Genomic DNA, 66,542 nt, shown 5'->3' on the forward strand with positions numbered 1-66,542 from the left:
GGCGCATGCCTGTAGTCCCAGCTACTCGGGAGGCTGAGGCAGGAGGATCACTTGAGCCCAGGAGTTTGAGGTTGCTGTGAGCGAGGCTGACGCCACAGCACTCTAGCCCAGGCAACTGGAGTGAGACTCTATCTCAAAAAAAAAAAAAAAAAAAACAGCAATGGGCTGCTACGGGATGGCGGAGGAGGCCAAAACTCAAGAAAGATAATCCAAATACACAGTATGAACTCATCCTTTTCCCATCCTGGGGTTGCTTTATAAAAGCAAGGAACTTAAAGCCAGGCATGGTGGCTCATGCCTGTAATCCCAGCACTTTGGGAGGCTGAGGTGGGAGGATCCCCTTGAAACCAGGAGTTGGAGACCAGCCTTGGTAACATGGTAAGATCCCATCTCTACTCCCCCTCCCCACACACAGAGTAAGGAACTTAAATAATAACAAGTACTGAACCTACAGTGCTAAGTAAAATGTAAATAGATAACCAATCTCATATTTTTAACAAAATCATTCACTGGGCCTGGCACGTGGCTCGCACCTGTAATCTCACATTTTGGGAGGATCACTTAAGGCCAAGGGTTCAAGACCAGCCTGGGCAACATAGCAAGACCCTGTGTCTGCAAAAGTTAGAAAATTTAGCCTGGCATGGTGGCATGCACCTATAGTCCTAGCTACTTGGGAGGCTGAGGCAGGAGGATTGCTTGAGCCCAGGTGTTTGAGGCTGCAGTGAGTTATCATCACACCACTACACTCCAGCCTGGGCAATGGAGCGAGACTCCTTGTCCCTAAAAAAAAAAATCATTAATCTTTTATGTAAAATTATCTCATCACCTGAAGACTTACTGACTTGGTATTTCAACCATTCAAGTACTTTACTCCTTAGTGCAGAGATTTTATCTGTCATACCTGTGAAACATCTGGAAAGCATATTTAAGGAACTAAAAGTTAGAGACAGGCTGTTTACCCTGGGGCTTTGGGACTGAGGAACTGACCAACCACAGATTACTTCTCACTTTGATGCTGCCAAGCACTTGCTTATTATGGATTTTCTGAGCCTATTTTTAACCTTCTGTTCACTTTATCAATGACTCTCAAAGTTCCCCTACCCTGCTTCAATGTTTGATCTTCTAATGGCACTCAGCTTTTCTTTTTCTCACAAACAAGGCCAATTTAGGTTTAAATCAGTAGTTTCTAACTCTGACTGCACAATGGAATTGCCTGGGGAATTTTTTAAAAAACATCTTTGCCCAGGTCCAAACCTAGTCAGTCCAATTCAATGAGAATCTGGGCCTCAATGAGCAGTATTTTTAAGAAGCTCTATAGGTGATTCTATATTCCTCCAAGGTCGAGAAGCCATAGTTGTAGGTGAAGTAAATATATCTTATGATTTGAATAGGGCTAATAAGCCCTTGCACTCCCTTTAATGCCTAAAATTTCACAATTATTTATTTACTCCTTTGGATAAAACATTGCCCCCTTCTCTAGGAATCCTTTTTTCAAATGCAAATTAGCCAAGGAGACTTTGTTCCTGACCCTTTAAGGTGAATGCGCTTGGAGAAAAATAGGATAATAGAAGAATCCTAAGTGCCCTGAGGTAAAAAGAACTAGGAGAAGGCACTGAAGCAGGGGGTGGTGAGAGGTAAGGTTACTAACAAGGAAGGAAAGACTTCTGAGAGTACATTTTGCTGACCTCATAGTATTGCCTAGAGCCAATCCTGCTTTATGATGACTGCATATTTAAAATCTAGTCAAGTATGACAGTTTATCTCAGCTGTCAAAATCATGTTCAAAGAAAACTTAATTTTTTTAAGCAAAGAGAAAATATTCATAACACAGGTTTAGAGCTATCCATGAATGCCCACTTTTTGAATTATCACTCACCATAAAAAAGTTTCTACTACCAAGTCATCTATTTTTCCTGATTCTATAATTAAATGTCCTTCATTCCCACCAATAGCAGTGTTTCTCTTGCCAATTCATTTGGTCACTCAACAAAAATGTATTGAGCAACTACTCTCAGCAAGGCATGGTACTATATGCCATGAGGAAATACAGAACTAATACAAAATTCTATTTGTAGTTGATTCTACAGTTTTTTCAAAGCACTTTCACACACAATCTTATTTTATCCTCATAACCATACTGTGAGATAGGTCAAGTACTATCCCCACTTTACAGATTACAAATAAGTGCAGCAAAGGAGGTTAATATTACTTGCCAAAGTCAAAAAGCACACAGACTTAAACCCAGTTCTTCACTAACTTAAAATACAGTACCTCCCATAGATTACAATTTCATAAGGAGACATGCCATAAAATAGTCTCAAGCGGTGGACAAAAAGACAGACATTCAGGGTTCCACTCACCAGGAGAAAAAAAAACGAGGATTAGTAAAATAATTCCTTTATTGAGATGAGCCAAATCACAGTGCTCAAAAGGAGACCAAGGTTGAAGGCAGTTCAGGCCATCATCAAGCAGGTAGGACAAAGTAGCAAGCAATGCACATTTAAGAAGATGCTAATTTGGCTCTGTAGAATCAGTCCATTCCCTGGCTGGAAATGGATCTTCGCAGGAAGTAGAAACCAGCTCCTTCTGGCCAAATCCAGGCAAACACTGAACAAACCTTGCCTGAGGACCCATTATGATCTAGTGACTGAGTACACAAAGATAACCCTTGCCCTCAAACAGTTCTCAATTGGCCTAGTGGGTGAGGCTGACAATTACGGGACAAAGCAATAAAGGCTGCTATGGGAAGGTGAGGTGGGTGGAGTAGAGGAAGGTGGAAGGTTAAGAATAACTTCCAGAGAAAGAAATTCAATTTAAATCCCCAAGGGTGAGCAGGAATTAGCCAGGCAAAGGGAGTGAAAAGGGGCAGGGGGCACAAAGAAGGAAAATAGGGAGCATATTTAAATACCAAAGGTGAGAGGGAATAAAGAATATTCAGGAAATTGCGATGAGACTAGTTATTAGGGCATAACTTCGGGCCAAACCAGAGACTATGGAAAGCTAATGAGGGAAATCAATATAGCATCCTAGTCTCAAATCTAGTACAGCAATTCCTAGGCCTTTTAGCACCAAATGTTACTCATAAGCCCTACTTGCTGTTGGAGCTGTGACTACCGATAATACTTATTGCCTTGAGCCACACTGGTTCAGGAATTGGACTTACAGGTTGGGTTCACCCTTAGATACAGAAAGTGAGAAACTCAAAAGGGCTGGGGGGAAGTGTTGACAGTGGGAAATAAGACAAGTGCGGACTCGATAATATGACCACGCTACTAGGCAATACTACAGAAATTCAGATGAACTAGAGCAGGGTTAAGGAAACTATAGCCTATGGACCAAACCTAGCTCTTTGCCTGTTTTTGTAAATTAAGTTTTATTGGAAGACTGCCATACTCATTTGTCTACAACATATTTTGTGGTTGCTTTTGTGGTAAAGCAACAAGAGTTCAGAGTTGTGACAGAGACCATATGGTCCAGAGAGCCTAAAATATTTCCTATCTAGTCCATTAACAGAAAAAAAAATTGCTTATCCTTGCATTTGAATATACTAAGTGCTAAAAATAGAGATTTGGAGAATGTTTAGTTGTGGCACAAAGAGAAAGTAATTTAAAACATACTAGGGATTTTCTATTCCTAGTCTGCATCACCTTTGATACAGACTTCAAAGGATGGCAAGAGAATATTCTTTGATAGGAGGATGGCTAAATAAATTGTGGTATATTCACGTGATGAAATACTATACAGCATTGAAAAATGAATGAATTACAGCTATGTGCATAAGTTTCAAACAATGTTACAAGAAAAAAGCAAATCACAGAACACATACGATCCGATAGCCTTTTTATAAAGCTCAAAAATAAGAAAAACTTACAGATATATAATGTGGTAAAACTATTAAAATATAGAAAGGAAATAGCTAGGCTGGGTGGCGTGTGCCTGTAGTTCCAACTACTTAGCAGGCTGAGGCAGGAGTATTGCTTGAGCACAGGAATTCAAGACCAGCCTGGGCAACATAGATAGTAAGACCTTGTCTCCAAAAAAAAAAAAAAAAAAGGAAATAATGAACATAAGATCCAGAATAGGGATTGCTCTAGGACAAGTGTGGGGGGAAAATTTAGAGAAAGAGAATTTAGGTAGATTTAAAAGCATCAGTAATGTTCTAGTTCTTACACTGGTGATGGATTCCTGGATGTCTGTTTTATTATTATGATCCATAAATTACACATCATACATATTCTTTTGTATGTATTAAAGTTACATAATAAAAAGCCTTTAAAAAGTTTTAAGACAGCAAGTGGTGACCTGTTGAAGGTTAGAACATGGCAATTTGGAGAAAGAATAGCTGGCAGAGATGGCAAATGACAACTGGGACTGATTTTTAGAACATTTAAATATATTTTGTGGATTCCTTGAAATCACTCAGGGGTGAGGGGCAGGGGGAAGCAACGTCCAACCTGTGGAAGAATGGACTTTCCATTGTCCACAAGATGGGGGCTTAGATTTGTTGTAATTTATATATTAATCATACAAATCCAAATTTAATTTGTAGGATTAGAATGGTGAGATCTGGAGACCTATGGGTTACTTGCAAGAGGGAACAGCATGTGCAAAGACATGGAGGCATGAGAAAGATCATGGCCTATTTGAGCAAATATAAGTACAGGTGATCCTTGAACAACACAGGTTTAAACAATGCGGGTCCACTGATACGGAGATTTTTTTCTATAAATACAGTTGGCCCTCTGTATCTGCCAGCTCCACACGTGCAATCAAACTCAGATCCAAAATACAGTATTCACGGGATTTGAAACCCGTACATACAGAGGGGGTTCTGCAGGGCCAGCTGCAGGACTTGAGTATGCACGGATTTTAGTAACTGGAGCCAAACCCCTGCAGACAGAGAGACACAAGTGTATTCCCATGCAGTGTGACTGATGTGCAGTAGGCCTGTAGGGGAATGGTGTGAGATCAAGACAGAGAAGAAGGCAGGGTTCAGATCATGGTGAGCATTGTATGCCATGCTCCACAGTTTGGATTCTATCCAGTAAGTCATGGGTAACCACTGAAGGCCTTCAAACAGGGAAGGGAATAATATGATCAGATGTATAGTTAGAAATATCCAGGTCTTAACAACCTTTGACTACAAAATAAGGTGCTATCTCCCTTCATTCCCTGCTGCCCAACGAAACCCACTCCCCAAAGGTAACATCAGCTAACAGTTTTCGGATTAGGTATTTTTCTATACATTTACCAACATACAGAGTTTTGCTTTTTTAAAAAAATGGATCATACTATATGAATTGTTCTGTGATTTTATTTTTTGCTTAATATTTTATCATGGACATCTCTCCTTGTTGGTATACATAGATCTACCTCACTATTTTTAAGGGCAGCATAGTATACTATATATGGATGTACATATTCCTATCCTTTTTTAAAAAAATCTAATTAGCTCACTTTACTGTTGTTTCTTTTCCCCTTTACCTTATTTTTGCTGGACTGACTGAAATTCCTTTGTTCCTTTTCAACTATCAGTGTTTGGGAAGTCTACACACTATTTACATTCTATTAATATTAATGGTTACCTTTCAGGGTTTTTTTACTTACACAAATGATATACAAACACATTCTTCTCCTAAGAAAAAAAATCAAGCAATATAGAAGAATATAGGATAAAAAGTGGAAGTCTCCTTTCCCTATTAAGTGTGGTGCATTGCTTCCTCAGCATTTGTGTACATATGTACTTGTATATATACAAATAGGAAGCTTTGGCACTTTTGAACAAAATGGCATCACTACTGAACAGCTCTGTAATTTACTTTTTTCACTTAATATGTATTATAGATCTTTCCATGACAGCACATAGAGATCTATCTCATTCTTTTTAAGGGCTGCATACTATTAATATTGCATAGTAAAGATATATCACATTTTATCTAACCATCCCCCTATTTTTGGACATTTGGTTATTTTTTGTGACTACAAATATGCTGCAGTGAACATCCAGTAACATAAACCTTTGTGCATGTATAATAAGTATTCTGGGGCATATATTTGAAGAAGTAGAATTGGGTCAAGGGGAAGGTATATTTAAAATTTTGATAGATTGCCATATTACCCTTCAGAAGTGTCGTGCCAATATACAATCCCACCTTTTGAATGACCACTGATAGCTCCACATCCTTAGCAACACTAAATTTTATCAAGCCTTAAAGTTTTTGCTAAAATTCATTCTCATTGTAAAACAACAACAAAGTAAAAGCAGGAGTGCCCTCTTGACCACCATCCCCTGATCCCAATTCTCTCTGGGGAAATTTATTTCCACCTTGCTATTAGTTTTTATTGTTTTATTATGCTTGATCTTCTTAGGAATAATTTCTTAATAATTTACTCAAGCTTCCTAGACATATTGTTAACAATTACTTAGAATTAACTCTTAAGTTTTACTAGTCAATTTACTCACTAGTGTCTTCTGAGGTGTCCCCATCATCACTCCCATCTCCTGATACGGATGACTGTGACATCTTCTATCTTTTGGGTCTATGTTAGAAAACAGAGAATACAAACGTTTCCCATATCTGTATGGTGTTATGAATTTACTGACTCTGGTTTCTCAACCGATTTTATCCTATTCCATTATCTTCAAGAGAATCCTCAAAATTTTGGTATGCTAATTACACTCTTCCCTGTTATCCCTTGCGATTATAGTGCTAGTCTTACATTCTTCTTCTTTTATTTAAAGCTAATTTGGGAGGAAAACACATTTGTTCCGGCTAACATCTTAAACTGGAAGTTTGACACGCTCTTTTAAATTACATTGGCTTGAGACCAGCTTGAATGCCAACAAAATAGACTCCCCTCAAAGTGTCCTCCAACTGTTTCTGCGGGTTCTCAAAAGTACTATCTCACGTGTGACCTGAACCAGATCACTACTTTTCTTCCGTTTTGGCCTCCTCATCAAGCAGCAGTGCTATGATTGTTGAGGGCTCTCCTGTGATCGCCATTTTACTGGGTAGTTTTCTCCACAGAAAACTACGACTCTACACGCTTTTCCCTAAATTCTCCACTTCAGAAGTGAATAAAGGCTATAACTTTTAGCATGCCGCTTCTAAATGTCTGGGAATAATGAAACTTCCTACAACATTGAGAATAACTTAAAATCGCCTCGAGTGGTTTCGCTTAGAGTCTGGGGGCCGAAACCAGGCTCACCTTTGGTAAGTTACAAAACGATACCCTCCCCTCATTTCACAATCTCAAAAGGGCAGTTTAGCTCACCTTTACTGTAAGATTTGTTGTGGTTCTGTTCTATCTAACATCCGATCTCTCAAAACTAGAAAGGTCCGAAGAAAACACGCTAACAACTCGTGCCTTATCGAGCTAGCGTCCACCCCCTGAGGCTGGATTTCCTGTTTAGTTAACAGATTTCAGGGTGATCGACAGCAGATCTGACGAATCACTGCCAGGGGGCGGAAAACCCACCCGACTAACTCGAGTGGGGGCGTTGTTTGCTACAACAGCAAACGTAAACTAAATAACAAAAACACCCAAAAGTAAGAAGACATAAAAAGATAAAATTCAATATGACCACAATGCAACACATTTTCCGAAAGTCTGTGTTACTCTATCTTCAATAAAACCACCTATGGGATATCAACCGTTCAGCCACCGTTGTTCTGTGGGGCCCGCTTTCTAAACTGACTGTTGAAGAAGGGTAACCTGGTTGCCACTTAGAGGTTCTGGCCACACCCCTGCGGGAGGGGGAGGGGTAGGGCCTCAGACGGTCCACGTGGCTTCCGGTGAGCGGAAAGAGCGGGAGAGAAGCGGGTTGGAAGATGAGGAGGGTAGCCACGTTACAGCCTTCCAAGAAAGGAAGTCTGGGCTCCCCGATTCCGCCATTGCTGGTGTGGATGAGGGTAAGTCCACAGTTTTTTATTTTTTTTAAAAAATTTCAATAGATTTAGGGATATAAGTGGTTTTGTGTTACATGCATGAATTGTATGGTGGTGATGGCTGGGCTTTTAGTATACTCGTCACCGGAACAGTGTACATTGTACTCGACAGAGTCCACGTTTTTTTCTGTGGCGTTGGCTAGAGTAGATCAGCTATCTAAAATTTTCTGTATTGCTAGGTTGCTTCTTTTCTGGTCCTTTGTCTGGAGAGAGCAGAGTTTTGTTGGGACTTCATTTGTGCCTCTTGGTGTTTCACACATACCTTATTCCACTGTTGTGAATGAGATCTATATATATTTTTTTCTATTTGTATTTCTGTTATTGCTAGAGTAAGAGAAAGTTATTGGAATATAACAATAGAATGCTAACTATAAAATCTAGGTGGTGGGTATATTGGTGTTCGCTGTAAAATTCTTTAAACTTTACTGCATGTTTGAAAATTTTTATAATAAATGTTGGAAAATAAAACAAAAGGGAGATATTTTATGATGCTCCAAAAAAAGAAAAAAAATGAAAGCTATGGGATTCTGTATATTTATCTTACACCCAACTTGTGTTAGGACTCTTGTTGCAAGTGACAGAAAACCAATTTGAATAAGCTTAAAAAGAAAAATGGGTTTATTGGTTAATATAAACTGGATCCAGGGACTCACATAGTATCTACGCTCTCACTCCATCTCTCATTTCAGCTTCTGTCTGTATTGCTTCATTCTCTAAGACTCTTTTATATGGTATAGACATGACATGGCTACAAATTGCTCAGGGATCCATCCCATCCTTACAGTTCAAGATCCAAAGAAAAGAGGAAGCTACTTTTTACCTCTGATTTGGAAAATTCCAAGGGAGGTCTTATAACTCTGGCCCAGGTTTCATGCCTACCCCTTAGAGCTTCTACTGGGTCCAGTGGAGTTTGATATTACAGTTAGTCAATACTAGGTTAGGAGCCATGGGCAGGGGAGAGGAATATTGTGATTGCCTGTCCCAAGGACTATATTGAAGGACAGTGAAGGAGAAGCAGATTTCCAAAGGAAGAGGAGTGCTATTACTAGAAGCGGGGAGGAAGGAATGCTGGGTAAAGCAAAACAGCAGATGTCCACTACATAGACTTCTTAGTTTTAAAGTTTCTAAATGGCATTTCTTGGATTCTCAATGCATATAATCATATCATCTACAAATAATTATCCTTTTTTTCTCTTTCTTTCTTTTAGATTTATTTATTTATTTATTTAATTTTTTTAAGAGTTAGGGTCTCCCTCTGTTGCCCAGACTGCAATACAGTGGCCTGATCATATCTCACTGTAACCTTGAATTCCTGGACTCAAGCGATCCTCCTGCTTCCTGCCTCAACCTCCCGAGTAGCTAGGATTACAGCTACCATGCCTGGCTATTTTTTTTATTTTTTGTAGAGAAGGCCGGGGGATGTCTCGCTATGTTACACAGGCTGGTCTCAAATTCCTGGGCTCAAGCGATCCTTCCCCCTCAGCCTCCCAAAGTGCTGGGATTACAGGTGTACAGGTGTGAGCCATCACACCTGGCTCTTTCTTTTAGATTCATACAGCTTATTTCATTTTCTTGTCTTATTACATTTCAGAACCTTCAGAACATTATAGTGGACATCTATGCCTTATCCCTGAATTTCAGAGGAAATTTGATTATGATGCTTGCTGATGGCTTTTTGATACTCTTATGTTTAGAAAGTTCTTTTCTATTCCTTTTGTACTTAGAGTTTTTATAAGGAATAGCTGCTGATTTTTATCTAGTACCGTTTAGCCATACATTGACAGCTAAGACTGCATCAAAATTACAAATTTTGTAAGGAGGATAGGGAAGTACAGAAATCACCTGAAAATAATAAGAAAATGGAAAAACTGGGATGTAGACTCCATCTTCCATGAAACTAGGAGATAAATGTTACATGAAAGTACAATTTGTGAAGATGAGAAGAAGATGGACAGGTTACTAAATGATATTAGCTAGTACCAGTAGAAGTATTCATAATATACCATGGACTGTTCTAAATTCTTTGTGTATGTTACCCCAGCAAAAGAGGTCTATTATTTGTAGAAATTCACCAGAGATATCTGGTTGTTCATTATACAGCCAGTTTTGTTTGTGCAAATTCACTGAACTGTGTACACTTATGATTTGTGCATTCCCATATCTTATTTATCAATTAAAAAAGTTTTAAAATAGACTAAAGTACAAATAAATGAAAATGAACCAGAGAGGTTATAGACTTGGAGACAAATAGGGGTAGTGGAATATGCTAGACTGAAAATGGGAATAGATGAAAGCTTGGGATTCTACTTCCCACATCTAGTTTCTGGAATATAAACAGCCAGGCTTATCTTCCATATAAGAAATTTAAACTGTCCTTCCCTGGAGAACTGAATCTCCCCCAAAACATCACGCCATCCAGTCACCATACATCAAAGCCCTCCCGTTTTCTCAGGCACTCAGAACTTCAGTCAGCTTTTTAGTACCTCTCTGTTAAATATGAACAAATCACCAGGAATTTCAGACAGTTAAAGGAAAGTTTTAATGTAAAAGCCAGAGGCCAAACCCCTCCCCGCCACACAAAAAAACAGAAAAGGGGAACTTGGAGAAAATACAGACAAAGCAGGAAACAGACAAAAACATAAAAACAACCACTATGCTTCTACTCCAATTAGTATACTCAGAAAAATAAGAGACAGTGTTATATTCTTTAAACATGAAGTGTGAGTGAGAAAAAGACCCACCTAAAGGCATATCACTGTGAAATTTCAGAGTAATATAGTTAAAGAACAGACCTTAAAAGCTTCCAGAGGTAGGAAAAAGTAAAAGTTTTCATACAAAGGATCAGGAATAAGAATGACATCGGGCTTCTCAACAGAAATCAGTGAAAATGAAAGACAATAGAGCCATGCCTTCAAAATTCTTAGTGAATATGATTTCCAATGTAGAATTCTGTATTCAGCCAACCTATCCATTGAGTGTTAGGGTAGAATAAATATATTTTCAGACATGCAGTGCTCAAATAATTTTCTTCTCATACACATACTCTCAAGAAGCAACTAGAGGACATGCTGCACTAAAACTAGAGGATAAACCAAAAAAAAGGAAGACGTGGCATCCAGGAAACAGAAGATCTGACACAGGAGATTGGAGTAGTAAGACAGAAGGCTCCAAGAAAAAAATGGAACTGATGAATTATATATTAATTTAACTGTGTATAAAGTTATATTGAAAGCCTGTTGGATAGTTTAGAATGACAGCCATAGGTACAAACAGGGCTGCCATGTGTAACTGCACAGGCCATGCACTGCACAACTCCACAGAACATCACAGGAAACTAAGCAAATGAAAAGGAGAGACAATTATTAAGTCCAGAAAAAGTAGAAGTTGTTTAAGAAAGGAATTGTAATCATAATATTGTACTTGGCTCATCAGTTGATTATTTAGATTTAATCATAATGATGTAAACATAATATTAATAGTTTATCCAAATGTTGCTATAACTCTATTGAGAGGATGAGGAGGAGAGAATTGGGGGGAAGATAAGAAAGTCTAAATGAATTATGGTACATTCATTAAAAAGAAAGTGATGGAACTATATATACCTATCTAAAAGTTATCTGTGATACATTAAGTGGGAAATAAAACAAGTTGTAGCCCAATGTCTATTGACTAATCTCATTTTTGTTTAAAAAATATAAATAAAGGTATTTGCCATCTAGTAGATGTGTTGATGGCCAAGTTGGGTGAGTGGGATAAGTTGTGGGGGGCAATTATATCATGGCCGATAGAGGCCTTGTCTTTAGTTCCTGAGGACAATTCCTGCAGAGGCCTACTGGTGGTTGAAGTTCTCTAAGAGCTGTTAGTGGCATTTACATTAAAGACTCTCTTCTTGGTGCTGAGTGTGACTCTATTAGAAGCCCCAGTGAGGAGGCCTAATCTTTAAAATCAGAGTTCCCTGGTTGTTGGAAGGATGATCTCTGGGCTCTTCTACAATGTTGGCTCTGCAAGGGCTTAGGGAGGTCAGAGTCCTGTCTCTTGGTGCAGTGGATAGTAGGGCTGCTGTCATAGTAGGCCTACTTTAGCAAAGTCTCTCTGAGCTTCAACCTGACCTCTCAGACCTGTGGGCAGAGTTGGGAGAAGCCTCAGAGAGCAGAGGCCTTGTCTCTGGGCATTGTCGTTGGCACCGGCAGAGGCTATCATACAGTAAGTATAATATGGTTCTGCAGGCTGTGCCCTGCGCAAGAGTCTATGTGTGGAAAAATGAAATCTAGACCGTACTCCGCTAGTCAACCAAGCCTTGTTCCCTAATTCAGGGAAGCCATGATCAGCAGAGAAAAGGCAAGCTTTTTTTGTAATTGGTCTATCTAAAGGGGTGCCTCTGCTATGAGGGTCATGCCCTTTTCTAATTTGCCCTAAGGCAGTGGTCCCTAACCTTTTTGGCACCAGGGACCATTTTCGTGTAAGACAATCTTTCCACAGATGGCACAGTGGGGATGGTTTCGGGATGATTCACATGCATTACATTTATTGTGTACTTTATTTCTATTATTATTGCATTGTTATAATGAAATAATTATACAATTCACCATAGGTTGGGGACCCCTACCCTAAAGAGCCTCATATGCTAGCTGCAGCCTTGGCTCTCTCTGAAGCACTGATATGCAGGTACTAGATCTCTAAGTTTTAATGGGCCTTTATCAGAAGTCCGGAATAATCAGAAGCCTACCCTGGAAGAGGCCCTTTCCTCTTGCTTCTCTGAGTGAGCCCTAGCCAATCTCCTTGCCTCAGGCAAATTGACATAAGAAAATGACTTTTGTCAGATTAGATTGAGATGGCAGCCTAAGCACTTGTAATGTTGTCCCCATCCTCCCCTCTCCAAATCCCTTAAAACATCACAATAGCAAAAGGAACAAGAGTGGTATAATTAAAGGAAAGCTTACCATCAGCAGTCCAGAAATTGTGAAGAATCCCTTGAGGATAGAAATCAGTTAGAATCATATAGATAGGAGAGGAAGAGGAGCTCTGTCCAAAACCTGCATTACTAGAGCAAATTCAGAGAAAATCAAATTTCAGAATGAATAAACGCAAAAAGTGGGTAGAAGGGCCCTTCTGGTTAATTAAAGAATTGCATTCAGAAAAGAAGGGCCAGTTGCCGCACCTCTGTTACCAGCCCTGCCCCTCCTTCTCCCAACTTTTTTTTTTTTTTGGTCAACATATGATCTCCCAACTTATTCTAAGGCTAAAACCTAGAATTTCATACTAAAGAAAGCGAACTGTTTACTTCCAAAAGTTTGTTAGTGTGAGTGTGGCATCCTAGGGAAAAAAAAAAAAACAGAACACACTTTGCTGTGATCTGGGCTTCCAGAAAATATAGGGAAAAGCAAAAAAAGAAAAGCAGCTTTGGCCAGGAACGAAACACTAAAGACCTCCATTGCCAGAGTAAAATGATTTTGACAGTTTGCAGGGAGGGAGAGGACCGCCCTTTTGATCTGCTCTGTACACACCTTAAACTGAAGCCTGACAGGTCAAGACATTCAACCCACTCACACGAAGCCCTTGCCTTCAGAAGACAGGCCAGGTGAGAAGCACAGGCCAATGTAACTGCAGAGCAAACCCAGGCAAGGTTATTTTTGTTAACTGATTTGTCCCTTATTCACTAATATGTACAAATACCAAAGGATTACGTTTGGAGAAAATCTACAGCGTAAAAGAAAGAACCAAAATGATTAAACGGAACAATTGACCCTTCATGGAGAAGGGGCAGGGTGTATGTGTATGAAATAAAACAACGAACGAAACTTCAATTTTCAGATTCTAATTTTCAGACATAGAACATATTCACAACACATTTCAGATACATTCAGAACCTCTATTAATTACTTAAGTATGTATTACAGAAAAATGAAAAATGGATCTAAAAAAGAGGAACATGTAGAATACAAGAAATATTAATAGTAGTGGGTAAAGAAATGGTAAAACTTTGAGTTGTCCAAATGCTAGCAAAAAGGAGCAATATTTGAACCAGACAAAAATAGAATTCAGAGCCAACAGTATTAAAAGAGACAAAGGGATATTTAATACTGATAAAAGGTACACTCCACCAAGAGCATGTGAGAGTCATGGAACTTTAAGCACATAACCATGTGCATTAGAGATATGTAAAGTAGAGTCTATTAGAAATACGAGAAGAATAAAAATGTACAAATAACCAATCACAGGAGGAGATTCCCCTCCCTTGCTCTTGCTTCCCTCCTTCTCCAGTTCTCTTATTTTCTGCCTTCTCCTTTTCCTTCCTCCAACAAATATTAATATATATTTAGCACCTAGTATGTACCAGTTATGTTAGGTACTGTGGGCACAGTAACAAGCAAAACAACCTTGGTGTCTGCCACATGAAGCTTATAGTCTAGTCAGGGAGACAGACATTATTCAAATATTCATTCAAATACATGTAAAATTACGACTGTGATGAGTGCTCTGCAGGAGAGATACACAGAGATATGAGATCAGGGAAGTTTCCCTAAGCAAGCAAAATTTCCTCAGAGATCTGAAGAGTGCATTGGAGTTAACCAGGTGAAGAGGAAGAAAAAGAATTGTAAGCAAAGGAGGGAAAGCATGTGCAAACACCCTGTGGCAGGAGGAAGCACAGTGCATATGAAGGATGAAAGAAAGCCAGTGCGGCTGGAGCTCAGACAGCAAGTGGAGAATTTTATGAGGTTGAAGAGGTAGATATTGGTCAGGCTATGCAGAGCCTCAGAGGCTATATTAATGTCCTTAAGAGCAATAGCAATCATTGAAAAGTTTAAAAGTGAAAAAGACCACACTGTAAAATGTATTGGATAAGGGACAAAAGTCAAAGCAGGGAGATCACTTATCAGGCTATTACTGTACTGCTGATGAGAAAAGAAGGTATCTTAGAGATGGTGGGAGTGGTAGACAACAAGAAAGAACACAAAAGGTTTAAGTGATACTTAGTGGGCAAAATTGATAGGGCTTCAGGATGGGTTGCACATGATGATGAGAGAGAGGACATAACAAAGATGACTCCCTAGTTTCTGTCTTGTGCGAATGGATGGATGATGGTACCATTTACTGAGTTAAGGAACACTGCAAGAGGACCAGGTTATTTTGGTTTTGGTTTTGGTTTTGGGGAGAGGAAGAAGAGGGACTAGAATAGTTGGGGGCAGGTTGGGCATCTTTCTCTCCAGACAGCATCTTCACATGGCTAACTGGGGTCTCCTTACAGAATGACAGACTGAGGGTAGACAGACTTGTTACATGATGCCTCAAGGTTCCAAGGCTGAGTGTTCTAAGAGGCCCAGGTAGGAGCTGCAAGGCTTCTTATGACTTAGCCTTATAAATCCCAGAATGTCACTTCTGCTGTATTCTTTTGGTTAAGCAAATCCCTAAGACCAGTGCAGATTCAAGGAGAGAGAGGGGAATTAGACTCCAGAAAGAGAGAGAGAGAGGAGATAATTGATCAGGTAAGGTTTCTGAGAAAGTGGAAAGGTCATTTGTTTCAACTAATGAAGCAATATTGATTATTATTAACTAACGTCTATATTTTATTCAGATTTCTTTAGGTTGTTTTTTTTTTTTTTTAACCTAATTTTCTTTTTCCTGTTCTGGGATACCACATTATATTTAGTCATCATGTCTCCTTAGGTTCTCTTGGCTGTGATAATTTCTCAGACCTTCCTTGTATTTGATGACTTTCACAATTTTAAGAAGTCTTTTGAGATATTTTGTAGAATTTTGGTTTGTCTTATTCTTTTTTCATAGTTAAACAGGGGTTAGAGATTTCTGGAAGGAAGGTCAAAAAGGTAAAGTGTGGGAGGCCGAGGCAGGCGGATCGTTTGAGCTCAGGAGTTCGAGACCAGCCTGAGCAAGAGCGAGACCCCGTCTCTACTAGAACAATAGAAAGAAATTATCTGGACAACTAAAAAAATATATAAAAAATTAGCCGGGCATGGTGGCACATGCCTGTAGTCACAGCTACTTGGGAAGCTGAGGCAGTAGGATCGCTTGAGCCCAAGAGTTTGAGGTTTCTGTGAGCTAGGCTAACGCCACGGCACTCACTCTAGCCAGGGCAACAGAGTGAGACTCTGTCTCAAAAAAAAAAAAAAAAGGTAAAGTGCCATTATTATCACATCATATCAAGGGGACATGCTATCAATATGACCTATCACTGATGTTAACCTTGATTGTGAGTATAGGCACCTCTTTCCAGGATTGTTGCTATAATGGAGAACAGGGAACTTTAATGGTAGCTAAAGTGATATTCTATTTATTCATTCAACAAATATTTATTGAATGTGTACTGTGCACCAGGAACTTGGATACAGCAGTGAACAAAAACAGGCAAATCCCTGCCTTTGTGGAGCTTACAATCTAGTTGAAAAGAGACACAATAAATAATAACATAGTAAACAAATAAATGTTATGGTATGTGAGAAGGTAATGCATGCTATGGAAAAATTGAACTGAATAAAAGGGATGGGAAGGCAAATGACATTTTTAAATGGGGTAAATAGGGCAGTGCCTCATTCAGAAGGTAACATTTGAGCAAAGACCTGAAGGAGGTGAGGATAGTGCTATCTATGAGGAACGTGCCCTCACCAGACTCTGAACCTACTCTATTGCCCTGGGTAGAGTGCAGTGGCATGATCGTAGCGCACTGCAACCTCCAACTGCTGGGCTCAGGCGATCCTCTTGCCTCAGCCTCCTGAGTAGCTGGGACTACAGGCGCACACCACAATGCCTGGCTAATTTTTCTATTTTTTGTAGAGATAGGGTCTTGCTCTTGCTCAGGCTGGTCTTCAACTCCTGGCCTCAAGCAATCCTCCTGCTGTGGCCTCCCCCAGAGTGCTAGGATTACAGATGTGAACCTGTACACTACAGGAATAAACAAACTTATTTCTCGTTAGAAAAAATGTTTTGATTATAATGATTCCTATCTTGATTAATAAAGGTGTGGTTTTGGTATCAGTGTATGAGTTTGTTCTTAACTTCTGTCAGGGGCAGGACTGCATATGGGGTCCCCACTGACCCCCTGTTAATGCAGTTGAGGACTTCTGAAGTAAGATAGGTATTAGAGCACAGGGCCCTGACCCCTGATAATGAGATGTCAGTAGAAAGTATGAAAACCACTGGAGTTCTGGGCTCCATCCCACCCTCAGTCATCACATAAATGCTTAAATGACTATCGAAAGTGGATTGGTTAAATAAATTGTGGTACATACATTCTATGGATGCCCTGTAGCCATCAAAAGCAACGAAATCCCCCCATATACAGATACACACACACACACACACACACACACACACATATACATACATGTTTATTTATTTATATTTAGACATAGATATATCTTATCATCTATCGTCCGACATAGAAAACTCTCCAAGAAGAATTTCACCCATGAAATAAAAAAGTAAAAACAAAATAGCATGCATAGTATGATCCCATTTATGGTTTTTTTTTTTTTTTTTTTTTTTGAGACACAGTCTCACTCTGTTTCCCTGGCTAGAGTGAGTGCCGTGGCGTCAGCCTAACTCACAGCAACCTCACACTCCTGGGCTCAAGCGATCCTTCTGTCTCAGCCTCCCGAGTAGCTGGGACTACAGGCATGCACCACCATGCCCGGCTAATTTTTTATATATATTTTTAGTTGTCCAGATAATTTCTTTCTATTTTTAGTATAGACGGGGTCTCGCTCTTGTTCAGGCTGGTCTCGAACTCCTGAGCTCAAACGATCCGCCCGCCTCGGCCTCCCAGAGAGCTAGGATTACAGGCGTGAGCCACCGCGCCCGGCCCCATTTATGTTTTTTTAAAAGCATGTATGGGAGGGGCTTCTAGATGCCTAACTAGAGGCATCTGGTACCCACCTCCTCCACAAAGAAGAACCAAAATAGTGAATAGATAATAGCAGTTTGTATAGATCACTTAAGAGAGAACACAGATAGGAAACACCTAAGGCAAGGAAGAAGAGGGAAGTGAGGAAGCCTGCTCAGCTGGGATCTGCTGAGAGCCAGGAAAGGCTCTCCAGTGTGTGGAAAGGGTCAGTGAGTGACCTCCCCCACCCCCAAGCAGTCCACATTCCCACTGCAGACTCCTTCAGTCCTAGCCACCGGGAGATCCCCTTGACCCTTGAAGGCCCTGAGACTAACATAGAGAACTGCTTGGAGGACATGGGATGGCATTGATCCAGAGAGAGAGCTAGCTCATGCTGTGTCTCAGACACCCCCTGAGTCCTAAACAGCTACAGCAAGGTGCCATTTTGAGAGCCCAGCCCCAATAAGACTGCATCCTGCCCTGAGGCCCCAAATCTCCTGCATCTCCACATCCCTGGAACTCCACTGACATCCCCTGCATGCAGCCAGACACCTCTGATGGCTGTTGCCACCAGGGCTGAAGCACAAGCCATAGGCAGTGACCCCACTACCCCCAGTAGCAGGGCCACAGTGCATTTAAAAGCACCCTGAGAATTGCTTGAGGCCAGAAGTTTGAGACCAGCCTGGGAAAACATAGTGATACCATGTCTCTACAAAAATAATTTTTGTAAATTAACCAGGCATGATGGCATGTGCCTATAGTCCCACCTACTCGGGAGGCTGAAGCAGGGGGATTGCTTGAGCCCACAAGTTTGAGGTTACAGCGAGCTATGACCATGCACCTCAACCTGGGCAACAGAGCAAGACCCTATCTCTGAAAAATAGAATAAAAAATAAGTAAAAGTGCCGTGAGGAAAGGCTACCCTGCTTATAGACACCACCTGGGGCTGAAACAAGAGTTCCCCAGCCACCTACCTATAGCTGCTCCCAGTGAAAGCAACCCCACTTTCCCTAGAAGCAGGGCTGCAGTTCAGCTGCTGCCACCTCCACCTAAGCATTCCCCTGGGGGTCTGAGGATCACCCTGCTCCTGCTGATGACAACCAGCACCCTCACACACTGCTGGAAGACCTGAGGACAGGCCTTCCTGGTCCAGCTCCAACCCCCTCATTGCCTGAGTACATCATCTGGGAGCCTGAGGATCATCCACTACCATTGGCACCTAGCATACCTCCCATGGGCCTAAAAATGGGTCCACCTGACCTGCCTCTACCACTGCAGCTAGCACCTACACTACCTGCAGGCCTGCGGGACTGGCCCACTCGGCCCATTGCAGCTACCACCAACACCAGTGTGGACTTCTTGGGAGCCAGAGGATTGTCCTGCCACTGCTGCTGCCATCACCCATGCCATGCCTGCTGCCCAGGGGCCTGAGAAGCCACCCACAAACCCACCTGGCTCACTGCTGTCATAGCTGGCACCCAAGTGAGCTGCCTGGAGGCCCAAGAATGGGTCTGCCTGGACCTGCTGACACCAGTGCCAGCTTACGCTGCTCTGGATCCCAAGGAGATGTACACCTGGCCCATTACTGCCACCACTGGGGCCTGAGGACTGGTCCACTTGATGTTCCTATCCCCAGCAAAACTTCAGTGCAGCCCACACTAACATCACCCTAAACCACTGAGGAAATCACAGACGCTACTGATGCTGTTTATAGCCAAAGAAATCATATGGAGACTACACTACTTTGTGCATCCAGAATCAAAGCCAAAGTGCCACAATTGCAAAGATGTGGAAACAACTGAAGTGCCCATCAATACATGAGTGGATTAATAAAATGTGGTATATGTATACCATGAGGTTTTACTCAGCCATAAAAAACAATGATGATCTAGCACCTCTTGTATTATCCTGTATAGAGCTGGAGCCCATTCTACTAAGTAAAGTATCACAAGAATGGAAAAAAAAGCACCGCATATACTTACCATCAAATTGGTATTAACTGATCAACACTTAAGTGCACATATAGTAGTAACATTCATCGGGTGTTGGGCAGACGGGAGGGAGGAGGAGGGGATGGGTATATACACACCTAATGGGTGCGGTGCACACCATCTGGGGGATGGACACGCTTGAAGCTCTGACTTGGGCAGGGCAAAGGCAATATATGTGACCTAAACATTTGTACCCCTGTAATGTGCTGAAATTAAAAAATAAAAAAAAAGATTACAAAAATAAAAAGCTGAAGTGCCCTATGCAACCAACACCAAAGATACATTTTTTTGTTGTTTGTTTTTTGTTTTTGGCTCTTGTCCAGGGCTGAGGAACACCAAAGATACATTTACAGGAAAAACTAACCCTCTATGAAAATAAATTCAAAACAATTGAAAAAAGTGTTATACCAGATGCACAGATGCTAATATAAGGAAACAAGAATCATTAAAAAGCAAGGAAATATGACACCTCCAAAGGAACACAATAATTCTCTAGCAACAAATTCTAATCAAAAAGAAATTTATGAAATCCCAGAAAATGAATTCAGAAAAATGATATTAGAGAAGCTAAGTCACATACAAGAGAACTCAGATCAACACACAAAGAAATCAGAAAAACAATTCAGAACATAAATGAAAAATTTACCAATGAAATAGATATCATGAAAAAGAACCAAACAGAAATTCTGGAACTGGAGAACTCATTGAGTGAAATACAAAATACATTTGAAAGCTTCAACAATAGACTAGATCAAGCAGAAGAAAGAATTTCAGAATACGAAGACGTGTCTTTTGAAATAACCCAGTCATACAAAAATAAAGAAGAAAGAATTTAACAGAATGGACAAAGACTATGTGACATATGGGACACCATAAAGCAACCAAATATTTGAGTTTTCAGTGTCACAGAAGGTGAAGAGAAAATGAAAGGGATAGAAAACCTATTTAATGAAATAGCTAAAAACTTCCCATCAGAGGCTGGGCCTGGTGGCTTACGTCTGTAATCCTAGCACTCTGGGAGGCTGAGGCTGGAGGATCGCTTGAGGTCAGGAGTTCAAGACCAGCCTCGGCAAGAGTGAGACCCCCTTCTCTACCAAAAAAAAAAAAAAAAATAGAAATTAGCCAGACAGCTAAAATTAGAAAAAATCAGCCAGGCGTGGTGGCACATGCCTGTAGTCCCAGCTACTCGGGAGGTTGAGGGAGGAGGATCACTTGAGCCCAGGAGTTTGAGGTTGCTGTGAGCTAGGCTGACGCCATGGCACTCTAGCCCTGGAAATAGAACAAGACGCTGTCTCAAAACAAACAAACAAACAAAAAACCTTCATATCAGACTAACAGCAGATTTCTCAACAGAAATCTTACAGGCCAGGAGAGAATGGCATGATATATTCAAAGTGCTGAAAGACAACAAAACTCTTTCAGACAAGGGTACTATACCTAGCAAAGGTATCCTTTATAAATGAAAAAGAAATAAAGTGTTTCCCAGACAAGCAAAAGCTGAGGGAGTTTATCACCACTAGACCATCCCTAAAAGAAATACTTAAGGAAGTCCTGAACCTATAAGTAAAAGGATAATATCTATCATCATGAAAACACATGAAAGTATAAAACCCACTCGCAGAGAAAATGTACAAATGAGGAAGAAAGAAGACTCAAATGTTACCACTACAGGAAACCACCAAACCACAATGATTAACAAGAGAGTAAGAAAGGGACAAAAGATATATAGAACAACCAGAAATCAATTAATAAAATGACAGGAATAAGATCTCACGTATCAATAATAATCTTAAATGAAAACAGATTAAACTTTCCACTCACAAGATATAGATGGGCTAAATAGATTTAAAAAAAAATAAACCAGCTATAGGCAATCCCCAGATTATGGACAAGATGTGTTCCTGAGAATATCTTTAGGTCAGATTTGTGTGAAACTTGGATCCCTGATGAATAGTGCATATATGGCAATATTAATAACAATGCTATACTGGCTCATATGTGATAATAATAATAATACAATGTAATACAATAATAATAACTCTATTCTGTAATAATAAGTTACAGAAACTATCATGCTCTTTCTTTTAATTCAAACAAACAGAATATAAAAACAAACTCATACAAAAAGTTTAGATAGGAGAAATTTCAAAATAACATATTAAAGGTTAACATTTAATGTTGCATCAGCACTAAGCTAATACACTTCTTTTGATTTTCTAACCAAATCAATAATAACCTTTCCATCTCAATAATTAATCCACTATACTGCCTAGTAATAATTGATGCTTTCTTTGGAGCACTGCCTTTCATACATTCCATTATTCTCACTTTATCCTTATAATTGTTCAGACAGTTGAGCAACTGAAGCCTAATGCTTTCCCACTGAATGATGGCATTTGGCCTTTCTCTGAACACTTAATTATTTCTACTTTCATTTCCACTGTAATCACGTTTCTCTTCACTGCAGGCTCACCTGGACTTGCAGTGGACTTTTGGTTTGGAGACATGGTCATGAAGGTATACACAGACCCAAAAAATTGAATAAAAAAGTTAAGAGAAAATGATGTTTCACAAGCAACTGTATAAATAATGAGACTAGCCACTAGCATAAAGATGCTATGCAAATGAACTGCTTACGCCATGCAAGTTTGTTTACATGCATGGAAGAAAATAGTTCCCAAATTATTAATTTATAAATTATCCTTATGGGGAGCACATTCCTAAGTACAGAATGCTGTAAGTTAGGTTGTCCATATCCTGGCAACTGCCTGTTTATACTGACTATAAGAAACTCATCTCACCTATAAAGATGCATATAGAATGAAAGTAAAGGGATTGAAAAAGATATTCCATTCAAACAGAAACCAAAAGCAAGTATGAGTAGATACATTGATATTGGATAAAACAGATTTTAAGTTAAAGACAGTAGAAAGAGACAAAGAAGATTACTATATAATGATAGGGGGATCAGTTCAGCAAGAGGACATAACAATTCTAAACATACACGCACCCAACACTGAAGCACCCAGATATATAAAGAAAATATAATTAGATCTAAAGGGAGAGATAGACTCCAATGTCATAATGGTGACTTCAACACCCACTCTCTACATTAGACAGATCATCTAGACAGAAAATTAACAAGGAAATATTGCATTTAACACATTAACTTCCATATGAGTTGTATTTAACTTACACTAGTTTTGAGCCCAGGGCCTCATGAAACATATATAACTCACACATCTCCACCTTGGGAGCTGTGTGAACTATTTTTCAAGTTGCATGTAAGTCACACAAAGAAAACAGTAAAAAATAACATTTTTTTATTAGAAAGGATTGTTTTGTTTTCGAAGTTTTTATTTTATTTTCATAATAAAACATTGTTGCCCCAAGGAAAAAAAAAATTTTTCCAGTGTGGCAGTCAATGTGTTAAACTATACTTTAGGCTAAATGGACCTAACAGACATTTACAGAACATTTCATCTAACAGCTACAGAGTACATATTCTTCTCATCAGTACATGCAACATTCTCTAGGATAGACCATATGTTGGAACACAAAACAGGTCTCAACAAATTTTCAAAAATCAAAATCATATCAAATATCTTCTCAGACCACAATGTAATAAAAGTAAAAATCAATAATAAGAAGAATTTTGGAAACTGTACAAATACATGGAAATTAAACAACCTACTCCTCAATGACCATTGGGTCAATGAAGAAATTAAGGAGAAAATAAAAAAATGTCTTGAAACAAAAATTGAAACACAATATACCAAAACCTATGGGATAGAGCAAACATAGTGTTAAGGGGAAAGTTATAGCAACAAATGCCTACATCAAAAAAGAAAAAAATATATTTCAAATAAACAATCTAATGATACACCTCACAGAACTAGAAAAGCAAGACTAAACACCCAATATTAGTAGAAGAAAAGAAATAATAAAGATTGGAGCAGAACTAAGCAAAATAGAGGCTAAAAAAAAAATAGAAAGGATCAACAAAATTAAAAGTTGGCTGTTGCAAAAGATAAAGAAAGTTGATAAACTGCTAGCTAGACTAACCTAGAAAAAAAGAGAGAAGACTCAAATAAATAAAATCAAATACAAAAAAGGAGACGTAACAACCGATATCACAGAAATACAAAAGATCATCAGAGACTATTATGAACAACTACACATTACTAAACTGGAAAACCTAGAGGAAATGGATGAATTCCTGGTTAGATACAACCTACCAAGATTAAATCGGAAGATATAGAAAGCCGGAACAGACCAATAATGAGTAATGACATTGAATGAGTAATAAAATGTCTCCCAAAAAAGAAAAATCCAGGACCAGATGGCTTCACTGCCAAATTCTACCAAACATACACAGAAGAACTAACAGCAATTCTCAAACTATTCCAATACATTGAAGAGGAGAGAATTTCCCCTAACTCATTCTACAAGGCCAGCATTACCCTGATACCAAAACCAAGCAAGAATGCATCAAATAAAAAGAAAACCACAAGCCAATATCCCTGATGAACATAAAGCCAAAAATACTCAACAAAGTACTAGCAAACCAAATCCAACAGCACATCAAAAAGATAATATATCATAATCAAATGGGATTTATCCCAGGAATGCAAGGATGATTCAACATACACAAATTAATACATGTGATGTATCACATAAATACAATGAAGGATAAAAACCATATTATGATCATCTCAATAGATGCAGAAAAAGCGATTGATGAAATTCAACATCCCTTCATGATAAAAACTCTCAACAAAATAGGCATAGAAGGAACATACCTCAACATAGTAAAGGCCATATATGACAAACCCAGAGCTAACATCATACTGAGTGAGGAAAAGCTGAAAGCCTTTCCTCTAAGAACTGGAACAAGACAAGGATGCCCACTTTCACCAGTCAATATAATACTGAAAGTCCTAGCTAGCGAAATCAGGCAAGAGAAAGAAATAAAAGGCATCTAAATTGGAAAAGAGGAAGTCAAATTGTCCTTCTTTGCAGACGACATGATCTTATATCTAGAAGAACCTGAAGACTCCACCAAAAAACTCTTAGATCTGATAAATTCAGTAAAGTTGCAGGATACAAAACCAACACACAAAAATCAGTAGCATTTCTGTACAGCAATAATGAACTAGCTGATAAAGAATTAAGAAGACAACCCCATTTACAATAACTACAAAAAATAAAATACCTAGGAATAAATTTATCCAAGGAGGTGAAAGAGCTCTGCAAGGAGAACTACAAAACTTTGATGAAAGAAATTGAAGAGGACACAAACAAATGGAAAGACATCCCGTGCTCATGGATCAAAAGAATTAACATCATTAAAATGACCATATTACTCAAAGCAATCTACAGATTTCAATGTAACCCCGATCAAAATATCAATATCATTTTTCACAGAAATAGAAAAAACAATCCTAAAATTAGTATAGAACCAAAAAAGAGCCCAGATAGCTAAAGCAATCCTGAGCAAAAACAACAAAGTAGAAGCACCACACTACCTGACTTCAAAATATATTATGAGGCTATAGTAACCAAAACACCACAGTATTGGTATAAAAACAGACATATAGACTAATGGAACAGAACAGAGAACTCAGAAACAAATCCACATATTTATAGCCAACTGATTTTCAACAAAGCCACCAAGAACATACATTGGAAAAAGGACACCCTCTTCAATTAATGGTGCTGGGAAAATTGGATATTCATATGCAGAAGAATGAACCTGGAGCCCTTTCCATCACCATATGCAAAAATCTACTCAGGATGCATTAAAGACTTAAATGTAAGCACAAACTATAAAACTACTAGAATAAAACATAGGAGAAATGCTTCAGGATATTGGTCTAGGCAAAGATTTTATGGCTAAGACCTTAAAAGTCCAAGCAGCAAAACAAAAAATAGACAAAGGGGGCTATATTAAACTAAAAAGCTTCTGCACAGCAAAGGACACAATCAGCAGAGTGAAGAGTCAACATTTTAAATGGAAGAAAATATTTGCAAACTATTCATCTGACAAAGGACTAATATCCAGAATCTATAAGAAACTCAAACAGCGCAACAACAAAAAAGACCAAATAGTTCCATTAAAAAGTAGGCAAAGGACACAAATAGACATTTCTCTAAGTAAGACATACAAATGGCCAACAGGTATATGAAAAAATGGTCAACATCCCTAATCATCCGGGAAATACACATCAAAACCACAATGAGATATCATCTTACCCCAGTTATAATGGCTATTATCAATATGACAAAAAATAACAGATGCTGGTGAGGATGTGGAGAAATGGGAACCCTTATACACTGTTGGTGGGAATGTAAATTAGTACAGCCATTTTGGAAAACAGTATGGAGATTTCTCAAAAAACTAAAAGTAGAGTTACCATATTATCCAGCAACCCTACTGCTGGATATTTATCCAAAGGAAAAGAAATCAGTATATCAAAAAGATAGGTGCACCCCCATGTTTATTGGAGCACTATTCATAATAGCAAAGATATGGAATCAACCTAAGTATCCATCAACAGATAAATGAAAAAAATTTTTGTATATATACACAATTTAATACTATTTGGCCATAAAAATGAATGAAATCATGTCATTTGCAGCTACATCAATAGAACTGGAGGTCATTATGTTAAGTGAAATAAGCCAGGTCTGTAAAGACACATATCACATGGTCTCATATGTGGGAGCTAAAAAATTGATCTCATGGAGGTGGAGAGTAGAATGATAGATACCAGAGTCTGGGAAGGGTGTGTGTGTGGGTGGGAATGAAGAGAGGTTGGTTAATAGGTACAAGCATACAGTTAGATAGAAGGAAAAAGTCCTAATGTTCGATAGCAGAATAGAGTGACTATAATTAACAATATATTGTGTATTTCAAAAAGGCTAGAAGAGAGGACTTGAAATGCTCCCAACACATAGAAATGATAAATATTTGATGTGATGGATAACCAAAATACCTTGACTTTATCATTACACATTCTATGCATGTAACATATCACATGTACCCCATAAATATGTACAAATATAAAAAGCATGCATGTACAATATTTATGTAAACGCACAAAAAACTTTCGGAAGTGTACATACACAAAACTATCGCCAGTTTTTATGTATGGGGAGAGAAGAAAAGAGCTGAGGAGGGGAAGGAGGGCATGGTTGGGTGGGGCAAGATAGGGTAGGGGCAGGGGGACTTTAAGTGTTGTGATTTATAGAGCACAATGTTGTAACTACTTGGGTTCAAATCCAGATTCTGGTGTGAATATTTGGGTAATCTTGGGCAAGTTACTTATCCTCCTTTTTCCTCAGTTTCTTAATCCTTAAAATGGAAATAATAGTATCTGCTTCATAAGTCACTCTGAAAATTAAATGAGTTGATACCTGAAGCTTTTTCAAAGAAGATGCATGAATATTCCTGTTGCAACAATGCTTGGCACAGGTAAGTACTCAATAAACGTTAGCTATTGTTACTGTCATTATAATTCTGTGTTGTTTGAATGTTATATAATGTGAGAATATTCATGCATTTCCTTTGGAAAAGCTGAGAGGAAGGAGCCAATAGAGAGGGAGAAGTTGGAAATATAGGAGAGAGGTAATAATAGGTTGAATAAGGTTATTGAGGAGACCCATAGATGAATGAGATCTGAAACACACATGGAGGAATTAGATCTAGATTGGAAGAGGGATATCTTTTGACAGTAGGAAAAGATGGCTGTGAATATATTTATAGTTTGGTAATAGGAGGTTGGTTTCTCATCTGAAGACTTCCATCTTATCTTTAGGAGATGAGTTATTTGGGGCTGCTGAGGAGTTGAAATTTTGGGGAGAATGGAGAATCTTGGGAAGTATCATTGGGGAGAGTGAGAGAGTGAGCTGAAAACATGACAGGAATCCCCCAAATACTGAAGGTCCACTTGAGGTCAGCCACCACGAATTCATAGTGGTATTAATCTGTTCATCTGTGTGATTTTCTCTTGCAGCGCTTAACAGCTCTTGCAGGGGGAAGGAGAGGAAAGGCTGTGAACCAAATGCCAGGATCTTTAATGACTGAGTAGAGGACAACAAGTAGGTGGAGTCAAGATGTAACCAAATGTCATGAAACTCAGAGGAAGAAGGATGGAGGGTTTTTTTTTTTTTTCATTTTTTTTTTTTTTTGAGACAGAGTCTCACTCTCTTGCTTGGGGCGAGTGCCGTGGTGTCAGCCTAGCTCACAGCAACCTCAAACTCCTGGGCTCAAGCGATCCTCCTGCCTCAGCCTCCCGGGTAGCTGGGACTACAGGCATGCGCCACCATGTCTGGCTGATTTTTTCTATTTTTAGTTGTTTGGCCAATTTGCTTCTATTTATAGTAGAGACGGGGGTCTCGCTCTTGCTGAGGCTGGTCTCGAACTCCTGAGCTCAAGCAATCCTCCCGCCTTGGCCTCCCAGAGTGCTAGGACTACAGGCGTGAGCCACCGTGCCCGGCCAGGATTGAGGGTTTTTACCTCAGGGTAAAGGAGGAATGGTCTGGAAGTTGCAGTATGGCTGGAAGAGGATACACACTTCACCTCCTCTGCAGTATATACTGTGTGTGGGTATAAATCACTTTCACTGGAAAGGGCTATAAGGGAAGCTCCATCTCATGGGAAAGCTAGGAATGTCAGTGAATATTCAAGGATGAGTTCGAGGATGGTAGAAGAGTTTGTTAGTCATTGGAATGGTGTTCCAGGAGGCACAGCAGAAGCACCTGGGAGTGAAGATAGAAGTGGAGGTCAAGTCCAGGGAGAAGAAGCACAGAGCAATATGGGAATACAGTTACAGGAGATGAACAATAATAATAATAACAGTAATAATTTAACAGTGCTTTGCATGGATTATACCATTTAATCCTCATAACAACCTTATGAAGTAGAGCCTTCATTTTACAGATGAGAAGACAGGCACAGAGTTTAAGTGACTAGCCCACAGTCACATAATAGCAAGTAAGTTGAACTGAGTGCTTACATGTTGGGTGATGACAGAGGAAAACAGGATGTGAGTGAGGCATGGTGGGTTTGGCTCATCACAAGTTTGGCTAGATGGTTAGTCCTGATAGTCTTCTGATACATAGGGGGCTCTTGGGTCTCTCCAAATTTAGCTGTATTTGGGACTGGAGGCAGGAGCTGCTGTTTTGTTGGTGTTCCTTATGTTGCTTGGTGTGAAAGGATCCAGGCAATAGCAGGACCAATGCATTTTCTCACCTGTGCTCTGCAGAGTGATTGGTGGTGGGGTAGTAGTGTGATTCTTAGGTGTGTCTTGCTCCAGTGGGGTGTATAAAGCCAGACTGCAGCTGCCTCTAAGGTGTAAGGCTCAGAGGCAGTTTGTGGGAAATATGACCCTACTGAAAGACTTCACAGGCTGTAGATTCTGAGAGATGTGAGGCCCAGCAGGGGTCTGGCAGTGACCCAATTCTTTCTTGCAGTGAAAGCAGCTCCTCCAGTCTTCAAAGCTGTGTGGCCTAGCTCCTAAAGAAATCTTTCTTTACCAGACATGCTGAAGGGTTTGGGTGCCATGTTTGGTGTTCAAGGAAGTTTATGAAAAACAAAAGGAGGCTTTACTACAAACTTCCTTGGGCAGCATTTTAGAGCCTCATGTCAAGAAGACCCTATAAGATCCTTTCAAAATTCTAAGAAGGCAAACACAATTGTTAAACGTTTAATGCTTATTAGACCTAGGTTACTTATTTTAGTAAAATGTGTGATAGACTTGGGTTTTCTATGTCTTGTGATACATGTATATTGAGGACCCTTATAAAATAAATTGCACAGAACATTTATGCACAAATTATAGGACAGAGAGCATAGATGTCTAAAACATAAACGTCTTTTTTTTTTTTTTAATTTTCGAGACAGAGTCTCACTTTGTCACCCAGGGTAGAGTGTAGTGGCGTCATCATAGCTCACTGCAACCTCAAACTCTGGTCTTAAGCAGTTCTCCTGCCTCAGCCTCCTGAATAGCTGGGACGACAGGTGTGCACCACCGCACCCAGCTAATTTTTCTATTTTTTTGTAGAGAGAGGGTCTTGCTCTTGCTTAGGCTGGTCTTGAACTCCTGGCCTCAATTAATCCTCCTGCCTCGGCCTCCCAGAATGCTAAGATTATAGGCATGAGCCACTGCACACCTAGCCTAAAGGTCTTTATAACTATTTATTACATGAATAAATGAAGTTCATTGTCTTAATTTTTGAAGAGGCTTATTTTGAGGTGTTTCTTCTTTTATGACATGGTTAGTTGTAGCAATGATTATTTGAAGGTGAGTCCTTTGTCAGAAGCAAACCTTCAATTATAACCTGGAAAGACAGAATCCACTTTATGATGATACCATTTATAACACATTATCTAGAAATTCATTACAGTGAAAAGTGGGCCCTGCTTATGTATCTGTGTGGGTGGGTTATAATGAAAGTACTCATGCACACATACAGGTAAATCTGAATAGCTCATTAATACTAATGACCAAACTTGGTCATAATTCAGATTCAGTTTCTGTGATTATCAGAGTATATGAAACTAGATTAAAACATATATGTTCATGTAGCTATATATCAATTCCTATGCATGTGGGATTTGTCATAATTTAGATAGGATATGTATCATTTTTATAGAATTAAAAGTAGCTATTATTCCTAGGACAACAAATTTTAAGCATAATGCTTTTGACTAAGTCTAAAATTCGTAGGTTTTTTAAACAAAAAGTTCAAGAAATTAGGAAGTCTAGGTGTTAATTTCTGGATCCATCAAGTTATTACATATGATATTATCATATATAAGATCTCATGTAAATGATCTACTTGCATTTAGTCTGCTTAATAATAGCTGTTTATTGCTGTTTATAATGTATTTGTTGTTAAATGGTAGGCTCCCAGGGTGATGTGAGAGTTGCCAGGAGAGGAAGGTTCTTTGGCAAGAATCCGGACAGTGTAGCACTAACCATAGCTTGGGATCTGGTCTTCAGTTTTGCATGTTCATAAACTCAATGTTCTAAATGTTGTAGAGTCGATTGATGATGGGAATGTGGATTCATGCTAAGGACATTGACAAGAGACTGATGTATAAACCAGAATGCCAATTTATTAATTTACAAAGACAAACATAATTGCTCACGCAGATTTGATTTAAAAATAGCAAATTCTTTCCTGTGGGCAGATCTTCACGGGAAGCCAAATTATAATCAGAAGATTATTTGTACCATAGAATCAAGACAAGGTGAGTGAGTTAGACAATTCAAATGCATAGTATCGTTTGTCATGATTGCTTTAATGGTCCATCCCCAACATGGACTAGAGTATTTGTTCCCTGGAGAGATTGGTATATTTGTTTTAGAGGTCAGTGCACACTTACCCCACTTCCTGAGTAGTGCCTGTTCAAGTTTTCTCATTTTTCTATGCTTTCTTTGCTGATCAAAACCTTTGACTGTCATAAGTTTTTCTATCAGCCCTCTTTTTAAAAATTACATAAGTGAAACGTGTATCTTTAGCCATTATCTCTTCAATCAGATTACAGTCTAGTATTGCTCACCTAGAGGCCATTCTAACCTCCAAGGAAATTACCTCTCTTGATTTATGGTTCAACTTGTAGGTATGGGGGTGAGGGGGGAGGCTGCAACCTAGTGGGTTTTATTTAATCATTCTACAGGGGCACCTTACTGTGGCCAGTCAATAGGATTACCAGATAAAAAAAACAGGATGCCCAAATAAATTCAGATAAACAAGGACTGTATATATTTTAGTGTAAGTATGTCCAAAATATTGACGAGGTATAATCACACTAAAAATAGTATTCCTTGTTAATCTGAAATTCAGATTTAAGTAGGCATCCTGTATTTTTATTTGCTAAACCTGGCAATCCTACTGGCACATTAACATGAAGCCATGAGGCTTGCCTGGGTTCACGCTGGCCAGTAAACACCAGTCCATTTGGTTGCCTCATACCGGGAACAAAAACCATTCCCACTAATAAATTGTTTAGGTTGACAGTAGGTAGCAACGAAGCGCGGAAGAATCTTGACCCTTTGAGGAAGCCGTAACTGACGCAACTGCCTTAAGTGCTGCTTTGATTGATTCCCCGCCCCCCCATTCTTCTCTTCCTGCAACTAGAAAGAATTGCTCTATCACTTCTTCTCAAGTCCCGCCCTTTCAGCTACCTCCAACGGGAGAGGAATCGGTGGCCCAAAAGGAGTTGGCAAAAGCGCCGACGTGGAGTTCAGAGTAGCGGAAGTAGTCACTTTTCACTGAGAGCCGTAAAGCGCGGCTGGCTTTTTCGCCTTCCGGATAACGTCAACAGCTCCGACTGTCAGTGCCGGCCTTCCTCGTGTAAGGGGATCTGCCGGACCCTTGCTAATTCAATTTCTTTCCCATTCCGGGCCCTTCCCTATCGTCGCCCCCTTCACCTTGGATCATGTTCAAGAAGTAAGGACATGCTGTGGCCTCTATCGGCTGCTCACAAAGGCGGTGGGGGTGGGGGTGGGGAAGAGGGCGAGAGCAAAGATCCTCTTTCTCTCTACCCCGCCCCTGCCATCCTGACTCCCTAAGGTTTTCTGTAGTACTATGCTGTCACTCGCAACTTGCAACACTTCTTTAAGCTTTCCATCCCTAATTCTCAATCGGGTCTCGGTCCCTCAACTCCCGTGTTTTTTTTCTCCGTATCCTTCTTTCTCTTTTGCCCCCTCCCGCAATTCTGTCTCCATTCCTAGGACTCTACCAATCACATCCGTGCACTGTGATTTAGGGGCATATCCTCTTTAGCTGAGACGGGAGCCCTGCGCTCATTGCCGTATGTTTATTAGTTATGAACTGAATAAAGGAAGGCTTGACTTCCTGGGTCATGGGAGTGAAGGAGTCTGGGTGACAGGAAGCAAGCGGCCTGTCATGCCTATTGCCTAGCTGCCAGATTAACCTTGCCTTGAAAATAACGTGATTGCCCCACAGGCTTTTCAGTGTAAGGAAGACAAAAATTCCTTGGGAACCTACCCAGTGGGTTTGCCTTCCAGATTTGGTAGACGCAAAAAGCAAAGGGGGGACATGGGCAAAGGAAGGTGGGTTTTGTGCATGAAATTTTGAGCAAAACTAAATAGGGATCTTAGAAATCATCATCATCATCTTTTTAAAAAATCTCAGCAGATTGCATAGCCTAGCAGAGGCCGATTTTCTGCGTTATGCCTGGGTTCGTCTTTTGTATCTCAGCGCTTGAGGGTTTTTTTGTTTGTTTTTCTTTTTTAACACAGGTTTTATTATTGGTAGGAGTCTGTGTTTCCACCTGGGTAGAAATGAGTAAGGTTTTCCAGGAAAAGCGTTTGTGTAGCTAATTACAGATTATAGTGCAAAATATGTCTCATATTCCTCCCCTCCACCCCCAGCTAATTGCTGTATACATGACAGTTTATTTTAATATTGCATTAAGACGTTGGTTTTGTGCTGGACAGAATAAAAGGGAAATGGTGTTTTTTAAAAAAACTTATTTCACAGTTATTTTAAGCATCTAAATTCTTGGGAATAGATGACTAATTAGAACAATACCTTTAGGTATTCTGATAGTTCTCCTTAGAAATGCCTTTTTTTTTCCTTGCAAAAACTACTTGGCAGATTTGATGAAAAAGAAAATGTGTCCAACTGCATCCAGTTGAAAACCTCAGTTATTAAGGGTATTAAGAACCAATTAATAGAGCAATTTCCGGGTATTGAACCATGGCTTAATCAAATCATGCCTAAGAAAGATCCTGTCAAAATAGTCCGATGGTAAGTCTTTGTTTTTCTCTATGTAAAGCTCAGAGTAGCTGAATATTTAATGATTAGATTTCACTCATACTAAGTGCAATTATTTTCAAATTAACTATCGATAGATTAATGATGGAAATAGACACAAAATGATCAATATTTGTATTTTCAAATATTTTCTATGTCCATGAAAAATGAAGCTTTGTATATTGATTGTTTTATTAGAGTTAAATTTTTCATTCAGAGTTGGATTTAGCTTATTTTAGTTCTTTAGAGATTTGTTTTATTAAATTATCTAAGAATGGAATTAAAATAATACAATGTGTAATAAAATTGGTTGTAGCAGGTTATATTTTTATTTCTTCTCTATTAGACTTGTATGATAGGAAAAAAATGTAAATAATGTTTTTTGGCTGTGATCTTTACTGAAATTTTTAAAAGTTTATCTCTGTATGCATATTTCATTGTGATTTTTAAAGGATATTTGACTTATATTCATGTTTGAAAGAAAATTTCTAACTTGGTACTTTGTGACATTTGTCTTACAGCCATGAACATATAGAAATCCTCACAGTAAATGGAGAATTACTATTTTTTAGACAAAGAGAGGGGCCTTTTTATCCAACCCTAAGGTTACTTCACAAATGTAAGTCTTGTTAGAAATATGCATTTGGGGATCTGGAAAGACACAAATGGAGCTGAAGTGACTTTTAGTAGTTAATGTGTTATTTATTAGTACTAGGTAATAAGGAATGTAAGATTAAAATGAATGCCCATCTGAAAAATGCAAATTCTCTTGTTATGCATTCCAGAAAGCCCAAGAAAGAGCATTCCTTCCTTAATTTAAGAAATATTTATTGAACTTTACTATGTGCCGAGCACTGAGCTATGTACTGAAAATACAATGGGAAGCAAAGACAGACATGGTCCCTGTCTTTATGAAGCTAATAGTCTAGTTGGCAGAATAGACAACAATTAGATAATTACACAAATATGTATCTACGAACTGTGATAAGCACTGTGAGCATTTTCATCTTTTAAATTTGTTTCCGGATTTGCCTAATAGAGAAAACTCCATATGTGGGGAAACGTTGGCTAAATGTGGGGAGTCCCAGTTATTGTTAGTTGAGTGCCATGGTCAGATGTTATGAAAACAAATGTTTATTTCATACCCACATTTGCATGTTAGATTGAGGATATTACAAAAGAAACTCCGAAGTAAGATATAATCCCAGGGCACAAAAAGTTTTCAAATGGGAAGTAAAATTTCTGCTTTTCAGTTCTGGCATTCTAGCCAAGAGGCAGAAGGGAAGGGAGTGACTGGCAAGTTTTGTGGTTGGTGATAATGACTTATTGAGTTCGGCTTTTTGGTAAGAGGAGATCAATTTGGAATTATTTGGTAATGCAGAGGTCAGGAGCAGTAAACCTGTTAGGCAAGTCTTAAAAGAGGTGAAGCATTTTAATATTTACAAGGGAATAATTACAATTATTTGATTATTTCATCAGGTTAAAAAAAACTTTAATGAGAGAAATTGAATCTCGAAGCAATGGGGAAAATTTTAAATGAAAATATTTTGGTGACATTAAGACATTTTGGTGACATTAATTCCTATTCAACTAAGAGAAAACAGAAACAAAACAATCATATGTATTGTGTAAACCTAGATTTGTTCCTGGTTTGAAAAAGAAACAAAAATTAAATCCCTCCATTCTCTCCCCGCCCCCCAAAAAAGATATAATAGGCTTTCTTAGGACTATTGGGGGAAATTTGAATATGGTTTGGCTATAAAATGATATTGTAGAATTCTTAAATTTTTAGGTGTGATAATAGTGTTGTGGTTATGTAGGAGAATAACTATTCTTAGATGTTTGCTTATTTATGGTGAAACTTATATCTGGACTTAATTTCAAATGATAGAGGAAAAATGTGTACGTATAAATAGAAAGAGATAAAGCAAATATAGAAAGCTGTTAATAAACAATTATTGAATCAAAGTGGATAGTGTCCGGGTCTTCATTGAACTGTTCTAGTTTTTCTGTACATTGAGCATTTTCATAATAAATCAGAGGAAAAGGATGTTCCTATTTAATTTTTTGCTGGGGACTCAATCTTGTAGAATATCTTAAAGTTATTCTTGTGTAACAAGCAGGATAATATGGTGGTTTAAAATGTGAACTTGGAGTTAGGCAGACCAGGGTTCATTTCCCAGTACATGCCACTTTTGGCAAGTCACTTAACCTTTTTAAGCTTTGTTTCCTTATCTTTAAAAATGGACATGATAACTTTATATATCTCCAGGGGTTGTGGGGATTAAATGAGATAGTGCACGTTATGTACCTAATTCAATGCCAGGAACACAGTAAGTGCTCAATATACAGTAGCCATTATAATGATGTAGTAATTGTTCAATACATGTTTACTACTACTAATCATTATCATGATTGTGATTATGATCATTATCATTATTAAGGGGCAGATGTTAATGAGGATGAGATCTAGTAAACAAATTATGTCTTGTGAATAGTAAATGCATTCATTCAGTCAAAATCCTTTTTTTATCAGTAAGATGTTTAAATTCATTTGTGGTCTTGGTAGGAAAAAAGACTTACATGTTCTTTAACTAGTGGGAAGACTAGTGGTAAGGCATTAAAGTGAATGAATTTTACCTGTTATTGTCATCATTATTCCTAGAGAGCTCTGAGAGGCTTAAAAAGTTTTTCTCACAGTATTTGAAGTCCTCTCAGGATCCTTTAATTATTAGGTTATAGATTATTAGTAGATACACATACACACACATAAATTTTTTATAAAAGGAATACATGTACATTATATAAATTTGGAAAATACAGAAATATATAACTAATTAATAAAGACCTGTATTCCCATGACCTACAGTCAACCACTGTTAGTGTATTGGTGAACTTCCACCCAGTTATTTCCTGTGATGTGTGCAAATGCATATTTTTTTTCCTTTTTAAATTGAGTTCCCTGTTACATAGTTTTTTGATTGATGTATAATAGTTGTACATATTTTGGGAGTACACGTGTATTTTCATATTTGTATACAGTGTATAATAATCAAATCAGGGTAACTGGGGATATTCATCACCTCAAACATTTATCTTTGTGTTGGAAAGATTACAATTCTTCTAGCTATTTTGAAATGTACAATAACTCATTGTTAACTATAATTTCCCTATTGCACTCTTGAATACTAGAACTTACTCCTTCTGTCTGTAATTTTGTAACTCTTAGCCAACTTCTCTTCATAGCACTGTAGTTTTTTTTTTGAAACTAACAGACTTTACTTTTTAGAACAGTATTAGGTTTATAGAAAAAGTGAGCAGAGGCCGGGCGTGGTGGCTCATGCCTGTAATCCTAGCACTCTGGGAGGCCGAGGCGGGCGGATTGTTTGAGCTCAGGAGTTCGATACCAGCCTGAGCAAGAGCGAGACCCTGTCTCTACTAAAAATAGAAAAAAAAAAATTAGCAAGTCAACTAAAAATAGAAATAAAAAATTAGCTGGGCGTAGTGGCTCACGCCTGTAGTCCCAGCTACTCAAGAGGCTGAGGCAGGAGGATCGCTTGAGCCCAGGAGTTTGAGGTTGCCGTGAGCTAGGCTGACGCCACGGCACTCACTCTAGTCTGGGCAACAAAAGCGAGACTCTGTCTCAAAAAAAAAAAAAAAAAAAAAGGAGAAAAAGTGAGAAGAAAGAACAGAGTTCCCATTTATGTATTCCCTCTCCCCAACTCAGTTTTCCCTACATCTTTCATTGATATGATACATTTGTTACAATTGATGAACCAATGCCGATACATTATTATTAATGAAAGGCCATAGTTTACATTAGGGTTCACTCTTTGTATCGTATAGTTATATGGGTTTTGCCAAGTGCATAATACCAAGTATCTACTGTTACAGTATCATAAAGAATAGTTTCACTGCCCTAAACATGTCTTATATTCCACTTATTCACCCTTCCTCCCTCCTCCTCAACCCCTAGTAACCACTGTTCTTTGTGATAGTTTTTTATTCTGCTTTTTTCACTTAATATAATGTTATGAACATCTCCCAGAGCATTAAGTATTCTCCCAAAAACATGGTTTTATTATATAGATATGACAGATGTATCTTAAGCTTTTATCTCTTACCTTATTGTTGGATACTTAGGTTGATTCCAGTTTATTTCTATTATAAGTATTAGTGCCACAGTGAATAACTTTCAACCTAGATATATTGTACATCCCTCATTTTTTTCTTAGAATAAAGTCCTAAAAGTAGGATTACTGAGTCAGTTTGGACCTTTTCAAGGCTGTTGATGCATATTGCCAAGTAGTCATAAAGACTATTAGTAGTAGAAGCCTTCTAGTAGTATATGGGAATGCCAGTGTTTCTACACTCTTGCTAGTACTGGAAATTACTTTCCTTAAAAATATTTACCAATTTGATAAGTGAAGAATAGTGTTATTTTACATCTGTCAGAATACTGTAATTTTATAAATATTTGTTCATGTCCTTTGCCTTTTTCTGTTGAGTCATTAGTCTTATTAATTTATATAATGTGTTTCTTTTCTTCTAGATCCTTTTATCCTGCCGCACCAGCAGGTTGATAAAGGAGCCATCAAATTTGTACTCAGTGGAGCAAATATCATGTGTCCAGGTTTAACTTCTCCTGGAGCTAAGCTTTACCCTGCTGCAGTAGATACCATTGTTGTATCCTTCCCAGGTTATAACTGCTGAGAAAATGTATTCATTGTGTTTTTATTACTGAAAGTTCTATCCAAGGGAACATTAGATGTACTTTTTTGGAGGTTACTGCTACTGTTGTCTCATGCCTTTCTGGTTACATTTGAAGTTGTGGGAAGTAACTGTTTTTATTTCTTGATACTAAATTATGTCCCATCTTAGGTAGTTTTTTTTTTTGTTTGTTTTTGAGACAGGATTTCACTCTGTCACCCAGGCTAGAGTGCAGTGGCATCATCATAGCTCTCTGCAACCTCAAACTCTTGGGCTTGAGCAATCTTCCTGTCTCAGCCTCCTGAGTAGCTGGGACTACAGGTGTGCACCCAGCTAATTTTTCTATTTTTTGTAGAAATGGGGCCTTGCTGTGTTGCTCAGGCTGTTCTTGGATTCCTGGCCTCAAGCAGTCCTCCTGCCTCGGCCTCCCAAAGTGTTAGCCACACCTGGTCTAGGTAGTTTCTTAGAAGTTAAATGAGAACAAGTTATAAAAGAGTGCCAGCTGCATTTTGGCCCAGTTAGGGCCTATTGTTACCAGACTTGGGACACAATAGGAAACTCTTGATTACTACTGGAAAGGATATAGGTGATATGATTGGATCAGCCTTTTGGACATCAACTTGCTGCTTTAATGTTCACTTTGACTTACCCAGATATACTGGAGTAAAAGCTCTCAAAAGGAAAAAGAATTTAGGCACTGGGTATAGTATCTCTTTTCCCAAGCAACAATTTTGTGTTAGGAGTGGGTAGTGGGAAATATTGGCAGTCCCCAACTTTTATTTTAAAACTTCATTTTTAAGTTGCTTAGTTGGGCCACAGAGCATGTTTTTTCAAAGAGAAATGTTAAAGTCCCAGATAGTTCTTAAAGATCTATACTTTATTCTTAAATTTTTTTTAAAAATGCTATAAGCATGTGCCACTGCACCCAGCTAATTTTTTAAAATTTTTTGTAAAGGTGGGATCTTGATACATTGCCCAGGCTGCTTGAACTCCTGGCCTCAGGTGATCCTCCCCCTTGGCCTCACAAAGACCTGGGATTACAGGTGTGAGCCACCACGCCTGGCCTTACAGATCTATTCAACTCATGATTTAGCTGATCTATTCAAGGCATTATTTGGGGGGAGGGGAAATTCTAGATTATTTCTATTCCTACGAAGCCATTTCAGCGATATCCTAGATTAAATAGGTTTTTGTGGCTATTCTGGACAGGAGGCCATCTTTTCCTTTGTCATAGCCAAAGTGGCCATTTGCCTGAGGTTGAGAAAAGGAATGGTGAAATAGGGAAATCACTTTGGGAGTGGGTTTGAGAGTGTGTCCTGTGCTCAAAAGGATGATATCCTCTGTTGTGGCAGTTATAGCTAAGTTGCATGTTTATATTTTATGAAAAGCTTGTGTTGACATAGATACTGTTCACATAATAGGTGCTCAAATATTTGGAACATTGAATGAATGAATTTAAAACCAATGGAGAAGAGTATTCTGTGAGGGTAGGTTATGATTTTTATGTTTATGATTTCTCTAAGTGTTGGTAAGTTTATAGTTCTGGAGTTTCCCTTAAATGGAAAATTTTCTTAGTACCCCTAGCCTTTACTTTTTAAAATAATTTTTATTTTGAAATAATTATAGATTTATAGAAAGTTGCAAAAAATAGTACAGAGAGGACCTGTGTACCCTGAACCTTTACTTTTAAAAATATGTACTGCAATGTTTACCAATCCAGAAGTTTCAAGTGATCACTAAGACCATTCTGGTTCTTCTAGAAAGGTTGAAACTATTGTATCGTGCTCTTAAAAACAGAATGGGAATACAATTATTATTTTCATATATCCTTTACATAAAACCACCATTCAGTGATTAAAACACTAGAACAATTGATATGTATTTATTTCACAGATTTTAGTATTTATGTGCAAGAAATTTTATTTCCTTTTTTGTATGACTCATTCTGGTTTTGTTGGCATGGAGTTATAGTATTAACATTTGACTTGAAACAAACATGATTATAAGATTTATTCATTTAGCATTTATTGAATATTTAGAATGTGCCCACAGACACTGCTAGGTCCCTGCTCTCAAGGAGTTAATGGTCTAGGAAAGGACATAAGATGGGTTCAAAGTGGCTTAACTGGTAACATGGTCATTGTTTGACACCCTTCCCTCTCCTCAAGGCATTTTGATAGATAAATAGTTTTCTTAGCTGTGTGTTTTCAGGCTATCATGGCAGAAGGAAAACAGCATGCTCTATGTGTTGGAGTCATGAAGATGTCGGCAGAAGATATGTAAGTCTCACCTTAGGCCCCCTTAGCTTTTGAGATTTGGGTAAGCAACCCAGGAAGCATCAGAATTACGGGTGAAATTTGCTCTCTTTCATACCACGTCTTACAAATATCTAAGCACAGAAGCCTCATTTCTGATTTTTTTCTAACACTTAGGAAGCCATTGAAATCTATTTTGTCTTCGGGATTGCATTCTTTCTTAAGCACTCTGAAAAGAACCTGTGTGCCAACACAGCTGTTTTATATGTATGTATGTGGTACTTTAGGAATTTTTTATTTAGTACAATTTAAATTGGAGGGGGGGTATATGTTTGGGCTAGTTTTTTAAACAGTGACATAGTTCAGTACCACACAGTATTCATCTTATATTCCGACCTGGTGGTATAAGCAATGTGTAGTATTAGGGAACTATTAAAGATATATTACCAAATATAGACAATATTTTTTAAAACTTTGGAACCCATTTGATGACCAAATTAGTTCTATTGATTTTGTTTCAGGGTTAATGTAACACTTTGATACTCTAGTCTGGTGACATTATTACTCTACTTCTATAGACCCATTAGTTAGATTGCTAAAATCACTTTAAGATATGAACTGTCACAGAGTGATGGAATTTAATATAGACAATGATGTAAGTGTAATAGCAATAAATTCTCTGCATGTGGCTCAATAATTACAAAATAGCAATGTACTTTAAATTATATTTATCATGAATAAGCCTATAAATATGCATAAAAATATGTTTATGTTTTTTCCCTTCTACAGTGAGAAAGTCAACAAAGGAATTGGCATTGAAAATATCCATTATTTAAATGATGGGCTGTGGCATATGAAGACATATAAATGAGCCTCAGAAGGAATGCACTTGGGCTAAATATGGATATTGTGCTGTATCTGTGTTTGTGTCTATGTGTGACAGCATGAAGACAATGCCTCTGTGGTTATGCTGAATAAATTCAACAGATGCTAAAATTCTGTTAGCTTCAGAAATTATTTTAATTTTTCTTAAACTCAAGTAAAAATCAGGTAGCAAACTTGGACATTAAAAGGTATCTGGTAAGTAACCAAACAGACAACTTAATGTCCTTTCTTAGGCTAGTGATAAAAGATAAAGGGCAGGACTTGGTAAATGGACTTGCCAGTTTATGATGGACCCACAGAGAATCTGTCCAGTTAATGGGGCTGGAAGATAGAGTGGGAATTTTATCTCATTACCCCAGGGCACCCAGCAGTGCTCCTTCTCTTTTGGGTATGTGTTTGTTATTTATTTTTTAACTTTTAATTATGGAAAATTCCAAACATATTCAAAAATATGGGGAATCCTGTAATGGACCTTTTCTATATCCATCACCCAGCTTCAGGTAATGGTCGATCTTAGTTCATTTATACCTCACTTATTTCTCCACCTCCCCCCCACAATTATTTTGAAGCAAATCCAAGATACATCCTATCATTTCATCCATAACTACTTTAGTATGTATCTTTAATAGATAAGTGGTCTTTTTTTTTAAAGAAAAAACATAACCACAATACCATTATCACACCAAAGTTGTTTCTTAATATGATCAACTATCTAATTCCCTTGATTGTTTCTTTTTTATTTTTTTTAACTGTTGGTTTGCTTTAATTAGGCACTGGACAAGGTTCATACATTGCATTTGGTTGTTGTTTATTTAAGTCTCTAAGTTCCCCTTCTTTTCTTCCCCTTTAAGTTAATGATTTAAGAAATCTAGTTGTTTTGTAAAGTTTCCACACACATTCTGGATTTTGTTGATTGTATCACTGTGAAGTCATTTAACTTGTTTTTATGCCTCCTGCATATCCTATAAACAAATAGGCTTGATCAGATTTGGGTTCAATGTTTTTAGTGCCCGCTCTTGAGGAAAATCATACCCAAAAGATGCCCAAAACTTCCAGATTTGGGTCCCCATTGTATTCTTCAAAGAATATATATCTCATATCACAAATGGAGTATGGGGGCCATGGATCTACTTTAGTAAGAACAGTAATCTGTTTGGGAGTTAAAAGAGCAGTTATGAATTTATTTGGTGATAAAGGCCTTTCTTCCTAATAACCTTGCTGTTGTTCTAGAGTCTCAGCCATCTTCATTTGGTTGTTTACGAATATATGACATATGTGATTTTATTTTTCAGATGGATACAGACATTTACAAGATTGTGGTGACCTGTGTTACAGTTAGAAGTTGGTGAGAAAGGTGAGGGTGGATAGTAAAAAGAGAGAGATCATTCCGCTGGCTGTTCCAGCTGGACCTCCCAGGATATATATAACATAGGTGAACTTAGATCCAGGGTCTGACCCTCAGATTGAGAAACCGTTTCCCACTGACAAAACTTGTAAGACTTGGATATTTCCCAGTTAGAATGTAAATGTATTAATTTATAGTAGTAAGTCTATCTAGGGTAAACAGGAAGTTTCTTGGTGAACATGGGTAAGAGCAAAGGAAGGTTGGTAACTTGGGGTAATATTTCATTTGGGCTGGGGTAAGGCTTTGAGAGTTTTTGCTGCTTCATCATTATTTGGAATGCTTATCTCTGCCAAAATCTTGTCTCTTTCCTAGCCTGTAGAGGTGCCCTGATATTTTACTTCCTATATCCTTTTCAAGTTCCATGTAATTTTCCTTTTGTTATGCCAGTTTTATTCTACTACTTGCCATATTATAAAATTATTTTATCCTGTTAGATAAAAGTGTAAATAGTCTCATCAGAACATACTTATAAATCATCTCTCAATGAAAGTTTCTCATTTCTCAGATAGTCTCATTTTATACTGACTTATTGGCTTCAGATTCAGATGTCTCTCCATTTAGGGGAGGAGGCACCGTATTTGAGGGCTGTAAGTCCTTATATCCTTTAAAAAAGAATATACAAATCATTTGTGTCAAAACCAAACTTTAAACCTTTATTTTTGGTGCTAAGGTAATGTTAATTGACCAAGACTGCCTATAGAATGTTAGCAATGAAAAACAAAGCACACACAAACACACATTAGAGAAGTTAAAACTTTTGATTGCCTGGTTTCTGAAATAATATATCCTTGTATCTAACCGCTGTTACAGTGGGTGTAGGGAACACTTTTTAAATATTCAACATCAACATCTGTGCTTGTTTTTCTACTATGCTAAGGTACACTGACTGTGTTGCCTTGGTGATGTGGACTAACTACGTATGTTCCCTGCCTCCCCTGGGTCTGAGGCCTCAGCTCATCAATGTTAATCAGGGAAGTCACTCTACATGTGCAAGCCTTGTGATTTTCTAAACATTAGGTCATGTGTGGAAGCCAATTCAAAGAGGTTAAACTAGCAGATATATCAGCCTGTTTAGGCATTATGCTTAAAGGAAACTTTTAGTTTACCTATATTCCTGAGAGTAGAATACAGGGAGAGCCTGTTTTCTCTCAGGCAATGTGTCTCTAGTTCATTCAAAATTAATTTTGTGTCAAACCAATTTAAAATCTAGCCATTTCTGTGTTTCTGACTCACTTTTACTCAGCTGAGGTCAGTTGGGCTCAGTAGATATTTATTGAGTATCTACTAGGTTCTAGGTGATGTGGCACAAAGATGATTAATACACAAGTAGTTGTTGCCCTTAAGAAGGAGTTTCCAACCTAGTGAGTAAAGAAAATTTACATTTAAAAAAAATCTGGGTAATGGTAACAGCCCAATATTAATTTATAAAGCCAGTAGGAATTTATTATACTAATACTTTTCCAATTTTGGCCATTAAAGTTTGTAAATTACATATGAAACAAATATAATAATATTACTTAGATTGTATCCAATGTGAGGTTAAAAGAAAATGCAAGTGTCTTGGAGTTGCAACAATTCAGTGTTCCAACTCAAATGGTTGTCCTGTTGTCCAGTAGCATAAAGTCCTGATCAATCCTAGCAGATTGTCTGTTATAGTGGTTTGGTGGTGTTTTGTTGGCAGCTGCAATTTTTATTTTTCTTTTCTTCTTCTTTTTTTTTTTTTGTGTGTGTGTTCTGGACCCCAAACAAAAGCAGCTAGATTTTATCCCATGGGTAGTCATGAATATTTCCAATTTGAGGGATTTGATATTCCCCAAACAGAAGGTCATAGGGCATTTGTCAAGTAATGATTATACTGAGTGAAATTCCCCCTCTATACAAATCAGCAATTGAGGATACAGTATTTCTTAGTACTTCAGAAGAAAATATAAGAATGGCAATTCATTAAATTTGCAGAGGTATTTCATTATAATAAATATTTCACTTTTTTGTTCACGAGAATAATGTAGCAATTATATATTAATGGAATATGAAATGAATGTATGCCCAAACAAAATGTGGTAAATATTTGAACTTTGTTTATCTAGGTTCCTTAATTTTGAGAATCTCTCTCTCAAGGCTCTTCAAGAAACTCAAAATGGTTCCAATTTCTAAAGGAGTATCCACTAAATCTGATTTATAATGAAAGAAATACAATGAAAATCTATGCATCCTATGCCATTATAATCATTATTTCTGAGGTCTCAAGCAATCAGAAACTTACTCAAGTTATTCAGTAAAACCTATAAGAATCAGATCATTAAAACATATTTTGGAAGGTCTGCAGAACACTTATGTTTAATATGTTATTAATCATATTAAAGCAGTAAAAATTAGATGAAATATAATTGTACTCTTAATATCACAGTCTTTCAGGAGCAGTTTCTGAAGAAATCATACCTGTCAACATGGAGACTGATGCATGTAAATGTATTACACTTTTTTATATTCTGTATTTTACACTTTGTATGTATACTTTTATTATACTTTTTATGGCAGGTAAAAGAATGAGTAGATATTACCAACTATAATATCAATTTGTTGAATATTGTATTAAAACCAGTTAAGTACTAGTAAAGGACCACAACTCCATCAAATCAGGAATGAATGAACAAAATTGAGAGGCAGTTTTTAAATTAATGTTGAGGCTATTCGGCAGGTTTGTCTGTCTCTAAAAGCCTGGCCTTTTAGAGAATATAATTTATGCATGGAAAGAGATACGGGAGATGATTCACTGGAATTCCTCCCAGTAATACTGTGTTCATTAAGAACAGGTCATGGGAAGAAAAAATAAATAAAAACATCCAAACTCACTAATATAATTAATATTTTCCTCTTAGAGTGAAAATTAAAGAACTCCAAATTTTATCCTTAAACACTTTGAGAAATAAAAGGTGAATTAGTGAAATAATTTCTACTTAAAATCTTAGTTGTTACAGAGAATTACATGCCTCACTATTAATGTCTAATTCTAATTAATAGATTGTTTTAGAAATGTGTTTGTGAAATATAGCAAACATAGTAATACTAACCAAGTGAAAACTGATGTTTCAAATGACTAAAAAAACTTGGATTAGAGGGAGGCAGGAAAAGGTGTGTAACTCTCCGAAGTAGTTAACCAAAAATTGAGCTATAGGCATCAGTCTTATATGGAATATTATAAAACAACAGGCTATCATGTCCAAAATATAGAAGATATCTTAATATGAACACATACTAAATTGGTTTATCTTTTAGGCAAAAATAGCAAAAAATCAAATTTATCAAACCACTCATACATTTTAAAAAATCCCATTTTAAAAGTAAAACAAACCAGATTTACATATCATAAATGTTATTCTTGTTTCATTCCCCAATTTTAAAATACTTTAACTTCAGCCAGGATGTGACTATAGAGAACTTGCAGGGAATATTCAATTGCTTTACTCCCTTCAAGTTCATTGTATGTGTTCTCAGAACTCTACCACCTAGATTTGAAAGATAAAAAGATTTACTTTTTCTTTCTAATTTTAATTTTTATCATAGACTTGATTGTCAGTGATAACTATTATCTTTCCGTTAATCTGTGGTGAAATAAGTAGTTCCTTCTGACTTTCACAAGCATGTGAGCAGAAGACTGGGTTTTAAGGAATAAATCATTGGTCCTAACTAAGCACTCGCTTGGAGAAAGTGCCTTTTCTCCAAACATGCCTTGAAAACAAATCAAGTTCCGTTCCCTTTTTGCCTTACGGGAATCCATATTGGGGAGACTGCCAAGATTAGGTGACTCATTATCATTCTTACTAACTTCTATTTCAAAAGGGGATGCTTTTTGTCTTTGTCCCCAAATTCTGGGGTTGTCCATCTATGCTGATGCATAACGAAGCCCTGAGGTTTGAAACTTGCAAACCAGTAAGATGATTTCATGATGAAACTGCATGTTAGTTTGACACTGTCTATTAATAGTCCTTGAGTAAGCTTAAAGTTGAGACAACTTTTACAAAGCAGTATGTACTTCTAGTTTTGTTTCCCTATCAGTGGAGCTTGGAATGTCTATTTATGCATACTTTTATAACAAATTTTTAGTTTCTAGCGATCTGAAGGATTTTGTATGCACTTCTTAGTGTGGATACTTTTTAAATCAGTTCTAATGCTGCTGCATTCAAAATTCACTTTTTGAAGCCAAAATTCACTCTTCACATCTGGACTAGATTGGACAGAGTGAGGAGGCTGGGAAGAGAGTCCATTTTGCCCTGTGGGCTCTGGACAGCTTTCTTAGAGAGGTGACTTATCCAGGATTAGGAAAAGTATGCTTTTGCATGACTAAATTCTTTCTAAAGTTTTCTTGTGTAAGCATTTTAGATTTAAGAAAGTTCAGCTTGAAATATATTTGAATATAGAGTAAGACAGCTTCATTTAGTTGGATAATAGCATTCTCTAACACACCAATTATTATTTATCTCCTAAATAGCTTTCAAAAAGCCCATGACTGGAAAATATTTTTCACTGGCATGGCTTTATTCTGTTCTAAAAATACTAAGGGCTAAAATGTTATTGAAAACTTGAATGCTTATACTGCACTTACTTTATGTTGTTTCAAAAGGTTAAAATGTTTTATTTTGTAAAATGTCTGGAATCCATGAAGTAATTCTGCTTTCTTGCTTCCTAACACAAAGGTCTGAGAGAAGGCGTCTGGATGTTAAACCCAATTCTCTCTCAAGTACCAAATGCCCAGATACATTTACTGGGATGCAGGAGTCTCACTTAAGTGTTGATTTTTGCTGATATAAAGAGAAACCTCTTGATTAAAGTGTGGGGAGATATAAATCATACCAATTTGGTCAGTTCTAGCCCCAATAATGGCTGATTTGCTGTGAAAGGGGAGCATGTTCTAAGCTAATGTTCTTAAAAGCAAGTTATGAGTTTCTCCTTAAAAAATATTTGTAAAAAAGCTGTTTCAGGAAAAGCTGTTTTATTGCATGGCACAAATTAAATGTGTGGATGTTATCTTAAAACTATTAGGGAATTCCCTTGCAAATTTGAATATTCAATACCAGATGTTATTCACATCAATATTTTAATATTTTACTATCAATATATCTAATACAAAGGATTGATACATATTTAACTGTTTAGAGTGCTAGTTAAACTTGTTCAAATGAGTAAGAGGGAAAGGGAAATAACATTCCCTGAGTGCCTACTATGTGCACAAACTCTATTTATGTATCTTGACTAATCCTTACAATGATTTCTTGAGGTAGATTTTAATTCTCATTTTACAAATGAGGAAACTAAGGCTCAGAGAGACATTATATAACTTCCCTGAAGATACATAGCTAATAAATGGCAGAATTGGAATTTGAATCTAGGTTTGCCTCACTACAAAGCCTATGTTTTGCAGAAAACTCTCCCCTTGTGTTTCGTAAATTGTTAATCTCAGCCCACATTTGAATTATCATTTTTATGGGTTATTGGGGAGAGGTATAAGTTGGCAAGCCTCTGTTCCACAGTGGGAAAATATGGGTAGGATTTGAATGAGATAAGAGTGGGATGCTTTCAGTGTCTTATCTGAGCTGCTGAGGAAATGTTTTTCTGTTTCCCTCTTCAATAGCAGAGTATAGTAGAATATTTTGAAATTGAACTCAGTCGTGAGGTCTGAACTTTTCCTATTATCAGTTACCTTCAAGCCAGATGATTTGTGGCCATTTAAAGGTTATGTTATTTAAAAGCCTTTGCTGGATCTTTAGAAAAGGATATAAGAGGGAGGGTTACTTAAGGAGTGCAGCAATGAGAACGTAGAGTGTAATGTGCTAAGGCGGGACTAGCAGTTGCTTTGAGATAGTTGGGGAAAATGATTGATTAGTGAATATTAAAATCAATGACAGGGGCAGTTTTGGTTCAGTTATAATTTAAGGGGAAAAGTTGAGGGGCCTAATCTGTATTTTGCTCCAGATCCAATGATTTAATTTTGAGAAGGAAGATCCAGTAATTGAACTCATGCAAGGAAATGGCCTGGGGCCTGCTAAGAATCAGGTTGCAGTTTCCATTGCATTCAAGAAAATTAGAAAGATAAATACAACTTTTAGAAGAAACTTTAAGCTTTCTCCTATTGACATTTAACCCTGGGGATCTCATACTTCTAGAATTGCTTAGACCTGTGCTATCAAATATGGTATCCACTAGCCATCCATATGTGGCTACTAAGCACTTGAAATGTGACTAATCTGAATTGAAATGTGCTGTAACTGTTAAATACACCCTGGATTTCAAACACTTAATAAAAAATGTAAATAATTTTTTTCTGTTGATTACATGTTGAGATGACAATGTTCTGGATATATTTGGGTTAAATAAAATATATTGCTAAAATTAATTTCACCTGTGTCTTTAACATGGCTACTGGAAATTATTAAATTATACACGTGGCTCACATTATATTTCTATTGGATGGCACTGGGTTGGAGAATAGGCAATATTCACTGAAGCTTTTCTCTAGAGGCGGTGCTTTAGAGTGGCAAATATGGAAAAGATTCTCAGTGCCAGCATTCAGTCTTCCATCAAGCCAGGTATAGTTTTTCTCTCTTCCCCTCAGATGGTACTAAGGTGGTATTTTGACTATTAGAACATTCCCATTTATTCAACACTTTGGGTACATAGGTGGATGTCTCTATTATGTCAGTCACTTGGTCAAAGCATTTTTTCCTAATGCAAGTCTGTAATACAATACAGTAAGGGCATTTATTCTTTCTTCCTATCTCTGTAAAATGAGTCATATTTTTAAGTCCTGCCCTTTCTGCCAGGGCTTTTGCCAAATTGCCAAAGTAATGGCATAGCCAATGTGGCTATTCTTGCTTGGAATCAGTGAAAACTACCCCAGAAACGGGAATTATGTGTATTAAAAGGAAGCATTTATCAAATCCAGGAATTTTAAGACAAAAGGCCACTATATTCTAATAATAAATTATGGTTCATCTTACTACTTATGCAAACCTTATGTGAAATGATTACTTGACTCCCTGTAATGAATGAGTTTGGGCTCCTTTTGCTTTCCACAAAGCACCAGGCCTAGTGTTAACCTCATAGATACCCCATATACACAAGGACAATTATAGTATATAGACTCCACACTAAGTGGACTTTTCTTTTATTATGGTAGAAACCCTAGATACACTGACATTTCATCATTTCATACTTTTCAAACAAGTCATTTTCCTCATTACCCTTTAAGTGCTCTATAGTATTTTATCTTTGATATTAGAGTTATGATTAAATTTGGGGGCAATATTTTTTGAGGGGAGGAGTTGGTAAACATTTCTGAATTTCTGTGAATGCCAAAAGAAAGCTAAACTTATATAAACATGCTTTTCACATAACTATGCAAGGATGCACTGAATGCATTTGAATCAGCCTGTACCAAAAGGAACACAATGTTCTTAACAAATGGAAGGAGAAACTAGTCATACGTCATCACTAGACTCTGCTTTCAGCAATTTTTCTAATACAGGTGTGCCCTGCTTTAAGGAAACACAATAGATGAGTTTGAATGCATCACAGAAAAATCTGCGTATTATAAATCACATTTGATACACATGCTTTTAGCTATATCCAAAAAAAGCCAAGGGTCTAAATCTATTACATATTTTGCTCAAGATTCAATATTTTAATTTACAGAAGGAAGATCCAGTGATTGAACTACTCATGCAAGGAGATGGCCTGGGGCCTGCTAGAAGTCGGTTTGCAGTTTCCACTGCATTTGAGACAACCAGAAAAATAAATACAACTTTTAGAAGAAACTTCTTTTCTCTCATTCACATTTGTCATGAGCGGGGTCTTATACTTCTGGAATTACTTAGAACTGTGCTATCCAATACAGTAGCCACTAGCCATATGTAAAGTATATTCACAATCATGCTCAATTTCCATTAGACCTCCATTCTTTCCAACTCTCCCCAATAACAGTGGGGTTAGGGTTATAGTTTTTTTCTATGTAAAGCTAATTGACATATATAGTGATCAAATCTATAACCATTACTTAAGTAGTACTATTTTCCCTGTTACCGATTTAGATTTTATCTATAAGACTGAGTACAAATGAGTTCCAAAAGATAGCTTATTTAAGACAACTAGCATTTTATAAAAAAAAAAACTCATGTATAAAAATATGATCAAGAGCATCAGTTTGGTTTAAAAACGCAATGTTAGCACCCATTAACAAACAAACAATGGGATGCATTCTCTGACATTTAACGTGATATTTTGACACATTAACTGAAGATAAATGCAATAGAAAATTTTTAACATTGGTGTTGGGGGCAAAGTGGCATGTTATAAACTGTGTGTCATACTGAGAGACTGTTCATCACTGTACTAACACTGAACGCGATCTGTAGTAATTGCATCTGAGACCACACATGAGGGTGCTTGATAAAGGGGTTTTATTATTCTTTAAAATTAATAGCCCATCTTAACCAAAAGCCCCAATGAGGAAAATCAGAGAAATTAAAACAAAGGGTTTTTACACACTAATTTGAGGATCAATAATTTCAAGCCCAAGGCCCTCTTGAGGAAATTCTCTTTTTGGTTTGCTAAAGCTGTGGGAGACCATTACCATTAGGCCAGTTACAGGAAATATTGATTTCTAAAATGTCATGGTCTCACACTCTATGGGGGCTTATAGATCTGACAATACAGAATGTGCTGGCCAGATTATAGGACAAGTCATCTCCAAGTATCTCACACATTTATAGCACAGGAGCCTTGCACCCACCACTGGGTTAAGTTTCTGAGTAGCCACTAACATTAGGCAAATGGATGGTAATTCAAGGTAGATAGTGAGCTTAGGGCTTGTGCACAAAAAACAGATATGGTACAACAATTAACATGGAAAAAATATCTATGAATTTGTACACAGAAACAAAAACCAGGACAGACTCAACTCTAGTAAGTGAAACTGTCAGATAGCCAAAACAAGTTCTTCAAAGGAGATTTCTATAGAATTCATTTGCCCAGCAAGAGTACATAAATCTCAACTGATACATTTCTATCCAAGTTGCAGCTGGGAGCTTGATTAACTGGGAAACAACACAGTTAAATAATATTACATTCTTCATAGTCACCACTCCAATTTCATTATCTGCATACTGAGGTAGAGAGTTACACTGAAATTGTGTATGCTAAGAAATGCCACTAAATTAGCTCCCAGGAAAATTACTCAACCTTGGCAAGTAATTTTCACTTTTTCTCTCAGGAACAGATTTCAACTTTCACCTTAACATTTCCTTAGTTGCTTGGTTGTGTATTTTGAGAAGGCAAATCCATTGGCACTTGGGGAAGCTTAGAACATAAATCAACATTAGAAGGAAATACACAGCTAAAAGTTTTACTTTAATCAGAAACTCAATAACTTAGCTAGAAAGACATGTTATATTTTTAACCAATAAGCAAAAATATGTGCCACAGATTTTAATGTTCATAATTTAGAATTTACCGCATAAATACAATATTTATAAATATATCCTTTATCTGCAAAATTATTATTCTTAAGACATTTCTCCCCAGTGCATTTACAATTTTCATGTGTTTTAAGGAAAAAAATACCACCCCCTTTAAAAATGTACTACTAAACTTTAATGTGTGATTATACCAGTGCCACTGAATTAGAAAAAAGAAACGTATTGCTGTATTGGATATGTAGTCATTACTACAAATGACAATACATGTCCAATTGGTGATCACATACATTTTCCTGTTCCACTTCTCAGTCATTGTCAGAACTGTTTGGAGGTAAGAAAACCAATGCATCATTGAAAATATGCCCAAATGCCCTAAGACGGTATACCCCATACATCATCACGTGCATCTGATTAGGAGTCAGTCCATTAAAAGTAACAGCCATATCTGAGCAACATCCTTCTACTACCTGGTTGGGGTGATTAGTCATTGCCTCTTTAATAAAAAGGCCAACAGATTTGGTATTAAATACATCTTTTCCATCAGCATCTTCTGCATTTTCTGCAAATACTCCAGCATATTTCAGGCAAACTGCTAGCTGCTTATCTTCAGATATCTTCCAAATCATCCCTCCCTGTTCGGGACACTTTTCAGGGATATTGAGAAGGCTGTTAAGTCTTTTCATCGATTCTATACTTAAGACAATTCCTCCTTCCACACCCACATATTCAAGGTCTCCAGATTTTATAGTGTGGCCTAGATAGAAAGGCTGTGACGGATCCTTTTTTAACAAAAAATACTTTAGGTTTTCAATAATGGCAAATGTAGTGGGGCGTGCAAGGAAGAACCAGTTGTACTGGTCTCTATACTTATCAAATGCATACTTGTAAGCTTTTCTCATCATTAACCACATGTCGTTTGTTTCCATATTAATTGACTCAAATACTTTAACATTTTCAGAACTGAAGAACTCTGCTTTGTCACAGTGTTTGGTCCAAGTCTCCTTTACTGCAGCCCAAAGACTCACATCTTTGGGTTTTACAAGGATAATACAGTATACTCGAAAGCTCTTACTGAGCTCCATGCGTTCATCCTCCGAAATTTTCAAGATATCTTCTTTGTTCGGAGCTTGTAGGTGGTGATGCTCATGGTGGTGCACTCTATTTCCATGACCAATCCTAATGTGTCCTAGCATAGTGATCAAAGCACAGAAAATGCTTCCAAGCATCACACCCTTCAAAAATGAGCTGCTTTCAGAAAGCATTTTTCCTATAAAGAAAAAAAAAGACCCTTAAAATATGTAATAGAAAAGGATTAGTCTAGTAATTTGATTTGGTATTTCTTACATACTTACATTTTCCTCTTGATGCTTAAAAAAAGTCTCCCAAGCTTGAAATCAAGTAAGTTGCACAGAATACCAAGGACTCTCAGAATCTTTAGCTTCCAATGGTATCATTACTGTTTGGTATAAACCGGAACTTTGCAACAACTCCTCTATGGAGAATTTGCTGTGGGGAGGCTATTTTTGCACTTCATCTATGGGGATTTAATTAACGAAGTACTAAAAGCATTAACCCTAGAAAGCAATGTTATAGACGCTGTCTGCCCATCATTCTCTTTAAAGAATTTTTCATCACAAAATTCATATTATTTTATGTGGCCATATTAGTCTATATTTATAATATACATATTAAATACCTCTGCAGATATAAATGGACTTTTACACCAAAACATTAAATTGAACAGATAAAAGCATTTATAATTGACAAATCACCAATTGTATCTGCGCTGACATTTCTGTTCTCAACAGTGTTTTATTTAATTGATGGCTGTTGTCCTTAGATGTTTTGAGTATATCTAAATCAAGTTTCTTGAGAATGATACCCTATATATTAATATTTACCCTTTTATTCCTAAGACCAAATGGTTTCCAATACAGTATCCCAACTACTGATGTAATAAAAGCCCATAATAAAAATAGTGTTTTGGATAAAAAATGAATCAATATAGGCATATCTGGGAACCATTAATGAACATTTTTATTTCCATAAAAGGCATTTTATTCTTCTTTGAGGAAGTAAAAAGGGAAAGTCATTTTTATTTCAATTAGAAATTAAAAGAAAAACCAACACTAAATGCAACTGTTGAAAATAATTATGTTCTAACCATTTATGCCAGCAAAGGCTAAAATTTTTGCAATCTCTCCTCTACCTCTTATTTTTTTTCGTTTAAATTTTTTTTTTCGAGGGTCATGCGAGCCCGGAAGGCTAAGTCCTGGGCGGCTGCGCACCCGAATCTCTCCTCTACCTCCACAAAGAATATTTGACTGAGCTCCGTGAATTTTCCCTTTGTCTCTTAAAGTTGAAAGAGGCCTTAAAAGCTACCTAATGTCATTTATCTCATTTTACAGATAGGGAAATGGAGGTCCGCAGAGGTTAAGTAACTTACATAGCTAGTCAGTGGTAGAAGTAGACTAGAAACATCAGTTTAGTGCTTTTTCCATTACAGAATAATAATCTCCATAGTGCTTCTACTATATTATTCAGAGTTTAATGAACTACTGAATAACCTTGTTTTCTTACAAATGGTAAAAAAATGTGGGATCTGTTGACTATGATTGACATTTTGTACCCAATATCACCATATTGCTACAAGGAAACAATTCCCATGGTTTTCTTCTAGAGGAAATGGATTTTGACTTCTACCAGAAGGACAAGGTGTGGAATAGCTTGGCAGATATAATTCCTGAGTGGGGAAAGAAGCAGGATGGCTTTCCTGTGTCACTCACAGAACTTGATCAACAAATACAGCTCGAAAAAGAAAACAGAAGTGACAGAAAACAAGCTGTGATTAATATTAAAATTGTCAACACAGAGAGAAAAGCACATGAAGACACAAAAGAAGATGGCCATCTACAAGAGGCCTCAGAAGAAACCAAATTTGACACATTTACCGTTGACTTCTAGCCTTCAAAACTGTAAGGAAATAAATTTCTGTTGTTTAAGCCAAAAAAATAAAATAATAGAATTATCAGATGTACTCTTAATTTATATAGAATTTTGGCATTTCATATTACACAATTTTTATTATTTCTGGCCAATATATAATTCACACATGGCTCTTCGCCCAATTATGGCATATGCATATGTCAGAATTCTTCCTGATGGGGATACTGCTCCTGGCTGCAAAAATATTTATCAAAATTCAATAAGTCTAAAAATTTTAAATAATATCACATGAACAAATGATTCTAAAAAGATTTTTTTTTTCATATTGGGGAGGCAAAGAAAAAGTAACACTAGGGATGCACATGATAGGGAATCATTGTGCGCAAAGGAAAGGGAAACTAATTGCACACAGGCACAAATAAGAGACTACCCAACTGGTTTTTGAGATTAACCTTTCAGGAAGGTAAAGGTGGTTGGGGCGGAGTACGGAAAAGGGAGGAGGACGAAGTGGAGAAGAGAAGTGAGAGGCAGGACATGGTGACCTCGAGACCCCACTGAGGGGCCAAGGGAGCGTCCCCAGGAGGGCGGCTCTTCGTCTCCCGCGCTCACAATCCTCCCCGTGCACCTGCCCTGGCATCCCGCGTGGAGCATGCCAGTCGTGGGCTAGGACCCAGGCCTTCCCCAAGGGAGAAGAGTGTCGGGGGGTCTGGCCGCTCCGGGGTGCGCTCGGGGTGCAGGCCAAGGCCCCAGCACTCACCCGCGTCTACAACGGCTCGGGGATAGGAAAGCGCAGCCGCGCACGGCTTTCCTCTCCCGTTCGCGCGCCACTCGGTTACGCTCCTGGCCGGGCTGTTCTAGATGCAGGCGGTGTCCTCTCGTTGGTCTCGCTAAAAGTTGGGGAGGGCCAGGAAGCGGACGCCGCGAATGCAGGGGCAGCGGGGCGAGGCAAAGGAGCCCTCGACTGGGCGGAACAGTCCGTTCGCCCGCCCGCGCCGGCGCCTGAAGGGTCCATGGGCACGCAGCGCGCACGCAGCGTGCCCTTTCTTCCCGCCCCGCGCCGAGTTCAGGGTAATACATCCGGTTGGCGTGACCCGCACGCTCTCCTGTACCCAGTGGGACGCTCAGAGAGGCGGGCATGCGTATGACTCTCTGACACTTCCCACCTCTCCCTGGTGTGGAAACTGCGAGAGCGAGAAAGAACCTTGTTCCCTGCAGCGCTTGTGTCAGTTCTCTGGATGGTTTCTCTGAGGTTCCCCGTCGTCTTTGAACCCTCATGTTGACAAGGGGGCGCTCCACCCAGTACTCCTGGGCTGGGACCAAAATGTAAGCCATTGAAGTAGTCACGGAATAATGACGTTAAGGACTTGCTATGGTTACTGGAATGGGATCTGAAGCCCCACTGCCTGAAATCCAATCCTGTCTTCACCCACATCCTTTTATATCCTGGGAAAGTTACTTCACCTCGTTGTGCCTCCGTTCCCTCCTTTGTATAGGAAATATCACAGTAGTGCCTATTTCATAGAAAAGTGAATGAGAGAGTGCACATGACTCCCTTGGCAAAAGATAATGACTAGAGTAAGCGTTTACTAAATGTTGGCTGTTATTGTTTACCTTTGTATATAGTTCTTAGTGCCAGTACTCAGTAGAAAGTAAATATTTGTGGGATTAATGAATATTAGAGCTACAGATGAGGAACCAGGTCCAGAAAGGAAAAGAAACTTTTGAAAGGCCACACAGCAAATTAATGGCAGAGGTGGAACTAGAATCTAGGTCTTTAATTATGAGTGCAGAGCTCTCTTTCCACTAAACATGGGCTCTGTCTTTTAAAATTCGTTTTTGTGGCAGAAAGATTTTTGCTAAAAAGCACATTTTTTTTTTTTACAAATATTTAAAAGCTACCATTACTAGGTTCCATTCAAGTAACATCGAGTGGTGACTTACTGGCTCCTGAGTTCTTAGACACATATTTGAGTTTTGGCAGTGACCCAGTTTAAGTAGACAGAAGGTTTCAGGGAGCACAGAAACAATGAACAAATAGATTTTAGACAATTACTATCCTGGCAGCACTATCCTAAATTCTAAAGATACAGTGGTGAACAAAATAAATCCCCTGTCTTCATGAAGCCCTCAGTCTAGCAGGAAAGAAAGACATTAAACAATTCATTACAATTAATTATAATGGTGGTGTGTTCTCTAAAGGAATATAAAAATGAATTTTGGAACTGGAGAAGAGCTGAAGACTGCAAAATATGTCCATTATATTTTCTTAAGTAATATATATTGTTTATTATCACATATATAAATATATGTACATACACAGTTAAGTGAAACAAATTGCAGAGTAATATATATAATATGATTATATTTTGGTGGAAACAAACGTGAATATAGGTTTGATCTGTTTGTATGAGGAAGAAGAGTTGTGGAATGTTACTTAGCAGACTATTAATTTTGGTTACATCAGGAGGTTGAGGTGGGAGTGATTAACTTTGTATTTATACATCCTTGTAGTGCGTAGTTTCACTGGTTATAAATAAGCATTTATTACTTTTGAATCTGAAGAACAGTAAATAAAGGGATATTTAAAATTAGAGGGACAAAAAGAAAAAGAGGAAAAGATACCAATAAAAATACCTTTTTTTTTTTTTTTGTCAGAGAGGACCTTGCTCTGTTGCCCAGACTGGTGCTGTGGCATGATCCTAGCTGACTACAACCTCAAACTCCTGGGTTGAAGTGATCCTCCTGCCTCGGCCTCCCAAGCAGCTGGGACTACAGGTATGCGCCACCACACCCAGCTAATTTTTCTATTTTTTGTAGAGATGGGGTCTTTTGTGTTCCTCAGGCTGGTAGTCTTGAACTTCTGTCCTCAAGGCTGTCCTCCTGCCTTGGCTTTCCAGAGTGCTAGGATTACAGGTGCGAGCCACCACACCCAGCCAAAAATACCTTTTAAAGAGTGCAGAGAACCAGTTTCTCCTTGCAAAGACGGACCAAGGAAGGACAGATAGAAATGACATTCTGAATTCAGATGGTAACAAGGAGACAATGTAAAATGTTTCTTCCTAAAAAAGGGTAGCTACATTCTGAGAAATGTCTCTAGGTGAAAAAATTAAAAAATTTTAAAAAGAGTAACTGTGAGGTGATGGATATGTTAATTACCTTGATTGTGGTAATCATTTCCCAATGTATATGTCAAATCATCACATTGCACACCTTAAATATATATAATTTTTATTGTCAAACATACTTTAATAAAGCTGGGGAAAAAAATAAAATGATTCATTTAGTACAGGAAGGTACTGTATACCAAACTGCAAGTACTAATGATACAAAATCCTCTGAAACAGAATAAACCACAAGATTTTTTTTCCAGAGTCTCACTCTGTTGCCCAGGCTAGAGTGCCATGGCGTCAGCCTATCTCACAGCAACCTCCAACTCCTGGGCTCAAGCGATCCTCCTGCCTCAGCCTCCCAAGCAGCTGGGACTACAGGCAAGCACCACCACGCCCAGCTAATTATTTCTATTTTTCAGTAGAGATGAGGTCTCACTCTTGCTCAGGCTGGTCTTGAACTCCTAACCTCAAGCGATCCTCCTGCATCCGCCTCCAGAGTGCTAGGATTAAAGACATGAGCCACCACGCCTGGCAAACCATGAGATTTGTAACACCAAAAGTACTGTTAATGAGAAATTGTTTAAGAACCCAGTTCTTTACTTAAAGCAGAGCTTAAATATACTTAGCATTTGAAGTGAAGTTAGTGAGACGATTAACTTATAGTTAGGTGATTGCATTTTTTAAACAACATTTCATATTGTAACCCCTAATTTTAAAAATACATGCAATTTGTATTAAAATTAAGAGTTCATACTCTTTGGCCCAGTAAACTCACTTCTAGTAATCTTTCCCACAGAAATTAAAGCACCAGTATATAAGGCTAAATGTATTTATATAAAGGCAAAAAGCATTATTGCTTATAATAGAAAAAGTGGTAAATATCTATTAATAAGAGAATGGTTGAATTCATTATGGTAAATCCATATAATTGAATATTAAGCATAAAAGAGACAAAGAACTTATTTCACCAACCTGCACTAAACACTTCCCTAAACACACTAAACTGTACCTTGTGTGGGAGGGTTGCTTTTGAATTTGGTTTCCTTCATATATGCAGCAGGTAAGACAAGATTACATTCAAAACTGATAACACTGCATTTTTGGTAAGGCACTTCGGTCAAGTGAATGCATTATTCAGCACGAGAGGTCATTAGTTTCCAGTAATTGGCGATTCACTTGCACAAGAACACTCAAATCTGTCCAAAGGCCTTTGGGAAAGTAACACAGCTTTCTACAACAATTCACTGGAATAGTAAATATCAAAGAAAATCTAAGGTGGATTGTTTTCTGCATAACATCTTTTTGGAGGGTTAAAAATGTGTTCTTTGATTACCTAAATAAAGTACCTATATGTACCTCTTCTGCCCAGTTTCTCAACTATTCATCTTCAATAAACAAACTCTCTTGTCTTAACAAATCTATCATTGTTTCCATTTGAGTGTAGTGTGATCTCTAAATGAATCTCATTTGTGTGTGCAGGCATATTCATGCTTGCAATCTCATTTCAAAAATATTTTTCTGCTAGATGCAGTGACTCACACCTGCAATCCCAACACTTTGGGAGGCCAGGGCAGAAGGATTAGTTGAGGCCAGGAGTTCAAGACCAGCCTGGGCAACATAGTAGGACCCTGTCTCTACAAAGAAATTTTTAAAAAATCAGCTGGGTGTGGTGGTGCTTGCCTGTAGTCCTAGCTACTCAGGAAGCTGAGGCAGGGAGGATAGCTTGAGCCCAGGAGTTGACAGTGAGCTATGATCATGTCACTGCACTCTAGCCTGGGTGACAGAGTGAGACCCTGTCTCAAAAAAGAAAAAAATTTTTTTCTGTTTGATGGCCATCTGACAGCTTTCTCTTTTTAAATTAATAAACCCATTTGCCCTCCAACAAGCACGTGTTAAGTGTTTATAGTATGTCAGGCACTATGCTAAGCATTATTTAAAACTTATTTATTATAGAAAGTTTCAAACATATACAAAAGCAGAAAGAAAACTATAATGAAATCACATGTACTTTTAAAATCACAAAGCTTTAACATAATCAACTCAAAGCCAATCTTGTTAGATTTATACCCTTTCTACTTCCCTCCCTCCCAGATTATCTAGAAGCACTTCCTGGTCATCATATAATTTCATTCATAAACATTTCTATATGTATCCATAAGAGATAATGATTTATTAAGAAAAACCTGTAATACTAGTGGCACAATTAAAAAGTTACTTAATGTAATCAAACATCCAGTCAGTGTTCAAATTACCAGAATCATAAATGTCATGATTTTTTTCTAGTCTGAATCAGAATCCAAATAGTCTTCACATTGTGATTGGTTTTTGTGTTTCTTAATTCTCTTTGTAGTCTATAGGATTCTCCTCTGTTTATCCCCTCAACATTTCTTCACTAAAGAAATCTGGTTGTTTGTCTTGTACATTTACCCACAGTCTCATGCTGATTTCATCATCCTGGTTGCTTTGATAGGTTTCTCTATCTTTTGTATTCCTCATAAACAGGTAGTTGGATCTAAAGTAGGGTTGCCAGATTTAGCAAATAAAAATGCAGGGCTCCCAGTTAAATTTGAATTTCAGATAAACAATGAATGCTTTTTTTAGTATAAGTATGTCCCAAATACATTGTATGGGATGTACTAAATATTGTATAGGACATGCTTACACTAAAAAAAAAATAGTTGCTATTTATCTGAAATTCAACTTTAACTGGACATCCTGAATTTTATCTGGCAACCTAACTTTAATCTAAAAGCTATGTTGGATTTAGGTTTAATTTTTATTTTTTTTTTTAGGCAACGCTGCTTCATAGTGGTGGTATATGCTTTCCTCAGGAGCCACATAATGTTTGGTTGTCTGTCTTTGTGGTAATAGCTGCCCTTGATGCTCAGTGCCTAGATTGGTAATTCATTAAGGCATTAAGGTTGCAATATGGTGATCTTCTAATTTTCCAAGGCATATTTTTAATAGGAAGTTTAGTGTAGTGATTAAGCAGTCAGGTTCTGGGGTGGGAAAGACTTTGTTTTGAGATCCGGTTCTACTACTTCCTAGGTATGTGACCTGGGACAATTTAGTTTACTTCTCTCACCCTTAGCTTCCTCATCTGTAAAATGAGACTAAAACAATAGTAACTATCTCATAAAGTTTTTATGAGGGTTAACAAAGATATATAGAGAGTTTAGAACAATGTCCAGTACATAGAAGGTGCTCAATTAAAGCTATTATATCTAATAAGACTCCTGAACAATTATGGCCTTTGAAATATTCCAATATTCAAAACTTTAAATTCTCCACTTAACAGGAAATTGTCTATTTTTATGCTTAGGTTCAACAAAGTATGGACAGCCATGTAGAAATATGGTTGGATAAAAAAGGTATGATCTAATGCTAACAGGCTGAGTAGGGGAACCCAGCAAGGCATGTAGTCTAGATTTTTCTTGGCCTCTCTGGGCATGCATTGCTTTCTTCTGGGTGTGGGGCAGGGCCCTTTCCTGAATGAAGGTCTTGTGACCTACAGTCTAACAAGTAGGTCAGATAATTTCTTTATGGCCACTTTTTACATAGAATAACTTGAGGTTTTATGGCTGGCTTTCAGGGAAAAGGGGTTCTGTCTTTTATGACCTGCCTTGGGGAAGAGGGATTCTAGTTTCTATAGCTAGCCTTAGGGAAGAATGGGACTGAGAGGTAAGAAGACAAGGAAAGGTCAGAGAAGAACTTTTGCTTTCATTTTGGGGTACTGTTTTCTGAGCCCCATCAGGTTTACTGAATAAACAGCCTCTCATATTTGTCCCATGCTTTAGAGTCGACAAAGGCCTTCTTCACATGTGCTCTCATTTTAGCCTCTGCCGCCTTTTAACCAGGACTGGTTTTATTCATTTGTTACATCTGAAGAATCTTGGGTTTAGGGAGGCAACCTGTTCAACATAACACAGCTAGAAAGTCACACAGTAGAGCAGGAACTATGTCCTAGGCCAAGGCTCTTTTGATGGAAAATACGTCCTCCCTCCTGCAAATCTTTCATTTCTTGGTTTCAGTTACAACACTGTCTTATTTTCTTTTTCAACTTCTCAACTTCTTGTTTCTTTCTCAAACTATTTCCTTCCCTTCCCATCCCTATCCTTGGTGTTTCTTTCTCCTCTTCCCAAACGTAATCATTCCTGAACTTCTATCCTTAGGCCATTTTTATTGATGTATTTTCCCCCTGTGATATCTGCTCAATAGCTTTCATCTATTCAAATAGCTTCAACCACTCCCTCTGAGAGAATAATTTCCAAATCTGTATTTCTGTCCTTTACCTCTTCCTTGAGTTTTGGACCCTAAAGTTCAATCACCTGCTTGTATCTCCATATGGCTGCTTCAGACAGAATCTAACATTCAGTGGGTCTGCTTAGTTGAATCCTGATTTCAACCAATCACCTATAAACAAATGAGGAAATGGTTGAGGAGACTGGAATACTTACTGGATATTTGATGACACTAAAGGCTTAATGTTAATTTTTTAGATGAGATAATTGTATGTGGTTAAGAGTATGTTTTAGAAATACATAGTGAAGTGTTTGTGGATGATATAATATGATGTTTGGCATTTACTTCAAAATAATCCAATTCAGAAAACAGTAAGGAGGTTCCACAAAAAATTAAAAATAGAACTACCATATGATTCAGCAATCCTACTACTAGGTATATATTCAAAGGAAATGAAAGAAGTATGTTGAAGATATCTGCACTCCCATGCTAATTGCGGCAGTATTCACAGTAGCCAAGATACAGAATCAATCTAAGTGTCCATCAATGGATGAATGGATAAAGCGTGGTATATATACCCAATGGAACACTATTCCACTATAAAAAAGAAGCAAATCCTGTTATTTGTGGCAACATGGATGAATCTAAAGGACATTATGTTAAGTGAAATAAGCCAGGTGCAGAAAGACAAATTGATCCCATAGAAGTAGAGAGTAGAAGCTGGGTAAAGTAATGCACACATGCCTGTAGTCCCAGCTACTCAGGAGGCTGAGGTGGGAGGATCACGTGTTTGAGCCTAGTTTCGATGAAATAGCAAGACTTTGTCTCAAAAGAAGAAAAAAAGAATGACAAGAAATAGAGAGTATATAAAAAAAAAAGAAATAGTAGAATGGTGTGTACCGGGTCCTGGGGTAGTTAGGGCGGAGTAGGGTTGGGGAGAGATTGGTCAAAGGATACATATTTATAGTTAAGAAGAATACGTTCAAGAGCTCTATTGTACAGCAAGGTGACTATAGTTAATGGGCAAATATTGTATCCTTGAAAAATGTAAAGAGAGTGGATGTTATATGCTCTCACCACAAAAAATAACTGTATAAGGTAATGCATTTGTTAATTAGCTAGATTTAACCATTCACAATGTATATATATATATATATGTATATATATATATTTTGAGACAGAGTCTCACTGTGTTGCCCAGGCTAGAGTGCCATGGCGTCAGCCTATCTCACAGCAACCTCCAACTCCTGGGCTCAAGCGATCCTCCTGCCTCAGCCTCCCAAGCAGCTGGGACTACAGGCAAGCACCACCACGCCCAGCTAATTATTTCTATTTTTCAGTAGAGATGAGGTCTCACTCTTGCTCAGGCTGGTCTTGAACTCCTAACCTCAAGCGATCCTCCTGCATCCGCCTCCAGAGTGCTAGGATTAAAGACATGAGCCACCACGCCTGGCAAACCATGAGATTTGTAACACCAAAAGTACTGTTAATGAGAAATTGTTTAAGAACCCAGTTCTTTACTTAAAGCAGAGCTTAAATATACTTAGCATTTGAAGTGAAGTTAGTGAGACGATTAACTTATAGTTAGGTGATTGCATTTTTTAAACAACATTTCATATTGTAACCCCTAATTTTAAAAATACATGCAATTTGTATTAAAATTAAGAGTTCATACTCTTTGGCCCAGTAAACTCACTTCTAGTAATCTTTCCCACAGAAATTAAAGCACCAGTATATAAGGCTAAATGTATTTATATAAAGGCAAAAAGCATTATTGCTTATAATAGAAAAAGTGGTAAATATCTATTAATAAGAGAATGGTTGAATTCATTATGGTAAATCCATATAATTGAATATTAAGCATAAAAGAGACAAAGAACTTATTTCACCAACCTGCACTAAACACTTCCCTAAACACACTAAACTGTACCTTGTGTGGGAGGGTTGCTTTTGAATTTGGTTTCCTTCATATATGCAGCAGGTAAGACAAGATTACATTCAAAACTGATAACACTGCATTTTTGGTAAGGCACTTCGGTCAAGTGAATGCATTATTCAGCACGAGAGGTCATTAGTTTCCAGTAATTGGCGATTCACTTGCACAAGAACACTCAAATCTGTCCAAAGGCCTTTGGGAAAGTAACACAGCTTTCTACAACAATTCACTGGAATAGTAAATATCAAAGAAAATCTAAGGTGGATTGTTTTCTGCATAACATCTTTTTGGAGGGTTAAAAATGTGTTCTTTGATTACCTAAATAAAGTACCTATATGTACCTCTTCTGCCCAGTTTCTCAACTATTCATCTTCAATAAACAAACTCTCTTGTCTTAACAAATCTATCATTGTTTCCATTTGAGTGTAGTGTGATCTCTAAATGAATCTCATTTGTGTGTGCAGGCATATTCATGCTTGCAATCTCATTTCAAAAATATTTTTCTGCTAGATGCAGTGACTCACACCTGCAATCCCAACACTTTGGGAGGCCAGGGCAGAAGGATTAGTTGAGGCCAGGAGTTCAAGACCAGCCTGGGCAACATAGTGGGACCCTGTCTCTACAAAGAAATTTTTAAAAAATCAGCTGGGTGTGGTGGTGCTTGCCTGTAGTCCTAGCTACTCAGGAAGCTGAGGCAGGGAGGATAGCTTGAGCCCAGGAGTTGACAGTGAGCTATGATCATGTCACTGCACTCTAGCCTGGGTGACAGAGTGAGACCCTGTCTCAAAAAAGAAAAAAATTTTTTTCTGTTTGATGGCCATCTGACAGCTTTCTCTTTTTAAATTAATAAACCCATTTGCCCTCCAACAAGCACGTGTTAAGTGTTTATAGTATGTCAGGCACTATGCTAAGCATTATTTAAAACTTATTTATTATAGAAAGTTTCAAACATATACAAAAGCAGAAAGAAAACTATAATGAAATCACATGTACTTTTAAAATCACAAAGCTTTAACATAATCAACTCAAAGCCAATCTTGTTAGATTTATACCCTTTCTACTTCCCTCCCTCCCAGATTATCTAGAAGCACTTCCTGGTCATCATATAATTTCATTCATAAACATTTCTATATGTATCCATAAGAGATAATGATTTATTAAGAAAAACCTGTAATACTAGTGGCACAATTAAAAAGTTACTTAATGTAATCAAACATCCAGTCAGTGTTCAAATTACCAGAATCATAAATGTCATGATTTTTTTCTAGTCTGAATCAGAATCCAAATAGTCTTCACATTGTGATTGGTTTTTGTGTTTCTTAATTCTCTTTGTAGTCTATAGGATTCTCCTCTGTTTATCCCCTCAACATTTCTTCACTAAAGAAATCTGGTTGTTTGTCTTGTACATTTACCCACAGTCTCATGCTGATTTCATCATCCTGGTTGCTTTGATAGGTTTCTCTATCTTTTGTATTCCTCATAAACAGGTAGTTGGATCTAAAGTAGGGTTGCCAGATTTAGCAAATAAAAATGCAGGGCTCCCAGTTAAATTTGAATTTCAGATAAACAATGAATGCTTTTTTTAGTATAAGTATGTCCCAAATACATTGTATGGGATGTACTAAATATTGTATAGGACATGCTTACACTAAAAAAAAAATAGTTGCTATTTATCTGAAATTCAACTTTAACTGGACATCCTGAATTTTATCTGGCAACCTAACTTTAATCTAAAAGCTATGTTGGATTTAGGTTTAATTTTTATTTTTTTTTTTAGGCAACGCTGCTTCATAGTGGTGGTATATGCTTTCCTCAGGAGCCACATAATGTTTGGTTGTCTGTCTTTGTGGTAATAGCTGCCCTTGATGCTCAGTGCCTAGATTGGTAATTCATTAAGGCATTAAGGTTGCAATATGGTGATCTTCTAATTTTCCAAGGCATATTTTTAATAGGAAGTTTAGTGTAGTGATTAAGCAGTCAGGTTCTGGGGTGGGAAAGACTTTGTTTTGAGATC

At 37.7% G+C, this 66,542-nt stretch overlaps 2 protein-coding genes across 2 annotated transcripts; one reads left to right on the forward strand and one right to left on the reverse strand.

Moving 5' to 3' along the window:
• The first annotated feature begins 31,903 nt into the window (after nucleotides 1-31,903).
• On the forward strand, nucleotides 31,904-41,533 carry MCTS1 (malignant T cell amplified sequence 1). The gene is made up of 6 exons (XM_012662872.1): nucleotides 31,904-32,237; nucleotides 33,411-33,563; nucleotides 34,091-34,188; nucleotides 38,122-38,255; nucleotides 40,491-40,558; nucleotides 41,324-41,533. The coding sequence occupies exons 1-6, from the start codon at nucleotides 32,227-32,229 to the stop codon at nucleotides 41,403-41,405; spliced, it is 546 nt and encodes a 181-aa protein (XP_012518326.1). The 5' UTR covers nucleotides 31,904-32,226; the 3' UTR covers nucleotides 41,406-41,533.
• Nucleotides 41,534-52,096: 10,563 nt separating this feature from the next.
• C1GALT1C1 (C1GALT1-specific chaperone 1) lies at nucleotides 52,097-56,256 on the reverse strand. Its single transcript, XM_012662873.1, has 2 exons — nucleotides 55,998-56,256; nucleotides 52,097-53,561 (listed from the first exon to the last, which is right to left on the reverse strand). Exon 2 carries the CDS (start codon nucleotides 53,554-53,556, stop codon nucleotides 52,600-52,602), a length of 957 nt encoding a protein of 318 aa, XP_012518327.1. The 5' UTR covers nucleotides 53,557-53,561; nucleotides 55,998-56,256; the 3' UTR covers nucleotides 52,097-52,599.
• Nucleotides 56,257-66,542: the final 10,286 nt, after the last annotated feature.

This window comes from Propithecus coquereli, unplaced genomic scaffold (genome assembly GCF_000956105.1).
Source record: "Propithecus coquereli isolate 6110/MARCELLA unplaced genomic scaffold, Pcoq_1.0 Scaffold786, whole genome shotgun sequence".
Lineage (NCBI taxonomy): Eukaryota > Metazoa > Chordata > Mammalia > Primates > Indriidae > Propithecus > Propithecus coquereli.

Excerpts from the sequence above, each read along its gene's own strand:
- C1GALT1C1 (XM_012662873.1), bottom strand. The coding sequence starts at position 53,556 with ATGCTTTCTGAAAGCAGCTCATTTTTGAAGGGTGTGATGCTTGGAAGC.
- MCTS1 (XM_012662872.1), top strand. Across the intron at positions 34,189-38,121 it reads CCTAAGGTTACTTCACAAAT|ATCCTTTTATCCTGCCGCAC; the intron begins GTAAGTCTTGTT and ends CTTTTCTTCTAG. Across the intron at positions 38,256-40,490 it reads CTGCAGTAGATACCATTGTT|GCTATCATGGCAGAAGGAAA; the intron begins GTATCCTTCCCA and ends GTGTGTTTTCAG.